This window comes from Juglans microcarpa x Juglans regia, chromosome 7D (assembly GCF_004785595.1).
Source record: "Juglans microcarpa x Juglans regia isolate MS1-56 chromosome 7D, Jm3101_v1.0, whole genome shotgun sequence".
NCBI lineage: Eukaryota > Viridiplantae > Streptophyta > Magnoliopsida > Fagales > Juglandaceae > Juglans > Juglans microcarpa x Juglans regia.
The window spans coordinates 15,468,423-15,540,511 of record NC_054606.1 but is presented as its reverse complement, the minus strand read 5'-3'; the positions used below and the strand labels follow the sequence as shown (position 1 = coordinate 15,540,511).

General features: G+C 37.0%; 2 protein-coding genes across 3 annotated transcripts in view; both read right to left on the bottom strand.

Moving 5' to 3' along the window:
• Positions 1–24,750: 24,750 nt before the first annotated feature.
• On the bottom strand, positions 24,751–45,334 carry LOC121239628 (50S ribosomal protein L9, chloroplastic). Of its 2 annotated transcripts, XR_005935329.1 has the most exons (7): positions 45,116–45,334; positions 44,729–44,856; positions 41,929–41,974; positions 37,815–37,912; positions 37,659–37,706; positions 25,394–25,577; positions 24,751–24,923 (listed from the first exon to the last, which is right to left on the bottom strand). XR_005935329.1 is itself a non-coding variant. In XM_041136907.1 (6 exons), exons 1-6 carry the CDS (start codon positions 45,260–45,262, stop codon positions 25,457–25,459), a joined length of 588 nt encoding a protein of 195 aa, XP_040992841.1. In that variant the 5' UTR covers positions 45,263–45,334; the 3' UTR covers positions 25,206–25,456. The 2 variants fall into 2 exon arrangements, 1 of the variants encoding a protein (XP_040992841.1); XM_041136907.1 differs by lacking the exon at positions 24,751–24,923 and having other exon boundaries at positions 25,206–25,577.
• A 23,988-nt stretch (positions 45,335–69,322) lies between these two features.
• The window catches only part of LOC121239800 (calmodulin-7-like), a 17,111-nt gene continuing 14,344 nt past the window's right edge, over positions 69,323–72,089 (bottom strand). Inside the window, exon 4 of the transcript XR_005935367.1 lies at positions 69,323–69,403. The gene's annotated coding sequence lies outside the window, so the exon portion shown is untranslated. The remainder of the gene's footprint in view (positions 69,404–72,089) is intronic.

The following is a 72,089-nucleotide window of genomic DNA, read 5'->3' as shown; positions in this document are numbered from 1 at the left end:
TGAAAATCGGTTTAAACCGAACCGGACCGTTATATATATTTATAATTTTTTTATATTATAGTATATATATTGTATGCTAAATTACTAATTAATATAACATGAAATTGTAATCTTATTATTCAAGTCTATTAATCTTATAAAATAAAATAAATATAACATGTGTTATAACATAAAATCGATCTTATAATTTTTAATATAACATTTGATATAACATATAATATATAAATTTTAATTTTATAATATAAAATTAATATAACATAAAATTTTAATCTTAAACTTAAACATTAATATTAAGTTATGAATATAAACTTACTTTCGATATATATATATATATATATATATATCTCAATGATAAACACATTTTTGGCATAATAAATTTATATTCTATTTGTAAATATATTTTTACACATTTGATCAATATACTCATATAAAAAGTTTAGAATTTATATAGACTATAGTTAAATTTAATACCATACTAGTATGTGTTAATTATTATAAAATAATGTACTTATACTATAATATAAAGAGACTAATAGTTTAGTATATGTAAACATCATATTATTACTAATATAGATAATCCATAAAACCAAAAAAAAGAACCGGATCGGAACCGGAAAAACTGGAAGTTCCAGTTTTGGTAGTGAATTGGTCCGGTATCATTTCTTAAATTTTCAAAACCAATATATACCGATTTGGTTATAAAAAAATTACAAAATTGGACTGAACCAGACCGATTACACCCTATAGTTGAGTGGTCGACAAAAAGCACTTACTTCATACCCATCAAGAATATAGATTCCTTGGAAAGGTTGGTCAGGGTATACTCCTAAGTGCCTCAATTAAATAAAAAGGCAACTCTGCCACTATAGTAGTTTGGGATCTAGATATGCTAACGGACTAAAACTTAATGATTTCATGACATTTCTAACCTATGAAGAAATTCTTCTATCAAATTTTTCGGGTTGTTAGATCCTCCCCTCCAAAAAAGAAGATTTCGTCCTCAAAATTTGAGTGTGCATATAAAAATATAACTAACTACCATAACAAAAAAGGAAGATACTCACAAAGCTATAGCCTGTCGTTGACCGTAGAATTGCTAGGTGATGCGGTTGGAGGTAAGTCGGGATCGACTAAAGTGGTATCCTGAGGTAGATAGTACAATCCGTCATTGTTGGAATCATAGTACATGCTAGCGAAATGCACAGGGACAACCTCCTGCTAGACCTCATTGTCGTCGTCATTGCCTGGCACATGCCCCTACATTAGAAGACGTCTTCAATGCGTTGACGAAATTGATGACCTAGATGTCTCGAGCTTAGGAACAGTCGCATGCTCCTTGACAACACGACTCGACTTTGCCTCATCGAATGGCCTCCCTACACGAAAATTGTCTTTAGCTATCCATGTAGAGGGGTGGCATGGTAGAAATCCCTCCTCTTGTAACCCTTCCCGTCATGGTCGATGTCCATTACGTGGGTTTGGTGGTGCTCCCACTTCTCCATCCCCTGCCAGTAGGCAGAAATTTGCCTATCTAGCTCAATAAGTCGCCTCATATGGCGCTCATCTCTCATCTCTCTCACTCACTCAGCTGAGAGTGTAGACTTCCTACCGGTCTTCCTCTCACGCACCATGAAAGCTGCAAAAGGTAAACTCAATAAAGAAAAACAAATCCTATAGAACAATCCATATGGGGGGCCATAACAAATCTGAAGTGAACATACTTTATTTGATATCCAAACAAATGAAGTACAAAAATTGTCTGATGCGATGTAATCTCGTACAAAATAATGAATACAAAGTCGGCTAAGCCGTGTGCATAGACAAAGCAAAAGCTACACTACAATCCTAACAGTTAAGGGTACTTGGCTTTCATATCAACTTCTTTCTCCCAAGTTGCTTCTCGAACGTTATGATTCTATAGTGAAATCTTGTGGTTACGCAATTCCATCTCTTTCCAATCAATAATCTGCACAGGTTTTTCCTCATATGTCAGGTTTGGTTGCAATGCTATATACTCTTAGGGTCCACGACTGCTGGAGTCTGATCCCAAAGCTTTTCTTCAACAAGGACACATGGAACACATTGTGGATTCCATGGAACTCAGTTAGTAAATCCAAATGGTACACAATTGCTCCCACTATTTCCAATATCTTGTACGGTCTCACGTATCTTGGACTCAATTTTTCCTTCACGCCAAACCGAGTCACTCTCCTCATGGGAGACACGTTCAAATAGACCCATTCTTTGACTTCAAAGTCCAGGTTTCTTCTCCTATCGTTGGCGTAACTATTATATTTTTTTATAGCATGCCATGCCATGTCATCCATTATTGTTATACGATTATCTGTTACATGCCATGAATGACATGCCATCATATCTGTCACATGATTGTCTGTTACATGCCATGTTATAAGCATTGAGTATGTCATGAAATTTTTCCAAGTTATGCATGACTCTTCTATTTTATCACAACCCCAAATGCTAAGATGTGAAGTTATCCTAATGAAACTCTTCTATCCACTCTGGAGTGTATAAATTGAATGTGAAATTCCCTGGATTGATTAAGTATAGTCAACAGGCTTCGAATGGGACTTAAGCAACTAGTTTTCGGAGCGAAGTCAAGCACCCAACTCCGGTACTGCCAAAATTACACGTTTACAAGTACATGTATATGTAACAAGGTCTCATATTTATGCAAGCATGTCATGTTCATGTCAAGCCATGTTATGTCCATGTCATGTTATTTTCAAGTCATGTCACACATGTGCAAGTTCATGCCACAAAGCATACTTGTCATATTACTATTATGCATGCCTATTCATACTGTTGGTAGCTTATGAGCTTTACTTGCTGGGGTTTTATAAATCTCTCTGGAATGGTAGACGATGTATCAGGAGATCAAGGATCAGGACATGGCCAGCTAGAAGAGGTTGAGAAGGCCACAGAAGACATCGAGGACCTTACAAAGTCGATCCTCCAATTCTTTATTTCGGCGATCATTGCCGAGTTGCATGAGTTGCATGAGTTGCTTGATGTTTAGTTTGACAATTGTATTTTTTGTATGTACTTATGGAGTGCTGGCTCCAATACATGTTTTCATTACAGACTTATTGGATAACTTTTGGATATGTGAATATTAAATAAAATATGTTTATGTTTTGGGATTTAGCATTCTAGTACATTAAGTACTATTAAACAAATAAAAAAAATTATCTACTACGAATACTGCATATTATTAGAAGCATGTTAAGTGTATGTGGATATGTAACCTTGTGTTGTATGACCCGATGCTTCGAGCTCCGTCAAATCTCAAGCGGAGTTAAGGGCATTGCAATAACACTAGACCCATGCATTAAGATCCTCCCCTTATGCACATAAACACCCCAACCTAAGGTTGTAGCTGCCTCCCTTACTCCCCTTGATTGTGCTCCTCAATAGTGTGCTGCCAACCACCAAAGCAGGCAAAGGAAACTCATGACCATTTATGCTCAAGGAAGTTGCTCTAGGTTTTGCCCACATCCATTGCCAATCACGCCTAACTCACATCATGCAAACCCAACATTGCCACCATGCACTACCGTCATCCATAGCCACTATGTAACATACAGGTCCTAAATTAGGGTTTAGATTTTTTATTTTATAATTAGTATTACTGTTACTATATTAGTATTTTTAGTATTTCTTTTTATAAAATCTGTTTTATTTTTAGGTGGTGATTTTGATTAGGATTCTTCTCTATACACGCCCATATATTCCGCTGTTTGGTTTCTAGTTGGAAAAAATTTCCTAATTTGAAACCAACTGGAGTGTGCCAAAAGCATCACATATATACTCTTTGTTCCCTCACCCAAACCTACAATATTCTTGCAACCAGAACCCCATTGAAACTCTCTCCCCGACGGAATCATCCAAAGGACAACGTCGAGGAAGTTAGAAAATGTTACACGACGGTTGGAAGAAAGGGCTGAAGTCTGTGTTACATGACGACTTGAAGAAGGGACTAAAGTCTGAAAGGGTCAAAGTGATGAGTTAGGGCTGAGCTTCTAGCAGAAGTGACTTGCGGGGGTTAAAGAAGACTGTCGATCTCGTGAAGGGTGGGGATGGTGTCAACGCACTAAGAGAAAAGACAAGGTTCTGAAGGATGCATCTAGAAGATATAGTTTGTTGCTTTTCTTTATTAGTCTGTACGTAGCTAATTTCCTATTGGTTAATACTCAAGGGCCTGTAAGTAATTTCACAAGAGTTTGTTAGAGACGTCAGGTACTTGTGATGTTGGCAGGACCTATTTTCATTTTTATGCAAAGTGTTAATGAAAAGTTCTTCTTCATCTTCTTGATTTCTTGGAGGCTTCCCACCCTCGAAGTTGGGCAATTTTTTCTCAATCCCTGCTGAGTGTTACAAGTGGTATCAAGAGCCTTCGAGTCCTCAATCCAACATTGATGGCTGAAGGTACTCGTTTCACACAATTACAAGACGAGTTTGTTTCCTTAAAGAAATCCACAGAATCTCAATTTAAACATACAAACAACCAATTTAAATCCATTGAAGTTGAGATGACAGCCATGCGAAGACAATTTGAGGTGATTTCCCAACATATGGTTGTGTTGACCCTGGAGATGCAAAAGAACAATAGTCAGCAAACACATGGAGAAACTTTCTTAGGTAACCATCCTCATACTGAGTTACCCTTGTTGGCCGCGGGGGACGTGGTGACCCGCTCTGTTAGATTGGATTTCCCAATCTTCACTAGTGAGGACCCTAATGGGTGGTTGTACAAGGTATCACAATTTTTCACTTTCCATAACACTTTGCCCCAGCATAGGTTATGGTTGGTTTCTTTTCATATGGAGGGGAAGACACTCACATGGTTTTAGGACCTTGATGAGTCGGGAGTATTGGTGGATTGTGATACCTTTGTAAAGGCCTTATTGATCCGCTTTGGTCCTAGTTGTTATGATGACCTAATGGAAACACTGACTAGGCTGAATCAAACAAGGTCTGTAAAAGACTATAAGACTCAATTTGAAAACCTTTCCAACAAATTAAGGGGACTGTCCGACAACTACAAGTTAAGTTGTTTCCTCAGGTGGACTTTATGATGAAATTCTTCTTCCTGTACGCATGTTTAACCCACATAACCTACTCACTACCTATAGCCTACCCAACATACAAGAAGAAACTGTTAACCTCACTAAGAAATCCTCCAAGTGGCCAGCTACTCCTACCCTTGAACTTGGATTACTCAAAAACCCCACCTGACCCCATGAATTCCCAAAACAGCCACAAAAGACCTTCCCAGTCTAGAAAATCAACCAACACCAAATGAGAGATAGAAGAGAAAAACGCCTATGCTATTATTGTGAAGCAAAGTGGAACCCAGGCCACAAATGTCAAAAACCAAAGTTGTACTTGATTGAAGAAATATATGAGTCCCCCATAACTGAAAACCCTATTGAGGTAGAAGAGACAGTGAATGAATCCGAAATGTTGTTGGTGGATATTGGAAATTTAAAGGAAAAACCTAAGATATCATTACATGCCATCACAGGGTCTTTGAATCCTAGAACTATGAGGATTAAGGCCATGATTGGAAGTTGTTGGGTTCTAGTACTTGTTAACATAGGTAGCACACGTAATTTTCTAGACCCAGGAGTGTTACAAAAAACCTTGCTCATGGTAGATGGGGATGTGAAGGTACAAGTGAAAGTGGCTAATGGAGATTCGGTGGGCAGTGAAGGATGGGTTTTCTAAGGTGTGTTTGGTCCTCCAGGGCATACACATTGAACCGGAAGCTTATATCCTAAGTTTGGTTGGATGTGACATGGTTCTAAGGGTTGCATGGTTGCAAACACTAGGACCCATTTTATGGAATTTTCAGGAATTGACTATGCAGTTTGTGTTAGCAGGACAAAGTGTGACACTAAAGGGTCTGACTAACTCAAAATTGATTGAAGAAGGGAAAATACCTGATAGCAACAGTCTCGAAAATAAAGGTGTGGTTTTACATTTGTTGGAAGGCACCAAGGCAGGAAACGACTAACTCCCATCTGAAAACATACAAACCATTCTCCATCAGTTTCAAGATGTATTTTTAGAACCCAAAACCCTTTCCCCCCCCCCCCCCCCCCACCCCACCCCCACCCAATCACATGATCACTCTCTTGTCCTACATCCTGGAACTAAACCAATCTCGATTAGACCCTATCGTTATCCCTTTTTTTAGAAGGATGAGATTGAGAAAATAGTCAAGGAGTTATTAGCATCGGTTGTTTAACACCGTGGTCCAGTGCTAAGTTGTTTTCCAAAAAAAAAAAAAAAATTGGATTTTTATATGCGAAAAGCCCATTTGAGTCTTCAAATAGTTTTTTTTTTAAAATAGACTACGGGCCTAAAATCTCTGTTTTGGTGTACTATGATTTTTTTTTGTGGGTTTGATATTTAGGTTAAAAAAAACTTTTTAAGGGTCGAGATATTTTTCTAAGACAAATTGTATTATTTTTAGAGATTGAGTCGAGGCCTCTAATTCACTGAAAGCCCAAGCCCGTGTTACCGTACTTCAGACTCCATGTTCTTCACGGTTTCACGTCTGTTTTATGCCCATGCATGCACACCTCTTTCTCTCATCTCTAGGGTTTTATTTTGGTCTTTCAATCACCTATAAATACACATCCTTCATGCATGAAGAAAACCCAGAATAAGGTTGCTGTCTCCTTCCCCAAGCTAGGGCTGCCGCACGATTAGCTCCCCCACGCATCCAGCACCAAACTCACGCACACAACCCAGTATCCACCCTCTGATATTTTGGTTCTTCTTCCATAGCCACCAAGTCCCACAAAAGGCAAGTTGCCTCGCACCCCAGCTCGAAACACACGAACCACATCTCCTGCTTGACGGAAACCACCGTGTATTAGGACTGCCCAACCTATACTCAGACAATATCACAGCATAACCACCACCACCACCACGTCATAGTCTCCTCCGTCTTAGTCACCGTGCAAGGTAAAAAGCCTCCACGTTCAACCATCGTGGAAGAAAGGCAGCAACAGTCATTTCCCATCAGAAACATCATTCCCATGCGAAGCCCAGTAGTGCAACATCCCCCCAACTCTGCCACGGGCCACCCAGTCACACCACCTAGTCACTGCGGTGCATCCCTCCCTTCAGCCACCAAGGTTACACCACACGACAACCGTAAAACCATACCACTTCCACACCAAAGAAGCCCCTGTTTTTTACTCCCAAAAACAGAGCAAGCCACTTCCATGCAGACAGCCCCGTTTCCTCCACACCTCCACCGCACGGGCCCTTATTTGTGCTCCTCAAAATATTTTTCAAACGTTGCCAATGACGAAAGCTACCACCCATCGTCCTGACTGCTCACCGTAAGCCGTAAGCCATTGTCTCTTCTTCTCTCACATTATCTTCCTCTCTCTCATCATTTTCTCTCTCACCCAGTGCCCTGTCGCCGTACTCACCACCGCCAACCTCAGCCAGCTCCCTGCGCTGTTGCACATTCCCTTCCCTCACAGTTAGCCTTTACCGTGCAAACCTTACTTCACATATTATGAGCATGTTTTCAAATAAAAAATTTTCTACTGAAGCTTACCGTGTAGCTAGTCAAGCATACATTAATTGAGATGAAGTTACATTCTTACCCTTTGAGTACAAGCTGTATTAGTGTGTTTTAAACTTTTAATATGTATTAATGGACTCTATTTTATTTATGTTTACAGAAATCTTTTAAGTAATTTAAATTGTTATTAAGTAAAGATTTCTTTCAAAAGTAAGCGATAATGATGTAATTTTATTTTTAAACACTTTAGATATGATCTAGTTATTAAATTTTGGTTGTTGTTTAATTTAAAATATTTTGGTATAATTATATGATCTAGTATTAAATTTTGTAGTTTGAATACACTAGTAAATAAGTTAGGATTAATGATTTAGTTGGAGTTATTAAGTGGACATGGATGAATTTAGAAAGTTATGGTATTTTAGAGTTAAGAGAAATTTTAGGTTTTGAGGAATTAAAATGGATTATTTTAGAAGCTTAGGCTGAAATATTAACAACATGATTAATTGGAAATTTAGGAGAATTGCATGATTATTTTATAGGTGACGATTGATTTTTGTTCAGTACTGCTGTGGAGAAATTCTGATAAGTTAAGAAATTCAGGTAAGCGGAGTTCCTATGCTAGACTTTGCATAAAATAAAAATGAACTGAGACTGATTTACGAAAAGGTGCATCATATGTTTTGAAAAGAAATGTGAAAATAACTTCAGTTATTTATTCTTCATTACACATTAAACTCTGATGTAAGAGAAAGCATTTTTGTCATGACTGGTGTAGACATGAGCTTATTTTTTACATTCTATTTCTGAGCTATGCAAAAAGAGCGAATATGAAAATTTGTGCATAATTATGTAAATATATTTTGGATCTGCTTTGATTACGAAAATGATATGATTTTGTTCAGTACTTTGTTTGGATAAGATATGATTTCTGAAAACTTTTGGCATGACTTTTTGATTCTGAATTTGATTATGTTTCCTCTCTGTTCAGTTACGACCTTGCCACGAGTTATAATAGTGAATACAACCCAACCACGGGTAATAATAGTGGATACGGCCCAACTACGGGTTATAATATTGGATACGGCCCTGCCACGGGTTATAGTAGTGGTCTCTGTTTTGAGTGCACACTTTGGTGACAGAGTGATTTATGTTCTACTTGGCTATCCGCAGATGCACAACCCTACCACGGGAGTTATACATGGCTTCTGGTCTGATTTAATGTTCTGATGATGATGATGATCATTTATGCTATGCCAAAGGATATTTTTGAATGAAATTATATCTAAATCTTCACTCTGATATTTTGATAACATGTTCTGCTTCCGCACTCCGAAAATGAAAATGTTTTGTTCTACGTTCTGATCTCTGTAAATGCTCATGTTTACATACTAGTATATGTTCTCTACTTACTGAGTTGTTGATAACTCACCCCTTATCTCCATATATTTTTCAGATAATTTTAATGGTTCAGCTAGAGAACAAGAGTAGGAAGGTTTAGCAAGGTCTAAGATCATAGTGGAATAAGTGCTTGAGGGTACAAGTGCTGATTTAAGAGTCATAGTTAGTAAATTGACTTATTTTCGATTATTTTGATTTGATGAATTAAGGATATTTTTTAGTCTTTGGAGAGTTTTAATTTATGTTATTGAGAATTTCTTTTTGTCCCTATGAAGGAACATAGATTTTTGGGTTGAGTAAATGAATTAATATTTTATGAAATTTACTGGATTTTATAGTTGTGTTATTGAAGTTGATATTAAGTATTAAGAGCTAACTCTCCGGACCTCCGGGATCGGGGTGTTACAGGGTGTTATCCAACCAAGCCAAAGCCCATACTCCTGGCCTATTTTGTTAGTAAGAAAAGTTGATGGGTCGTGGAGACTTTGTGTTGATTACTGAGCCCTTAATAATGTTACTGTTAAGGACAAGTATCCTATTTCGGTGGTGGAGGAACTTTTGGATGAATTATGTGGCTCAACAATTTTTTCCAAGATGGATTTACGATATGGGTATCACCAGATCAGAGTAACCAATGACATTCCCAAAATAGCCTCTCGTACTCACAAAGGCCACTATGAGTTTTTAGTCATGTCATTCGGCTTGACTAATACTCCATCTACATTTCAAAGTTTAATGAATGTTGTTTTTAAACAATACTTGAGGAATTTTATCATTGTGTTTTTTTATGATGTATTAGTCTACATCAAAACAAAGGAAGGGCACCTACAACACCTAACAGTGACTTTGGAGGTCCTAAGGGAGCACTAGCATTTTGCAAAGAGATCCAAGTGCAGTTTCGGAAGTCCAGAAGTGGTCTATTTGGGACATTTCAGATCTGCCCAAGGTGTCAAGGCTAACCACCGAGAAGCTAAGAGCCATGGTTGAGTGGTCGAGACCCTCCAACCTCAAGTCATTGAGTGGGTTTTTGGGGCTTACGGGCTATTACCGTAGATTCATCAAGGGGTATGGGGGTATTGCAGCCCCTTTGAAAAACCTATTAAGGAAGGAAGGATTTCAGTGGAACCCAGGGGCAGAAATGGCATTCCTACAGTTGAAGGAAGGAGTGATGAACCCCCCTGTGCTACACTTCCAAAATTTTCACTACCATTTTATATAGAATGTGATGCATCGGGAAGGGCAGTGGGTGCAATCTTATTACAGTACGGTCACCTCATTGCTTTCTACAGTCAAGCTTTGAAAGGTAGGGCCTTACTATTGTCTACCTATGAGAAGGAGTTGTTTGCTTTGGTATCGGCTGTGAAAAGGTGGAGACCTTACTTACTAGGAGCTTGGTTTGTAGTAAAAACTGACCAACAAAGCTTAAAGTTCTTGCTGGACCAAATGGTGGGTACTCCTATGCAACAAAGATGGATTTCTAAGCTATTAGGCTAGAGTTTCCAAGTGGAATATAAAAGGGGCAAAGATAATAGGGTGGTGGATGCGTTGTCAAGGAGATTTGAGGAAGGAGTTACACCACCTGTGATTTTAACTATGATATATGTCCCTACTCTGGAGTTAATGGATGAGCTCAAATAGCTATACTCAAGTGACACAGAAGTTCAAGAACTACTGAAGAAACTGAGTAAGGGGGAGTTGGGACCCCAGTACTGCTACAAGGAAGGGTTGCTCTATTACAAGCATAGGTTGTATATAGCCAAGTCCAAGCCATTCAAAGTCAAGCTATTAGGTGCACTCCACAATAGCCCTATAGGGGGCATTCTAGTTTTGATAAAACCATGCACCGAGTGAGGAGAGAATTTTTCTGGCTTAGACTCAAGTTTGATGTAAAGGAATACATTCAAAGTTATGATGTGTGCCAGCGTGTGAAACCTGACAAATCCCTACCCAATTGGCTCTTGCAACCCCTTGCAATACCCTCTAAACCATGGACCAACATCACTATAGACTTTATAGAGGGTCTACCTACTTCTCAGAGATACAATTGTAGATGGGTAGTTGTTGAAAAAATGACAAAGTTCAGCCATTTCATTCCCCTCTCCCACCCCTATACAGCAACCACCCTAGCACAACTCTTCATCAAACATATATTCCGATTCCATGGCCTTCCACAATCTATTGTGTCGGATAGGGACAAAAGCTTTACTAGCAGATTTTGGGTAGAGTTGTTTAGGCAGCAAGGAGTCAAGCTGGCCTATAGTATAGCCTATTACCCACAGATAGACAGGCAATATGAGGTTGTTAACAAGGCCTTGGAAAATTATTTACGATGCTTTGTGGGAGATCGACCTAAGGACTGGGCTCTGTGGATCCCTATGGCCAAATGGTGGTACAACACCAACAAGCATGCCTCTACTCAATTGTGACGCCCCCAAACTTCGCTTGGGATGGAATGGAGACTTAAAGTGTCGGGACATGTAACACAAGATTACAAACCCCTGTTCATTATAGTTAATATGCAATGCATCCTAGTATGTAACTAGCAGTATGCAATAACCACAGCGGATAAAAGGGTGAAAACAGAACTTATGACAGAATAACTAAAACATCTCAATGCATTACTAATCACCATAAGTTCAAAGCCAAATTGTAGCATAACTTAATACAACTAAATATTAAAGTCTTTAAAGTTAAATTAATCATTTCATGCGTTCTAGAGCATGAAGGACTAGGGCTATAAACATGATGATCAAATCTAGTCTCCTCTCAAGGTCAAGCTCCTCCTCAATCAGTCAGATCTAGTGCTTCATATAATCCGTCATCCTCGTATCCTGACACAACTACTATCATTCCAAGTGGAATGATAGTGAGTCCATAAAGGGTGAGATTTACATGAAATCTCAGTAAGTTAACAGCCAACTTGCACAAAGATAAATTATGCATGGAGAATGATAAATATGAAATGCAGAAAAATGTGTGCTTGTCTCCCATCCAGATTCCTCAACATTTTTAAAAAACGGAGACATACATTTTCGTTCAAAGAACATTTTTACTTTAATCGTCAAAAGATAATATTTTCATCATAACATTTCATCATTTTTAAAAATTAATAAATTAATCATAATGTGTGGTATCGTCGCAATTCCTCATGTGCACTGTGAGTACCTATCAGTGACCGTAGTACAACTCACGTTGAAACTACGTTATCTGCAGACTTGTTCTCAATGCATTGGTAATATAACATAATATCATAACGTGTACACCTACTAGCATTAGGTGTTATAACATATTGATTTCGCTTCGACATTCTTTAAATAGAATCCATTCGAAACCCGTTGACTGTTCTTTGTCAACTCAGGAATTACCACTCCATTCTTAAATACTCTAGAGTGGATAGAGGAATATTACTAGGATAATTCTCCATCCTAGCCTTTGGGATCGTGACAAAAATTTATTTTCATGCTAGGTTAAAAAAAAATATGTTCCATGACATGTGCATATATAGCAAGTTTTTTATGTGAAATGGTAGAAATATCACATGTTATGTAAATATACACTCAATGTATCATATAACATGAAATTTTATGCTCAAAGTGATAATTGAAACATGAATGAGGCATTTATCAATAAATCATAAATAATCTATCAAAGTGTAAGTTAGAGGCCAACTTACAAACTTCCGGAGTAATTGAAAAAATATCATAGTAGCTGAAATCAAGTGCGTACTAAGTTGGGATTAATACTTCTATGGTTGAGGTTCAAAATTAAAGGCTTCAAAAATGGGTATTTACAAAAATACCCATAGAATTTCAAAAACTGCCATTAAAATCCTAAATTTTCACTAATTGCAAACGAACTCCAAATTTAATCAAAATTAATGAAATTTATATTTGTGGCATTCTAAAACCAGCTATGCCCTTGAATTTTCAAAAATCAAAGTGGAACTTATCCATATAGTCCCAACCCATGGCATGCACTCTAGTTGATGCTTAAGTGTATTTTCAACTATCGGTCCCTATAAATGCATGCATATGAGATTTTATTTAATCACAAATGATCTTCTTGGATAATAGAGTTCATCCTAACACTTAATCATGGTTAAGATATCCTTAATCTCTACTTCATTCAAAACCGATTCATACTTGATGATCAAAACAAGATAGATTCAAAACCTACCATGGCATGCTTGTAACCACAATTTAAACCTTCCATAGTCATGTTAAGACAATGATAAATCATATTAAATTATGCTTAAGACATGCTATAACTAAATTCCCACTTAAAATAATTTAATTATTCAAACCATCTCTTAACTGACCCGGTTTTGAACTAAGTATGATAGCCTTCTCAAAACTCAACTAAATTTTGTACCAACACATGGAAATAAAGTTTTACATGCTAGTTAAGATCAAAATTAAGAAAACTTACAAATTTCGTGGCCTTCCAACCACTCAAGACAACCTTACACAAGAACACTGAATAGCTCACCAAGAACTCACTCGGTTTCACTCTTTTGATCTCTAAGAGGGAGAAGTGCTCTTCAAGGCTCAAGAAGAAGCTTGGAGATGAGGTGTGGAGGCAATGAGGGGGTGATGGGTCGTTTTATACGCAGCCAAAGGGGGGGGGATGTTGGCTTTGGTCCAAGGGGATTGGTGGAAGACGGTGTATGATTATGAATTTTTCAGATTTACACTCCATCATTTGTGTCATCTTGTGCAGGTCAAAACAGTGCCCTAAACTACCATGATTTCACTTCTATAGTTGCTACATTACTCCTATGGGGGCTGGTCAAGTCGTGGTGCAGAAGAAAAATCAAACAAAACCTATTCATGGGGCTGACGGGTTCAAAGTGAGTTTCTTTGGACAGTTTTGCACATTGTCTTGACTTATCCTTTTGAATCACCATCATGGCTGATTTGTGCAGGAGCAAGGTCACTCTTGAAGACTTTTTCTGGTGGTAGAAGGTGGAGAGTTGGCTGCCAAGTGATCATGAAGGTGCATCACAAAATAAGACGATGCAATGGAGGTGTTTGCTGAAATTTTCAGATTGTCTTCATTAGTTTGTGTCCTCTTGAGCAGTGGAATAATGGCATGAAACCACCATGATTTCTTCCCTATTGTGGCTACAATGGTCCTACAGTGGTTTTCAGGTCTTGGGGCATGGTTTAGTTGAGAAAAAGTCATGAAATCCTCCCTTGCTAACCGACGGGTTCAAATGGCTTCTACTTGGCAGATTTTTTTTGTTGAGTTTTGGTTTGGGATAGTTTTGGTTGGGAAAATATGAATTAAAATTCTCATGATGGTCATGGGGCCCCTTGGGGATTAGGTGGTGAAGGAGGTGGAGTGGGTGGTGTTTCAAACCATGGCAGATGGTTGGTTAAATTCCAACTCAATCGATTACTACACAAACTAGACCAAGGTGCACTCGGTTTGATTCATTGAGTTGGTTTGAGTAACTATTTTTGTCCAAAGCTCAAATTGGGTTTGAAAGGGTCTCATGAGGTTTTTAAGGACCATATTACCCTTGAGGATAGACCACAAAAATGTTGAGCCCAAGGGTAAAACAGTCCAAGCATTACAAAGGATAATATACAAAACCAATTGATGCAAGATTTGTGCTTGATTTGTCATTTTTCTTAATGATATGTGGAGTGGCTTAGGTAGGGTATTAATAGGGCCTAATCATGATTTAATGGAGTATTAATTCAAGAAAATTTGAATTAAAAGATTTAAGAAAAGATTATGCACAATTAAGCTTCAAAGTATGGCTTAAAGTTCACTGACCTCAAGTATGATGGTTAATGGTCTTAGCCAATTTTTAAAACTTCATTTGGATATTTAGGGTATGATTTGGGTTTAAGGAAACCAATGGTATGGTATATTGGGCTTTCAAGTTAAATAGTGAAATAAACCCAAACATGGCTTTTGGCCGTATGGGTTTAAAATGGCCAAGTGTATGGGTTTATGGCCTAAGGAATATTGGGCTAGGCCCATGGATGATTTAAGATCCTAAAACCCTCACTAAATTCACTAATGGGCTTGTTTTTCTAATCATTAGCTTAACGGTACTAAGTACCAAGATTAAGGTTAACCTCACGATCAACCCTAATGTAAGTAATAACCCAAAATTATAAGCCTAGTCTAGAATGATTAAGGGTTGATCTAATGGTTAATTAAGTGAGGTGTTACAACAACTCACACCCTTTGAAGCCTTATAGGGATACGACCACCCCAAGTTAGTGAACTACCTGCCAAGAGCATCTTCTGTAGAGGCTATTGACTCCTCTCTCCGATCCTGTGACTAGATCATGTAGTTGTTGCCCCAGAACCTGCAAAAGGCTCAAGATAGGATGAAAAAGTATGTTGATTTGAGGAGAAAGAATAAAACTTTAGAGATTGGAGAATGGGGGTATGTTAAATTACAACCGTATCGGCAGAAGTCTTTGGCCCAAAGGAGGAATGTGAAGCTGTCCCCTCGCTTCTATAGGCCATTTCAAGTGATTGGGCGTGTAGGAGAGGTGGCTTATAGAGTAAATCTGTCGGAATCAGCCCAGATCCACCCTGTATTTCACATTTCATTGATGAAAAAGAGGTTGGATCACGACATGAGCCCCATAGCACAACTCCCACCAGTGGATGCACTAGGAGTCCTGAGCCCTAAACCCGAAGCATTGCTCGACATGATGGTGAAAAAGAAAGGGGCTTTTCCCATAACAGAGGTCCTAGTTCGTTGGCAAGGACAGAAGGATGAAGATGCAACATGAGAGATTTTTCACAAGCTGCGAAACATTTACCCACACCTTATGGGCAAGGTGTTTTGAATTGAAGGGGCTCTGTTACAAGACGGCTAGATGAAGGGGCTAAAGTCTGTGTTACACGACAGCTTGAAGAAGGGACTGAAGTTTGAAAGGGTCAAAGTGATGAGTTAGGCCTGAGTTTGTAGCATAAGTGATTTGCATGGGTTAAAGAAGACCGTTGATCTCGTGAAGGGTGGGGATGGTGCCAACGCATTAAGAGAAAATACAAGGTTCTGAAGGATGCATCTAGAAGATACAGTTTGTTGCTTTTCTTCATTAGTCTGTACGTAGCTAATTTCCTATTGGTTAATACTCAAGGGCCTGTAAGTAATTTCACAAGAATTTGTTAGAGACATCATGTACTTGTGATGTTGGCAGGACCTATTTTCATTTTTATGCAAATTGTTAATGAAAAGTTTTTCCTCCTCTTGATTTCTTGGAGGCTTCCCACCCTTGGAGTTGGGCAATTTCTTCTTAATCCCTCCTGAGTGTTACAGAAAACCTCTCGATAGCCACAGAAACTACCACCCAGCCACCTGAACTTAGACGCATGTTGTCCCTCCTCCCTCGGTAAGCCTTGTCTCTATTGCACGCTTATTTCTCCCCAAGTGTTTCTCAGTTCCATCATTCCTCCTCAAGTGTTTCTCTATTTCTTTATGAAATAAAAATGGGCCTTAAGGCTTTTAGCTCCTATCGATCAATCATATGGAACTTTCTTGGTATTTAACAAAGAGAAAAGTTAGGGAACGGTCCGGTTGTTAAGTAAAGAATAGCAGCCCTCCATTCACAGCGTGACACGTTGGTGATTTATTGTGTTTATTTTACATTTGCATGGAGCCGATCATTGAATCCATTACACCTTCTTCCTCACTCGTATTCATATGCTGCCCTTTCTACTTCTTCTTGAGGAACCTCGACAGGCTCAAGATCTCAACATTGTCATCCTGCACGACGCTAGACCCAAACAGTGGTGGAGCTCGACCCAGACTGTGGCGGTGACCTAGATGATCCAGAGGATGGGCTGAGGCCGAGAGGAACAGAGAGGGAGAGAGAGAGAGAAAGGAACCCGCTTACCTGATTCACCTTGCTCATGGCAGATTCTCTGGAACGAAGGAACCTAGTTCCATCCTCTACAACTTTTGGACAAAGACCAAGCAAAAATTCTCAAGAACACAAAAGCCCTCAAGAGAAAACAAAAAATAACTTGAATAGCAACTCATCAGAGCTTTAATCCAACTGAGAAATCATGAAAATCTAGAAAATAATTAGAAAAAATGAGAAAGAAGGTGAGAATCTAGCAATGGAGACTCACAAAGATGGGAAGAAGAAGAAAATCTAGAGCTTTGCCCCGCCCAACCCATCTCTCTTGCTTCAAAAGCTCGAGCTCCCCTTAACTGAGTTTTCAGACATGCAAACTCCCTTACTTATGGTCTTGCAAAGTGGGCTGCCTCCAACCTTGGTCAGTGGTCGACGGTGGAGGGCGAGTCTTGGTCTGTGGGCGGCGAGCTTGGTGGCGCATCAATGAGGTGAGCTGGAAGTGTACAAAGACAAGAAAAGAAATGTGAAAGTCGAAAACCCGATTATGTGGAGAGAATTGCTTGTGATTCTGTGTGATGAGGTCTAAAGGGTTTATTGTGTTTTTTTCTACGTGTCACCGTGTGAATGGAGGGTTGCTTTTCTCAGCTTAATAGTCGAACCACTCCGCAGCGAAACTGTTTAACAAAAGTGCCATTAAAATCCCTTGCCGTGTAGCCCCCCTGTAAAAGCTTTAAGCCTTTTTAGTGTTTTACCAAAAATGGCTATAATCCTTTTGAGATGGGCTGACTCGCACGGACCTTTGTTTTAATTGGGTTTATTCAAGTCAGCTTGCATATCTTGTTTTAGTTGGGCTTAGTTTTAGCCTGAACTTGTGTTGTTAAATTGGTTAGGCTGGTTTTATTTTTCAGAAACACCCTTGTATGTTGTTTTACATGGGCTTGGTTTTACTTGGACAAATATTAATCCAAAAATCTTATTTTTAAGAAAATGCTTAGGAGTTAAAAATTATGTTATTAACTATTAATCGTTTTACAAACCAATTTACACCAATATATTATAAGGGTTCAGATTTTATTTTCTTAAATGTTTTGAACGTGATTAAACCTATGTTATATAGTGAGATTTCCAAGGCTTGTCTAATAGATTTGTATAAAGCCTAAATTACGCTACTAAGTATAAGATTAAATATGATATTAGCGTATAAATCATTATATGATATAGTAGATAGTAATTTTAGTATATAACCAAATATTTTATTAGATTAAAGATCATGATATATATTTAATTGAGTAGAATGCTATGGCATGTTTTTCTAGAAATTTAGTAATGTCTAGTACCTCGAATAGGTAAAGAGCTATGAAGTAGGATCCAAGAAGCAGTGCTAAGAGTAAGTAGGATGATCATAACTTTATGTGTGCTGTAAATATTCTGTTTTACATGAAAATGTGACGTTTAGCTATGCTACGCTACGAGCCAATTCAATGTTAGCTCCTTTTCATGAACCTCTATGAATTACGAAGATATACTTGTGAATGAGACTATGTATGCCATGCTGATATGGATTGTTGCTAGAATGGATGACATGCCATGAAAATCACATGTATGCCATGTCTATGTTATGTTATGTTAGGTAAGGCTCATGTTAATAGGCCATGTTTAATGTTATGTCATGCTCAATATTATGTCACGCCATGTAAATTCATGAAGTCAACATGTTCACATGCATTATGAAAGTTAGTAAGACACATGAATGACAAGTAAACTTTAAGGTTAGCCTTATGTTATGAGTGGATGTGCAAGCCACGGACTTAAGCATAGTCCACCACATGCATGCTATGATGTTTTGAGGTAATATAGACCCAAGCGTATTTCACCACATGTTATGATATGTTATGCGATGCCACAGACTCAAACGTGGTTCACCATATATAATGTGATAATATGGACCAAGTGTGTTTCACTACATGTTATGACAAGTTATACGGTGCCATGAACCCAAGTATGGTTCAACATATGTTATGATATGTTATATACGGTCAACGACAATTGGACCAATGCACACATATTATGATGGCCACTAAATAAGTGAAAGAGAAGATGAATAAATGATAGGAAATGCATGGAGTTAGTTATGCATGCATCATGTTACTGATGAATGGTCTACATGTCATGTGTATGTATGTCTATGCATGAATGTTTTCTAAGTTAAGCTTAATGTTAAACTATGTTAAGTTTACAGTATAATGTGCTATTACTGAGTTTTCGACTCATTTCTTTGTTTCGTTGTTCTATGTTTTAATGTACAAATAACATGTCCCGGATGATGATTTCGTGGATACGAAACAGGAGTGCTAGGGGTAGATTATTCTTCTAGAGACTTAGACCTTGAAAAAGTGTCAGTCCACATGGGTCTAGTTATGATTAGACACTTGAATAAGTGATTTTGGTACATAGAACTAGTTTATGTTATTTGTATGTTTTAGCTTTTATATTGTGAGACTCTATTATGCTAAGTTAGAATGATGATTCAATAAATGAGGTATTTTTGTATGGTGTCAAATCTCTTTACCGGGCATTATGCTACGAATATACGTAACATTATGTACCTAAAGGAATGGGTGTTACACACTAGCATAGCACCACTTCACCCAAACCACGGCAGTAACCAGCCAAGGAAATTGTAGACCAGTCAGCCAGTGTACATGAAGCTTTGCAACTCACGAGTTACAGCCAGTCTACCACAGGATTTCTGATATCACCGTAGAACTGCTTAGCAAGCCTGGAAATCACACCGACGTCCCAACCGTGAAAGAACCAGGTCCAAACCAAGAGCCACAACAAAGAACCACTGCATGTCCACCACGTACTTATCCTCTGTTTTCCTCTCTTTAAAACAAGGCACTTCCATGCCCGGGTGAACCAACCTTGCGCCATTCTAAACCGCAAGCTTCCACATCCTATGATGTGCCATATCACTCCACTTCTCTATGCATGCGACCAACATCCATGCAGCCACCATCATGCCAAGCCCAGCCAGCATAACCTCAGCCACCCCTTCAATCAGTCACTCTCGGTAAACACAGCTCTCTCTAGGTAATTTTCCCTCCATGATGTATGATGTATGATGTTAACGGGTTCGAACTGATATGTTATGGGTTGCATATTAGGCCTTGTTTAATGTTACTTGCTTATAAGGACACACGGGTCATGGATTGGTGGTTAACATGAATATTTGAGTTTATTCGTGTACATCACAGGTTGCTTAAGTATGATGTATATTCAGGTGTGAGCATAATACGAGTTAAGAGATTAACGGTTTAGTGTAAAGGTTGATAGTCCATTGATTATCCATACTATCAGCTCTTAGGTATAGGAATGAAAGCAGTATGGGATATCAAGAAGTCAAAGTTGGACTACGAACATTAGGTTTTTAACATCGATATTTGCAGATGGTGAACCTTTGTGGTTGTTTTGTATAACTGAGCTTATAGTCTTGGAATTCAACTTGCCACCTCATTGTAATTCATTCTCTTAATGTTTAAAATGGGGGAATGAATTGATTGTTTAAAGTTTATAGGTAGATGAATATAAGAGACTCAAACAAGAAATTGTAGAAGCCAAGTGTTTGTATTTTTATCTATGCTCAGGTATAATGTGATTTTAGTATGAAACCGACTTTAGCATGATTTTCTTGATGATTTAACATCTGTATTAGGATAAAATCAAAGCATTTATAGCTGTATAGTAAGTTACATATATTGTTGAGTGATGATATGAAATTGAAATGGTGGAAATATCGGCATGTTGATGAGTTGGTATTGGATAACTTCATATTGTAAAAAACTAAGAATGCTCTGTTTCTTTTGTCTTAAATATGATTATTTATGCAATTATAAGATGTTTTATGGAATAACATGATAAACAAGACAACAGGGAAACAAGCTATTGTGACTAGATATTACCATTAGGTTTCAATTTAAGTATAGTTGATGAGGTTGTGAATATTGCCTTGACTTAACCCTATTGTATGTTGTATTCATTTAGACTTAGTGGATTAGTATTTCGTTTTATTGAAAGGTGGAAGTTGAGACTAAGCTGCATTTAGATGTTGAGGTGATCTCAGATAATTTGAGTTAATTTGTGAATAGTAGTGTTTTATGGGTCCTACTGAGATGTGTTTGAATGTAAATAGGTTGAAATATGTGTTTAAATATATGAAGTATGTTAGGATGAGTTTAATTTTTTTATGAGAAGTTAAAAAAATAGTGAGTCTCATTAATGATTAGTTTGAGATAGGTTGAGCTCACTTTGGCAACCAAACACAACTATGGTTGTTGGCTTGGCCTGGAAGGTTCGAGACACCACCTTGACTCTGAGGGTTAAACAGAGCGTTTGTGATTGTGATTTGAGAAGATGTAGACATTCATACATAATGTGTTGACTTCGTGCGAAATGGCATGACTTTAATAGGATTTTTTATTTCTTTTTTATCTTGCAATGATTGCATCTTAAGTCCTTGTTTAATGATATTCTGAAACATTGCATTGTAGCATTTCTATGTATGCACCCGTCACACACTTGCATAAGTCTACTCACTAAGTTGTTGTAACTCACCCTTTCATTTACTCTATACAAATGGGTCATATCCACCGAGTCACTGAGGAGTATATGTTTGACTCTGTGGTCCTAATCATAACCACCACTCATGTGCAAGCTTAGGCTGACCCTTTTTGGTTTTGTTAAGTTAGTCTAACCCATTTTTTCTGTAGATAACAGGTCTCTGGTCACTACAAGTGCAATTGGGATATCCACAACTGCTTGTTTTTTTTAATATGTTGATATCAATTAAATGATAATATAAAAGTGGAGAAGTTTCCTTTATAATTGCCACTGCAATTTACAACCATGCTTTATATTGTTGGTCATGATAAAAGAAATAGTTCAGTATTTTTTTTAAAGGTCTACCCAATAGAGAGATAGAGACACATACATTCGGTAAGGTCATTCTCAACTTCTAGCACACTCACTATAAGAAAAACAAGGATTTGTGATCGATTATTTGGAACAAGAATGACTATTTATAATGAAAATAAACTCATTTTAACAAAAAATAATTATTTTTACAATAAATAACTGACTACAAATAAGAAGTTTTCTTGTAGTGGCTGTCGGATATTATTCATGACTAAGATACCCTTAGGCAATTGGGCAGGTCGAAGCGACTAATATGACCCTTCAATAAAAATTATAATTCAAAACTTTGGCAATGATGCAATTGTTACATATCAACAAAAGGCAAACCAGTAGGCTTTGGGAGAGCAGAAGATTTTATAAGGTTGGACCAGTAGACCGTTTTCCTTTCCCACATTAAGACATTCTTAAAGTAGAGGAAAGGTAGAGCTAAACGAGGAATCAAAATCCAACAATAATTGAGCACCAAGACTTGCGGTACTATACATACAAGTGCAATCAAACCTTTCCTATAATGCATACTTCCTCAATGCATATGTTGATACGGTAAAAATCGCTCAACAGGCGGAAGGGGAGAAAGAGTCATTCCCGGCCCACTGGGGCAACTTGGGCCTCATTCGGTATTGTTTGGAGCCCCTAGTAGTATTTCGATGTAGCTGTACGGCGGAGGTGCGTACGTCCATGGCGATGAATAGAAAACATAAGTGCAGAGAAATAAAGAGATGAACACATAGATTTATGTGATTCGGCATAATGCCTACGTCCAAGGACGTTTGGGGAGGAGAATCCACTATAATCTTCTTGTTTACAATCTCTCATATCTCTCTGTACAATGGTGATGTTGAATGTAAATTTACTAGAAAAAGACATTCGCCGGAGCTCTCTTTGTTCTCTGGTTGAAGGAGAGATTGAAGAAGAAGAAGGAGAACTGAAGACGAAGAAGAAGCCGACCCGAAGAAGGAGAACCTTTTCCTCTATTTATCTGAATCTCTTTTCCAGCGTGCGCCCCTCATTGACATCTCATGCACTCTTGTCCCCATGACCCTTCTGACCCCCTTTGGCATGCTGTCCCCCTGACTCACCTGACCCCATGACTCCCCTGACCCTAATCTTGATGAGATAGACCTAGTAGCTGGACCGTATGAACTTATTTATTTTCTCCCCTCACATCATCTTTAAAATAACAAAAAATACCTAACCTGCATCCGGACAAAAAATAAAAATGGGTGTCTCAGATGATCAGATCAGCTTCTTATTAAATTTAAGGAAACCATTTCTCGAAGACGATCCTGATCCAAACTTTCTAACTCCTCGTTATTACCATGTTAGTTTGCCACGGCCACTAGATCTGGCATTATTACCTTCCTTAGTGGCTAATGTAGCAACAACAGATGGCAATCGATTGGTTGCAATAGCCTCTCAGCCGGCATCATTATCCCCTTGTGTTCTCATGGCCCGATATCAGAATTGATTCTGGTATCAACCTAGCACATCATTGTTTTCAGTCTAGGAGTTATTGCTATATTAGGTCTTGAGTTCTATCAAACTTTTTAACAAAAATCTAGTCAATGACCAAGTTTTAATATGTTAACACATTACTTATAGTGAAACTATAAATAATTTTCAAAACATCAAAACAACAATATTTTTTAGTGAAGTTCATGTAAAAAACTTCCACATCATCGATGTGTTAGGTATATAAAAACTAAGATTTATAAATAGATTTTTTTTTTTTTTTTAAAGTCTGACTTATTCGAAGTGAGAAATGTCGTTCTTATATTTAATAAACTTAGAATTTGTCTTGTCAATCACACCTGGTAGTATATAGTGCATTTTAAGTGACTATCTTTTTTATTTTTATTTTTTAATAAACATATGATTCAGATCAAATACATAATGGAGAGTAGCATTGCGCACTCAAGGTAAGCAATATTTACGAGTAAGAATCTCTAAAAAGTCCGAATAGAATACTCATCTTTATCTTTAATTTTTTTAACCTAAACCACAAGAGCGAGTTTCCATGCCTTCCAAAATGTGATAAAAAGAATCACATGTACTATATATATTTTGAGTGGATAGGCTTCTTAAAAGTATTGTTCTTATCAGATAAGAGAATTGTTTGGTTCACAAAAAAAAAAATTCATAAAAGTAAATTCATAAACTAATACAACATGTTGCGGTGCATCAAATTGTACAATTATTTTATTAATAAAGAAGATCTAATGTATAATATTCAGCTATATTAGTTTATGAACTTTATTTTATGAAACCTCTTTGTTAGCCTAGCCATTCTCGAGTAAGAACCAATAGTTTTAAATTTCGTTCTATTCTGGTGTAATATTCGGTACACTATACCTTCTTGTTTAGTTTCACTCCAAATTCCAACCTGTTTCGGTCCACTTTGGCCATTCCGGTCAAATTCAAGCCACTCGGACCCGAATTGGCATTCCGGTACATATTTCGTTTCAAACTGTTTTTGTAATTTTCTTGTGCTTGAATGACATTTTTATAAATTTTAAATTCATATGGTATTTAATTAATTCTAGAGTATAAAAATGTATTTATATCATTTTAATTTTTTTTATATCTTTAAATATGTCCCCCTCATTCTCTCTTTTCTTAAATATCATTATTTTTTATAATTTCTCTATTCTTTTATTTATTTTTTCTTTGTTTTTGTCTCAATTCAAATTTGTGATTTTTTCATCGTGTATATTCATTTTATAAATCTTCAATTCTTCCATATATATACACATATACAAGATATGCACTTAGATATATATATATATATATATGTATGTATTTATTCTATTAGTTGTTAGTTTATATATACATATAAATATTTATATATAATATATAATTAATCCCGAAATGGTACACCAGAATATACCAGTACTAAAATATTTCGTTCTAATACTTAAACCGGAATTATTACCAAAATGAAATTTAAAACATTGGTTGGAAATTGTGTCAAGTTGAAATAAAAATCACCATATAGATTTTTAGAGCCCAGCATACAGTGAAGCCAGAAAGAACATAAGAATGGCGCAGTTTCGAGCAAAACGGATTAATAATACCACATAATAACACATTGTTGGTCCCCCAATAGGCATTGATGTGAATCTGATCTCAATCACGGGCTCCTGAAACAGACAACAAATAGCCTGCTTATTTCGTTTTTGGTAGACGGATATGGAAAACATTTGAACAAGAGACAAAAATAATCTGCATAGTTGGAAATGGATTGGAGCTCATAAATCCACGGATTGCCGTAAATAAGTAGAATATCTCATGAGAATCCTAGACTGAGTCATGCAAACTGGACAAATCTAATTATGGGATCAATATGAAATTATTTCAAATCTCCAATATCCTAAAACTTCTTTATTTCATGAAGAAGTCTACTCCCCATGAACTTAATAACAAAATAAAAAATAATAATAAATATGGAGGACTAAACATTATCGTAATAAGTGTTTTTCAAACCCATATAAGAAAACAACATGAAAGTCTAGAAATTACCAAGCCAAGTCATTTCGCTGAGAATTTAAGATTAGTCATTATCAAGACTTGTATATGATCCCCTGTTAAATTTTCCACTCTATCCATTTACCTCCAATGTGCAAGCTGCTATCACAACTGTTCTATCCAAGGCTGAGGCATAAATGGGTACTTCTTAGTTGGCAAATACATTTAACCTCACTCGAGCGGTAACTTCTGGGTGAAGCCTCAGCTCAGCAATATATTCTCCCGTTTCCCGGATTTCAGGAAGAGAAACAATTCGCTTGTCCACATCCCTATAGATGAGAGAAACATATCAATTAAACAAACACAAGTCAGTATCAGCTATAGAAACTTGTAGTCCGCTATTTTCTGAACTTTTTATTCATAAACTAATAGGGCAATAAAAAACAGCTAGGGGTTGTGTTGAAACTCAAGAATGAGTTCAAGAAAAGAATGATCGAGTCACCTATAAATTCTAAAGTATCAGTCAGAACAGATTGCAAAATGATAAATGGAGAACTTTGAGATAAACAAAGCTCAGAAGACATTATGCTAAAGCTTGTTCAAACTAGCTTCAACCAAGATTACAGATGAATGCCACTTTGAACATTGATAGACAAAATGAATTGTGCTGCTTTGACCATCCTTCAAGTGAAACTCTTGTTAACAGACTCTGTGTTGGGTGTGTGGAGTGACAGAGCTGGCACATATCTCTTACTTTACTTCTTGATTTATGCTTCCTATATTTATGGCAATTGCCTCTAAATCATAGGATTTCCTCTTTAATTCAAGATCCTCATTCGGGTATATAAATAAGCATATCATTGAAAATTTCAAACTTTGAGATTCCTCTTCCCTCGGCAAATTTCTGTGTTCCTGTCCTTTCTCTTAATTTCATATAATTTCACCATGCAGAGAGCCCTTTTTGGTCCCAATTGGGGTATCGTACACCTCTTTCAAACCACACCTGCTGAATAGAAACCTGCTCTTTCAAAGCACTGGGCTCCTGAAGAAGCACTCGAGTCGCACAGCCTCGGCTATAGTTTAATTTTTTCTCGTCAATCTGGTTTGCAAGTGGCAGTTCTTTCTCTTGTCATTTTCTACGTGCACTTAAGCTCTCTCCCAGAACAGTGGTAATTCATGGTGGAAAAGTAAGTCGATTGGTATATTCAAAATTTCTTTGATCATTTAGCTTCATTGAGTATAAAGAAGGGTTGATGAGCTAATTCTGGATGATTCTAGCAAGTTTCACATTTTTCTGGTCGCCGGTGCACTTAATCTCAATGAAGGTGGTCATGTTACAAGTTTCCTCAAAACAAAAAACTCTCCAATGGGCAAATACAACAAGCTGAAGAACCAGAAAATGGGGCCTCATCGGATCCTGAAACAGATCAACAATACTGTTTATGTTGCTTGATCTTCTTGACGACGTGGGCATCTCCAAGACTTTTAATGCCAAAGATCCTCGAGTATTATCAGCCAAAAGCAAAGTGTTCTTATATTTTAACTACGGCACGATTTTGCAACAAGTAGAATGGACAAGTGTAAAACAGGTTGCAAAAAGATATATTCTGGGAAACAAAGGTCATAAGAGATTTTGCTAAAGCTTGGTCAAAATCTTGATCAACTGTGCTTAGATCAAGATTGAAGTTAATATTGAGGTTGAATGTCATTTCAACCACAGCCACACAAAATGTATTATACCACTAATTCAATCATCATTCGACTGAAGCTCTAGTCAGTCTACAGCACTTCAAGTGCCTCTAGTCAGTCGACTGCAGTTCAAGTGCTGCTTTAACCATTGGAGTGGATAGAGTTGTAGTTAGGGTATTATTTACCTTATCTATCACTATTTTCTGTCAACGGAATTAGCTGGCCATTTAAAGTCAGCAGATTCTATGCCTTGTACTGCTTTGACAGCTATCTTCTATGTTTGTAACTCTTTTATTCTTTCCTTAATTAGGATATACTAGCTGTAGGCTATCTTTAGACAGATCTGTCTATGGTAGTTTAACTGAATTTAAGTGCTGAAGATTAGCTTATATTCTATATATAATGGGAATTCTCCACCGAGAGAAATATACTTTTGCTCAAAGCACTCTAAGTTTACATGGCATCAGAGCCACAATTCTGAATCCTCACGTGTCTCTTGTCCAACTCAACCCTAGTTCAGTCTTTGTTCTTCTCACGTGTCTCTTGTTCTCAAGTCCAACTCAGCCCTAGTTCCCTTGTTCTCGGTTATTCTTGATCAAGTTCTCTCGGCCTCATGTCTTCAGATAAGTTTGACGCCTTCTTGGTTCGTTGATGGTAGCAACCCTGCTCCTGAAAAAAACACAGACAAGGATCAGCACGCCAAGTGGGAGGTCAAGGATGCTCAAATCATGGCGTGGATTCTAGGATCTGTCGAATCCAACATCATCTTGAACCTTCAACCCTTCAAGACTGCAGCCGAGATGTGGACTTACCTGAAGAAGCTCTACAGTCAGTACAACAATGCTCTTCGGTTCCAGCTTGAACATGACTTGGCCAATCTCCAACAGGACAGTCTCTCTATATCTGATTTTTACTCTAGCTTCATGAATCTTTGGGCTGAATATACTGATATAGTCTATGCTACCTTACCTCCCAAAGGTCTTAGTTCTGTTCAACTTGTCCATGAAACTACTAAGAGGGATCAATTTCTCATGAAATTGAGATCTGAATTTGAAGGCACCAGGTCTAATCTTATGAACCGAGAACATGTTCCCTCCTTGAATGCATGCCAATGATTTGTTTCGTGAGGAGCAATGCCTTCTCACTCAAACCACCATGGAACAACGTAGATCCACCTCTATTCCCATGGCTTATGCAGCGCAAGGCAAGCCAAGAGGCAGGTACATGAGCACTGTTCAATGCTTTTGTTGCAAAGGATTTGGCCATTTCGCATCAAACTGTCCCAAACAATTCTGCAACTACTGTAGAAAGGATGGCCATATTATCAAGGAATGCCCTACCCGACCCCCAAGAGATTTGAAACAGCATATACTGCCTTAGTTGCCAGTTCTAGTACTGGTAGTTCTGTGGATACAGCACTTCCAACACAAAGTGCTACTGCTCCTGTTCAACCCGTGACCCTTGAAATGATTCGACAAATGATCATTTCTGCATTCTCCGCTTTAGGACTTTCAAGTAAACCCTTCTCTACATCACCTCCTTGGTACTTTGATTTCAGGGCTTCCCATCATAGGACAAATAATGCTCATTTCCTTACCAAAATAAACAAATATTCTGGAAATCTCAAGATTCATACTGCTGATGGAATTCATTTACCTATCACGGCTACCGGTGATGTTTCTTCTTATCTAACCAATGTCTTTGCCTCTTCTGGTCTAACCACTAATCTTGTTTTTGTCGGTCAATTGGTTGACAATGATTGTAAAGTGGAATTCTCTAAATCTGGTTGTGTTGTGCAGGATCAACAATCAGGGAAGATGATCATGAGGGGGCCTAAAGTAGGACGTCTTTTTCCTCTCCAATTTCCTTTGTATCCTTGTTTCCCTTTGCCCTTTGTCACTTGTAATTCTGCTCATGTTGATTACCGAGCATGGCATAAACGTCTATGACATCCAAACTCTAATGTACTTCATGATTTGCTAAATTCTGGTTTACTTGGGAATAAAGAGTCACCATCTCTTAGTGCAGTTCAATTTTATTGCAATTCTTGTCGACTTGGCAAAAGTAAAACTATGTCATTTCCCACTCACACACCAAAAGTAGTCCAGCCTTTTGATATTATACATAGTGATGTGTGGGGTATGACACCAGTTACTTCTCATGCGAATTACAAGTACTTCGTCACTTTTATTGATGACTATAGTCGGTTCACGTGGATTTATCTCCTGCATTCTAAAGATGAAGTATTTTCTGCTTTGAAGCTCTTTCATGCTCATATTCAGACTCAATTTTCTGCCGATATCAAAATCCTTTCGCTCTAACAATGGGGGTGAGTACATGTCTCATGTGTTTCAGGAATTTTTGCAAACTAATGGCATAATCTCTCAACGGTCTTATCCTTCAACCCCCAACAAAATGGGGTGACTGGAAGAAAGAACCGTCACCTTCTCGATGTTGTCCACACCCTTCTTTTAGAGTCATCTGTGCCCTCTCGGTTCTGGTGTGAAGCTCTCTCCATTGCTGTCCACCTCATCAACAGATTGCCTTCTCCCTCATTGAACCACATCTCTCCTTACACTCGATTATTTGTTCACACTCCAAATTATTCTAACCTTCATACCTTTGGTTGTGTGCTATGTTCATCTTCCTGCACACAAACGCCCAAAACCCACGGCTCAATCAGTCCAATGCGCCTTTCTAGGATATTCTGTACACCAGAAAGGTTTTCTTTGCTATGATCAAAATCTGCGTTGTATTCGAGTTTCTAGAAATGTGATCTTTCTAGAAAACCAGTATTTTTTCTCCACTCACAACGATCCCTTTCTCCTTCATTTTCTGTTTTTCCCTCGTTTACTAACTCTTCTACAGGTCCCATACCTTCTAAGCCTCTCCGAGTGTATCAGCGAGGCTCCTCCGCCACATCAAATAAGACTTCTGCCCCTCAAGAGTCCCCTCAACTTCATTCCCCGACTGCTGATACACAGTATTCGGGTTCGTAGACCTCCAGATAGGTTTGGTTTCACCCCTCTTTTATTCTTGACAGCCACCTTGTCTTCTACTCCTATTCCCTCGTCTTATAAACAGACAATGGAGCCTGAGTGTTGGCGGAAAGCTATTGAAACAGAACTTCTCGCACTTGAAGAAAACCAGACCTAGGATGTTGTTCCATGCCCCCCATCCGTGAAGCCCCTTGGCAGTAAATTGGTGTTTTCTATCAAGCTTCATTCCGATGGTTTCGATGGATCCATAGACCGTCACAAGGCTCGGTTGGTGGTTATTGGCAACAAGCAAGAGTATGGCCTAGACTACGATGAAACCTTTGCACCGGTAGCCAAGATGCCCACCGTGCGAACCATACTAGCTCTTGTTGCATCTCAATCATGGTCCTTACATCAAATGGACATTAAGAACGCATTCCTACATGGAGATTTCAAGGAGGAAGTTTACATGAAACTTCCCTTTGGTATGCTTACTTCCTCACCTAATGATGTTTGCAAACTAAAACACTCTTTGTATGGTTTGAAGCAGGCACCAAGTGTATGGTTTGAAAAGTTTCGATCCACTCTCCTTGGCTTTTCCTTCACTCAAAGACAGTATGACTCCTCCCTTTTTCTACAAAGGACATCTAAGGGCATAGTTGTTCTCCTTGTTTATGTGGACGATATCGTTGTCACTGGTTCTGATATGGAGGCCATCTCTAAGATTCAGAAATTATTGCATTCTACTTTCCACATGAAAGACCTTGGCCAGCTCACAGGTGCATCATCGGCCTCAAGGTATCTTCTTGAATCAACACAAGTATATTCAAGATCTGATTCAGTTAGCCAGACTCACAAACACTACTTCAGTTGACACCCCCATGGAACTTAATGTGAAGAATTGACGTGACGAAGGGGAGCTTCTTGAGGATCCAACTTTCTATCAGAAGCTGGTTGGTAGTCTTATCTATCTAACCGTCACCCAACCTGTAAAATACGAACCCAAATAGGACTTAAGATCAGTTTTTTATTTTATTTTATTTTTTAAATTATTATTTATCTATTTTGATTTTTATTCTTATTATTTTCGAAATTTGACAACTAATCAAATTAAAAGGGTTTGTAATTCATTAGGAAGTTTCCTTATCGACATAGTTATCCCTTAGTTTCCAATTTAAATAGATTCCTAGATTTAAACCAATACCCAACTTCAAACCTTAGCATATCTCCTGAGGACTCATGCCACTTCCCTCCCCATCGTCTATAAGAATCCCACGAGTCCTCAGAATTAATCACACAAGAAATCTGGTTTACACAGAAAAAACTCACTCGCACATCCCTATGTTTTTGCCCAGCCACCGTTGACCACCAAAAAGGACGTCAGGGCACCACCACGCTGCCCAGAAATCGCCGACCAGCCTAACCCTGTCAAACCCACTCCTTTCCGATAAGCCCACTTTTTTCCGCCACCCTCCCCTCTCTCTATTTCGTCAGGACGTAGGTTGGGCTGGGTTTATTTTTCAGAAAACACTCTGGTAGTCGTTTTAATGGGCTTAGCTTTTAATTGAATAAATATATGGGGCATAGAATTATTTTTTTTCCAGAAAAGATTTAAGGAATTTAAGGTTGTGTAGTGTTGGATTAGTGCTACATGTGTAAGAAGAATGGAGAATCTATGGACCATCTCTTACTACACTATGAGGTAACAAGAGCGTTGTGGGATGAGATCTTTCAAAGGGTTGATGTTGCTTGGGTTATGCCTATGAGGGTGGTGGATTTGTTGGGATGTTGGACAAAGTTGCAAGGGTGTCATCAAGTGGCAGCAGTGTGGAAGACGATTCCATTGTGCATTATGAAGTGTATTTGGACGGAAAGGAAAGTGCGTTGCTTTGAAGATAAGAAACGAACAATGGCCGAGTTGAAGAATTTTTTTCTCCACACTCTAATGTGTTGGTTTTCCACTATTGTATTGCATGGGGACAATATTCAGGATTTCTTGTATTTAATTTATCGTTTTTAGAATGTATTTAGGAGCACTTATGTATACTTCCTGTGTACAAGGGCTATGCCTATTTCATTCATATATATAATATCTATCTTTTACTGATAAAAGAAAAAAAGTATACCATTGAGCCTATTATTTTAGTAATATTCCAATTGACCATTTAAATATGATTTTCAATTTTATGTATTAATCTTAGTGTAATTGAATATGATTAAATTATCTCTATTGTATGATTTTAAGTAATTAGAATACTAGACATGTTCACTAAGAAATTAGTAACATCTATAGTACCTCGTATAGGCAACGCGCTACAAAGTGGGAATCAGGAAGTAGCGCTAAGAGGTAAGTAGGATGATCATAATTGCATGTGTACTATAAATATTATAATTATGTAGGAAAATGTGATGGTTACCTACGTTACGCTATGACCCAAGTCAAGGTTAGACCCCTTTCACGATCTTCGATGAATTATGATGATATACTTGTAAGTGAGCCTATGTATGTTATGCTTATATAGATTGTAGTTTGGTGGATTGAATGTTATTAAAATCACATGAATGCTATGTAATGTTCACGTAGTATTCAAGTCACGTATGCCATGTAATGTTCATGTAGTAGTTTGATAACGTATGCCATGTAATGTTTATGTAGTAATTAGATCATGTATGCAATGTAATGTTCATGTAGTACTTAGATCATGTATACCATGGAATGTTATAAAATGTTTAGATCATGTTGTGCCAGGTCATGTTATGTTATGCCGTGATTAAGAATATGACATGCTAAAGAAGTTCATGAAGTTCAATAAAGTTCTCATGCATTAAGAAAGATAAGATGATAAGCGGTGCCACGGACCCAAGCGTGGTTCACCACAAGTTGAGTAAAACAAGGACTCACGCGCGTTTCACTCCATGTTATGACACGATATACAAGTTAAGTGAAACACGAACTCAAGCATGTTTCACTCCATGTTATGACACGATATGCAAGTTAAGTGAAACACGGACTCAAGCGTGTTTCACTCCATGTTATGACAAGTTATGCAACATTAAGTGAAATACAGTGTAACAACCCAATCCTAAGATTAGGCCATAAGATAGGTTTTATGTATTGTTCATATTATTATTATTTTTTTTTTGGATTTTACATTTATTTATTTTACTTCTATTATCATCTTAGAAAATATGCTAACAGTAAATTAGTGATTTCCTGAGGAGTCACGTCGTTTCTATTAGTTTTCATATTAGATTAGTTTCCTAGTTTGAAACCACAACTTGATTCCTCAAAATCCTCTCAGAACCCGTATCCTCGTAGGAATAATTTCCAAGTGTAGCAAACTTCAAACGTCGCATATCTTCTGAGGAGTCACGTCGTTTCCCTCCCCCATCATCTATAAAATCTCACATAAACCCACTGTTTTAAACACACTAAAATACCCAGATGAACAACAATTTCGCATAAGCCTTAGTTTCTGCCCAACCGCCGCCGACCACCATAGGATGTTGGAGCACCACCCACGGTGCCAGAAACTGTCGGCCAGCCCAACCCCGTCGAGCCCACTCCCTTCCGGTAAGCCCATCGCCGTCAGCCACCATTTTCTCTCCCTAGTGTTTTTCGGTTTGATGGTTCTCTCTCTAAACTCTCTCTCTCTCTCTCCCTCTCTCGGTGTCGCACCGCCATAGGGACCCCCCCAGTTGCGTCGCCGGTCACTCCCAGCCACCCAAAGCCGCCGTCGCACTCAGTCCCTCTCTCGGTGAGTTGCCTTCCGTCGCACGATGCTCCTCTCAGAGCATTTCTTTCTCAGCCCTTAAGGCTTTTACTTTACTGATATTAGAATGGGCTATGGGCCTTAAGCCTTTTAGCCCGGAGCCTTATAAACTTGAAGAGGGCCTATTATCTACACGGGCCATGTTTTAAGCTGGACCCAATCTTACAAAAACTGTTTTATGGTTTAAAGTGGGCTAGTGGTGCTCTACAAAAACATGTTTTAGTATTTTATTGGGTTGGTTATATTCTCAGAAAAACATTACTTTTACATGGACTTTATCTACTTGAATAATTAAGAGCCTATAGACAATTTTTATAAAAAGGTATTTAAAGGATTTTAAAGTATATTATAGAGCCTATTATTTTAGTTAAATTCCATTATACATATTTAATTACGTAGAGCATTACGACACGTTTTGCTAGGAAATTAGTAACACCTAGTACCTCCTATAGGTAACGCGCTACAAGTTGAAAATCAGGAAGCATCGCTAAGAGGTAAATAGTATGATCATACAAATACACGCATACTGTGAATATGATTGTTATTATTGTTATGTATACATATTATTGTTATGTATAAAAATATGATGTGCTTATAATGGTTATTTACGTTACGCTAAGAGACAAGTCAAGGTTAGATTCCTTTCACGATCTTGATGAAATATGAGATTATGCTTGAATGAATGAATTTGTTTGATTGATTGAATGTTACTACTGAGATCATATAAAAGTCATGAGATGTTCATGTAGTAATTCAAGTCAAGTATGCCATGTAATAGAATAGCCAGATTATGCAAGTCATGCTCATGTAATACTTAGATCATGTATGCCATGTAGTACTTAGATCATGTATGCCATATTCATATAGTACTTAGATCATGTGTGCCATGGAATGTTATAAAATGTTCAGATCATGTTATGATTATGTCATGTTATGCTATGCCAAGTACAAGAATATGCTATGTTAAGGAAGTTCATGAAGCTTAATGAATTCTCATTGCTCATGTAATACTTAGATCATGTATGCCATGTAGTACTTAGATTATGTATGTCATGTTCATATAGTACTTAGATCATGTATGCCATGGAATGTCATATAATGTTCAGATCATGTTATGTTATGTCATGTTATGTTATGTTATGTACAAGAAAATGTCATGTTATGCTATGCCATGTACAAGAAAATGCCATGTTAAGAAAATTCATGAAGCCTAATGGATTCTCATGCATTAAGAAACATAAGAAGTTTTAAGACAGTGCCACGGACTCAAACGTGGTTAACCACAAGTTAAGTGAAACACGGACCCAAGCGTGTTTCACTCCATGTTATTCAGATAAGTGAAACACGGATCCAAACGTGTTTTACTCTATGTTATTCAGTTAAGTGAAACACGAACCCAAGCGTGTTTCACTCCATGATTCAGTTAAGTGGAACACGAACTGTGAAACACGGACCCAAGCGTGTTTCACTCCATGTTATTCAGATAAGTGAAACACGGACCCAAGCGTGTTTCACTCTATGATTCAGTTAAGTGAAACACGGACCCAAGCGTGTTTCATTCCATGTTAAAACAAGTTATTATGCATTCATGTTACATATTTACCATGATTATGTATGCTTCCGCTCATGTTAATGATAAATATATATATATATATATATATATATACCATGTGAATTTGTGATGATATGTATACGTATGCAAAGTTTTCATAAAGTTATGTTATATGTATGATTGTGAATCTGTGATGGTGTAAATATGTTGTGAAGAGTCTTCAGAAATTAAGTCCATGCTAGGCCAGATTATATTTTACGGTATGATGTGCTACTTACTGAGTATTCGACTCATTTTTGTTTGTCTTCTTGTTTTCTTCCATGTTTAATTCTCGCAGATGGTGTCTATAATGACGCAGAGCTGGATGGCCAGGAATAAACCTAGTATAAAGACTTAGGAAGGAATAAGTGATATTCACACAAGAATTAGATTTCTTTTATGTCACTCATAGGATTAGTTTAGGTATGTTCTTTTACGTTACGTTCAGTTTTCGAAACAATCATGTTCAATTCAGTTTTAATATTTTTTATGAATTTCAATAAATGAGGTATTTCAGGATATGAATCTCTTTCCCGGGCATTATGTTATGAATGTTAGTAATATCTCTATCCTATGGGAAGGAGGTGTTACATACAGACTCAAGCGTGTTTCATTACAAGATAAGTTATGCCGTATCATAGACTCAATCGTGGTTTACCATATGTAATAAGTGAAAGACAAAATGAACAAGCCATGTATGATTGTTAGGAAGCACATGTAATCAGTCATTTATACAATCACGTTACATGTTTGCCATGACTATGTATGATTCCGCTCATGTTAATGATAATGATTAAATACACTATGTAAATCTATGATGATATATGTATGTTATGAAGAGTCTTCAAAAATTAAGTCTATGTCAAGCTGAGTCATGTTTACGGTATGATGTGCTACATACTAAGTATTCGACTCATTTTTGTTTGTCTTTCTATTTTCTTCTATGTTTAATTCTCACAGATGGTGATTATGATGATGCAGAGCTGGATGGCCAGAAGTAGATCTAGTACAAAGACTTAGAAAGAAGTAAGTGTTATTCACACAAGAATTAGATTTCTATTATGTTATTTGAATACAAGTCATTCGTAGGACTAGTTTATGTTCTTTTTACTTTACGTTCAATTTCAAGACAATTATGTTCAGTCCAGTTTTAATGTTTTTGATGCTTTCCGATAAAAGAGGTATTTCAAAATTTTGTCTCTTCACCGGGCATCATGTTATGAATGTTCGTAATATTCCTAACTATGGGAAGGGGTGTTACACGACCGAACATCTCTTATGTTGTCCACACCATCAGCAAGTTCATGCAAGCCCCTCGACATCTCCACCTATCCGCAGACATGGTGGCACACCTTGGCACACCATGTCTGCTGCATTCTCCAAGATCATTTGGCTGCATGGTCTCCTCACAGAGCTTGGTTTCTCCCAAGTTCAACCTACTCCTATACAATGCTGACAGCACTAGTTGCTGCCAACTCTGTCTACCACGAACGCACAAAGCACATAAAGGTTGACTGCCACTCCATTCGGGAGGCCTATGACCACCAGAGTATCACCCTCCCACATATCTCCACTACTCTACAAATCGGGGATATCTTCACCAAATTCATGACATGTCAGCTCCATAATTTCCTTGTTAGCAAATTGATGCTTGTAGATTTACCAGCATCAATTTGAGGGGGGATGCCAATGGAATTAACTGGCCATTTAAAGTCAGCAGATTCTATGTCTTGTACAGCTTCGACAGCTATCTTCTGTAAATCTTCTATTCCTTCCTTAATTAGGATATACTAGTTGTAGGCTATCTTTAGACAGATCTGTATATGGTAGTTTAGTTGATTTTAAGGGTTGAAGATCAGCTTGTATTCTATATATAATGGGAATTCTCCACCGAGAGAAATATATTTTTGCTCAAAGCTCTCTAAGTTTACATTTTCAAGGTTTTTCAGTCATTTTGCTTATTTTAAGGCTTTAAGGTTTCAAAATCATACATAATTTGTTTTGAGAAGAGCCTCCATCATCAAATAGAAATCATTATATGCTTTCTTGTGCTTTCACTCTCCTTGTGGATTCAAGGAATCACACAAAACACTTGTTCTACTTTTCTTTACCCACTTTCCACTACATCAATAATAATTAAACAATGAGAAAATTTATTGATAGGAAACAAGGGATTTTTCTCAGTATTCCCTTTTTTACACTTTCTTTGTACTTTCTTTGTACTTGTTTTGCTCTTATTAAGAAGAGTTATTATGTACAAAAAAGAATTAGCAGTATTTGTACATAATTAACAAAACACCAAAACTTGTGTAAGGCAAAAGATCACATCAATGTAGGAATTGGTGAAGACAAATATTATAATGTCAGTATAGACAGTACCTCCGAAGTTGAGCCTTAATTATGTCAACTAGATCCTGAGCAGTAACACTGCCAAAACAATTTTGCATCCGTCAATAACCAAAAAATATATTATTTTTTTATAGGTGCCAAAAAAAAGATTGTACAAGTGTTAATACCAAAACAGATCTAATTCACCTTCCAAATATTTGTTTCCCCTTCCCGCCTTTGCGCTTTACCTTAAAAGCTCCAACTGTTTCAAAGATCAGAGCAAGCTGTTGTGCCTCATCTTTTACCTGAAGAAATATGATATTATCTAATTAAATGGTGTAGGGCACATAAAAAGAATAGAGGAAAAAAAAACTGTGACAAGGTTTTACTAGAAAAGAAGAACAGAATAGAACAAAATTGTAATAAAAAAACTATAGGACATTTGAGCACTATATTGAAATAATCATAATTTATAAGAATATAGCCAAGGTTTAAGAGATACTGGATCTTTTAGTAAGCAACTGGAACCAGCAATGCTGTTTTTCTAGCCAAATAAAGGAAACAGAAAACAGGATTCTAAAATTGCTAGAACGCATGTCAAAGGTACGCAGTGTATTTAAGCTGGCATTTATCACAGGACTATTATATCAGTAACGCACAGACTATAATGAAGGAATTTTTTTCTGCAAAGTGCTTGTAGCTCCAGATCAACATCTGCAAGCGCACTTAACCTAGAAACAATTTGAGCAGAGGTCAATAAAATAATTTTTTTCTGAGCCAAATCAGAAGTAGTTCCCATGAGGGATGTTTCTAGCGTGGAGTATATGGCCTCCATTTTAGGATGCAAGATATCTCACTTGCCAATGTAATATCTTGACCTCCCTTTGAGTGCTCCGTGCAAATTGAAACCAATTTGGGATGACGCGTTAGAGAAAATGGAGTGAAATTGGCTAGTTAGAAGATGTATTTATCCAAAGGAAATAGGGTCACTTTAATAAAAGTACCCTTTCCAACTTCTACCTACTTTTTTTTTTTTTTTTTTGATGTTGCAGGACCCTTCGGACCCACCCCTGCAGAGTAAACCTCGATCTCGTGCAAGGCACCCTTGAAAGTTTCCCTACACAGAACTGGTTAAATCGCTGGCTTTTCACCAAGGGGTGTGGCCCCAAAAGATTGTTTGCACCCATAAGGTGTTGAACCTTAGACCTTGAAGGGAGTGATATACCAAGACCAAGGCCACCACTTGGGCCAACCCCTTGGGGTTAACTTCTACCTCTACTAACTTCCTACCATTATTTCTGCTCCCCACCAAGGTGCTCCACCAAGGTGGCTCATCGCATCAATTTCTTAAGGGGGCGGATGAAAGATGGGCTTAAATTTCACTTGCTAAAATGGCCACAATATGCATCCCACTTCTCCTTTGGAAAGGGTACTTTTATTAACAAGGCTTTGTTGGGCAAATGGCTTTGGAGATACCACCAAGAATGGGGGCCTTAATGGAGAATCTTCAGAGACTTGAAGCACAGTGAAGCATGGGGAGGATGCTTTGAAAGCACAGAAGAAGAGTATGGGATAGATATTTTAGAAATACCTGCTTTGAAGTGCGTGACGAATCCAAAATCCAATTTTGGCATGACATATGGTGTGGTAACAAGGCACTCAAGGAAGTTATCTAAAATTCTATGGTATAACAAGAACGAAAGAAGCCTTGATTGCAGACCTCTTGCTTCTATCCAATGGTACTCCCCAGTCCCCAATGGAAAGTTACATTTTTCATAGATGTACAAGATTGAGAAGTTGAAAAATTTTTAGAGTTTTATGAACTAGTATACTCTACTCACATGAGTAAAGGAAGATTATTTTAGGGCCCATTAGCCCGTACGTATTATTTGAGGATCTAGTATTGAGGAGATAGGATTATATATGAAATTATGGACCTAGATTCAAAATGGAGTAGGTTTGGCCCATTAGGCCGATATATAGATGGATAAGGCCAAGTATTTTCTAGCCAAAGCCCATTTGATTTTTGGCTTTTAAATTCGTGATAATTGGAAATCAGCCCCATTTATGACTCCTATATGGATCCAAAGAATAGCAACATATTTACCCTAGAACTCCTAGCCATTAGGATAGAACCCCTAATGTTCTTCAAGAAAACCAATCCCTAACCCTAGATAACTGCTGCAATTTCAGGAGATTGAAAAAAAAACCAGCCACACCCTATCAAGTCCAACCATCTTCCAGCAACTTCAAGTAGGTGGTTATTGATGCATTTGTTATCAATAGAAGCAAAGAGGTAAGTAGCATGATCATACCTTTACATGTATGGTAAAACAATGTTTCTTTTTAAGTATTATCTATGTATTGCCCTTTATTGAAAGCCCCTTTTTACATATCAAGTTATGATGAAAGTGATTTTGGAATGTCATGTTAATGTGTTTTACATGCATCATGATATGATTTCATTTATGATTATGATAAGCTATGTCATTATGTGTTCTACATGCATCATGATTAGAAAGATAAAAGACAAGTTATGAAAGAAGCTTTAAGAATAGCCATAAGAGATGCATGGTATCAATGCAGTTATGGGTAGATTTGCAAGTCATGGACTTAAATGTAGTCCACCATAATATGTTATGATAAGTTAAGCAGTTCCCCTTGTGGCCACAAGAAGGGGAACCGGTGCACAACCCTGCACATGGGGGTTAAGATGTGTTGGCCATTAAATAAAGGGAAAGACAAGTTTAATGAGTTATGCATAGCACATGTTACATGTTTATGTTAGTATTATAAGTATTGAGTATGCACGCCTTTCAAGGAAACCCTATGTTTATTGTGTTTACTGTATAATATACTACTTATTGAGTAATTGTCTCATTTTGGTTGTTTGTTTATTGTTTTATGTTTTTAAAATGTCTAGTAAAGATTGCGGGAAACTCCTTGCCGGGGCATGTGCTCCCCCAAAATTAGTCGGGACGCTGTTCTCGAACAACCGGTGCCAATAAAAAAAATGTCCAAGTAAAGAAGATAGTATTGATGAGCTGATGACCAAGCATGGATCATGTGTCAAGGGATTTTCAGACTTAGGCCTCGTTTGGTTACACAGATGAGATAAGATGAAATGAAAGTTGAATAAAATATTATTAGAATATAATTTTTTAATTTTTTTTTTTTTTTAGATTTGAAAAGGTTGAATTGTTTATTATATTTTGTTTGGGAGTTTGAAGAAATTATAATGATTAGATGAAATAAGATGAAATGAGTTAAGATGGTTTATGAAAACAAACCAGCCCTTACTTTATAGTGTTCTTTTTTTCACAAAAATGTCAATTTTAAATTTTCTTGCTTTGGATTATATTCTTATGTTTTTTTTTTTTTTTTTTTTTTTTTGGGGAATTTATTTTTTGATAAACTGGGTATTTTTATCAAGTTGGGTCTCTTTACCTAGGTATTTTTATCAAGTTGGGTCTCTTTACCGGGCATAGTTACAAAAGCACGTAACACTCCTAACCTACAACAAGGGGTGTTACAACCATCCGCTCTCTCTACCAAGCCATGAATTAGCATTATGCAAATCCATTCCCATGGAAGAATATTTGGAAAACAAGGGAACCCCTACAAGCAATCTTCTTTGTACAGACAGCTTCCTTGGGAAAAATTCTCGCAATAGAAAATTTAAGGAAACACTGAATCATTGTCATGGATTGTTGTTGTATGTGCAAAAAGAGTGGGGTGTTTGTTGATGATCTACTACATTGTGAGATTGTCATTACCTTTATGAAATGAATTCTTTGCTTGGGTGAGACTAGCTTGGGTGATGCCGAGAAATATAATCGATCTACTAGCTTCTTAGAAAGGCCTTCAAGGAAATTTCCACATTGCAGCAATATGGAAGTTGGTCCCAATATACCTATGGTGGTGGTTTTGGTGGCAGAGGAACAAAAGAAGCTTCGAAGATGGAGAGTGGTCCATGGATGAGCTTAGAAATTTATTTTTCAGTACATTACTTCATTGGTCTGTTGTAACTAATTTTAAAGGAATGAACGTTCACGAATTTCTTGTATGACTAAATAGCATGCATAGGCGATGCTTTTATATATGTTACATATACTTGGGCTTTTGCCTATTCTTATGATCAATTAAAATTTTTTTTACCAATAAAAACAAATTATGAGTAAACATCAACAGATTAATGTTATGATCATGAAACTAGTTATAAGGGTACTTATCAAAAAAGAAACTAGTTATATAAGGTATAACTTGAGCCATTTCACTTTCAAGGAAGCATATGGATAAAACAAATGTTTAACTCAGTTACCCGCTTTTTCTCAGCCTCAATTCTCTCCTCTTCCATTCGCATTTCCCTGTAAAAAGAATGAATGAATAAATTTAGGAAAATTATCTGAGAATAAAAAGATAGATAAGTTCTTCCAAGAATACGATATTACATTCAATGACATGTCTCTTCAATCACTATTTGTCCCCTAACATGTGTTAATGCTCTATACAGATAGAGTCACACTACATATTTTCTCTGAAAAAAATTTCTGCTTTTCCATGCTCTTGGTGAGTATTTTATATTCTTAGATGTTTAAAAAATGTGGCATTGCCAACATAACTAGAGCGTAACCATGGGTGACATTCTTTTATATGTAATTATAAGTGATTTTGACCTTGGAGGCTGGGAAAAGTATGTGGTCAGTATGGCAAGTTCAGAAGGAACATTAGGATCTGAATCCTAAAAATGACAAGCTCTCCAAAGTTATCAGGAAGGTTGAAAGTATGTGATCACTTAAACAAGATTAGATATTTTAAACAGATCATCAAGTAGAATGCCTTGAGATGTTGCTGCTCATTGCGTCCTTCAGTGCATTTAGAAGAAAATTATAATTGAAAAAAATGCACTCCCTGCTTTTGAATGTTTTGAAATCTTTGGAGAGCATGTCATTTTTTTATGTGTTAAGAGTACTTGTGCACATTGACCATTAATAGTTTTTTAAGGATAATCATTTACAAGTTCCCGAAACATCAAATGCTTCAGTTTACATGGATAATACTATAAGTCATTTTTTAAGAAAGTTCTACCATTAAAACCTTAGACCACCAGGAAATCCTCCATATCCAATACTGTACTTTCATCCCCATGTGGTGGAGTAATCCCTAGATATCTATGGCTTAATGGAGATTCTTTGTTTTTGTGGATGCTGCAGTTGCATTGTCATAAGAACAAAATAACAAAAAGAGAAGAAAAAAATGGTTTTAATAACTTATAGGTTGGGGAAGATAGATGTGGTTAACGTTGATGAGGGTAGTAGTGTGACCAGAATTCTATGGCATAGCAAGAATGAAAGAAGCCTCAATTGCAAACCTCTTAATTCTTTCTAAAGGTACTCCCCAATGGAATGTTACATTCTTTACAGATGCACAAGATTGGGAAGTTGATGCTTTCTCAGAGTTCTATGATCTAGTATACTCTCTACCCATATAATGAAGGGAGTTGAAGACAAGATCTTTTGGCGCCCTTCTAAGAAAGGGAAGTTCACAGTTTGCTCCTACTATCATGCCATGATCACACATAATACAAATCCATTTCCATGGAAGAGTATTTGGAAGACAAAAGGACCCCTGAAGGCAAATGTTGTATGGACAGCCTCATTAGGGAAGATCCTCACAACAAACAATCTACGGAAATGCCACATCAGTCATGGATTGGTGTTGTTACGTGCAAAAGGAGTGGAGAATCCGTAGATCATCTATTATGTCATTGTGAGATTGCTATGACCTTGTGGAATGACTTCTTTGCTCGGGTGGGATTAGCTTGGGTGATGCTGTAAAGGGTAATCAACCTCCTAGCTTCTTTGTTAGGTATCCAGGGTAACCCTCAAATTGCAAAAGTGTAGAAGATGGTCCCAATTTTTCTATGGTGGTGTATTTGGAGGGAGAGGAATGCAAGAAGCTTTGAAGATCGAGAGTGGCCAATGGATGCGCTTAGAAGTTTATTTTTCAATACTTTACTCCATTGGTCAGTTGTAATTGATTTCAATGGAATGTCTTTTCATGACTTCCTAGTATCGCAAAACTTGCATGCATAGGCGACAATCTTGTATATTACCTGTACAATGGGGCCTTTGTCTATTTTATGCTCAATAAAATTTTGTTTATCGATAAAAAAAAAAAAAAACCAGTGTTGGCACTAGTTTTCAGCAGGTTGTGATAGAGATTGGGTGGTGGTGAGGCAGTAAAGAAAGTTGCAATGTCGATAATGCAAAGTCTTATGGAAATGCGAATACAAGCATTGTTCAGCACAAGATGATGACTAATAGTAGCCTTGGTGGAATAACATCTAGTGTTTGTGGACAATGAAGATGCTCATGTTAGCTGAACAGGAGATCATATAGCTAAAGATGATTATGGTAATTCCATAGGCACTACTAGAGGGGGTCATTGTAGCAAATTATGCAGGCAGCACATTTATGGGTTGTCTTCAGGAATAATGAAAGGTAATGTACTATTGTGTTTTAGTCAGCACTCAGCAGGTGGTTGTCAGCAACTATGGAGGTTGCTAGCAGAGATGAGGAAGAAGCAACCATGTCCATTGAATCATTTATCTTGATTTCCTACAACTCTTACATTTTGGGAAGAGTTTTAGCAAATGCTGGCATAAAGTTAACTGCCAGACACAAAATGGCAAAAATTGACAAGAAAAAAAAATCTTTCCACCTTCCGACTCCCTCTATCATAAGCATAATATATCATTTTCGGAATTGTATAGATGCCCAGGAGTGCAATCAGCATTCACAATCTGCATTGACATTTAATCAAACTATAACTCCAAATCCAAGACAAATCTTACTCGTATCAGCTATAGACATCCCTTGTAGTTTCTACTTACTCTAGATATGGCCTATTAGCATGTGGTACACTTTCTACTTGAAAATTTTCCCCAGTTACGAGACCTAGGCTCCTTAAACTTGTTGCATTTTATCATCACATTATCATCAAACACTTTTGAAATGAAACCCTGGCAGACCAAACCATCAGTGTTCCTCCTGAATTGGGCATGTGAGAGATAACGAAACCAACACAATGTAAAGATAAGATGGTTCAGTACACATTACTTGATCAGACTGGAAGTGACAATCTGAGCCTTGCCCATGGGTAGAAGATAATTTCTGTAATACCCAGCCTTCACGTCAAGCAGCTGCCCCTTCTTTCCCAGGTCTGTCACGTCTTCCTTCAATATTATCTGACCCCTCCCACATCAGCACTCAATTATAACGCTATTACTGACACTTACTTCAATGTCTTTTACATTTTCTATTAAGTTTTGTTGCTAATAAAAATGTATGGAAAGAGAAGCTAAATCGTGAATAATGTATTTTTAGTTTTCTTTTCCTTCACGTTCCCAGCAGCCAAACAATGTCGAACACACATTAAAGGTGCTGGAATGTAAAGAATAATAGCACAAACCATTTCGTTTTTAAAAAGATGAAATATATATCTACCTTGCGGGTCTTGATGGCTTTCTTCTGAGCCAAAACCACCAGGGCTGTTCTTCTGTCCGGTAGTTTAGTGGCTTCATTCAAGTTTCCTCCGAAGCTATGTAACCACGAAGAAGAACTCCATGATAGAGCCGAAGCTGTGGATGCCATTGTCGCCCGTCTTTCTCTGTCTCCAATTGGTGTTTATGATCTTATCCCCTTGGTTACACATATAGACAAGACCGGGGGATGGCTATATATTTTGCTTTCAACATTTTGACCTCCTTCAAAGACAGAAACGACAATGTTTTGTACCTTTTAAGTTTTGAATTACACTATTGCCCTCGTAACTCAGGGCTGGTTTCGATTCAGACATGTCATGCAGATAAAATTGAAAAAAATATTTTAGAATATTATTATTATTTTATAATTTAAAAAATTTATATTATTTATTATATTTTATATAAAAATTTGAATAACTTATAATAATAAAATAAGATAAAATATTTTTCAAATCTAAACGTAGCGTTAAGGCCAGGGTGCACCGTTCAGCGAGTCTTTCACGCAAACAGTATATTTAGTTCAAGTTTTGAGTGAGGATGGCCTTCCTTTAATTAAATTTTATCTAAAAATATTAGTTAAAAGGTGGAAAATAATCTTTTCTTCTTTCAAAATTTTTCATAATTTTATTTTTAAATATTATTTAAATATAAATATTTTTTAATTTTAATTTTTCAATTTTTTTCATCTAATTATTATCAAATTATTATAATTTTTCAAACTTTTAAACAAAACACAAAAAATAATTCAACTTTTTCAAATAAAAAAATTATTAAAAAATTAAATTTAAATAATATTTTAATTTTATAATTTTTTATTAATTTTTTTCCTTTTCAAAAACTCGATAAAATATTTTAATTCAAATTATTTCACTCCTATTAACATATTTCTTAAAAATAATTCTTCTCTATTCATCCCACACCCCACACCCAAAAAGGAAAAAATTAAAAAAAAAAACTGTCAAGTATAGAGTATGGGGTGAATAATAACTGGTGTATAACAAATCTCATTTCCTAAATCAATAATGTTACTAGATAGGGCTGTGCAAAATTCTGAAAATTCTAACTCCGCTCGACATCTGCTCTGATTCTAACTCCGACAGAGTCGGAGTGGTCGGAAATCGAAGTCGGAGTTCAGAGTAGCTCCGAATAGGGCGACTCCAATTTTTTTAAAAAAATTAAACGACGTCGTAATGTGGAACGCCGTCGTTTCATCACACGGGGGGTCCAAAACGCAGGACCCCCGTCCCTTCTTCCTTCTTCCTTCTCTCAAGTCTTATGTATGAACTAGTGAACCTTGACCTCGCCACCTCGTTCCCTCTCTATTGCCGTCATTCCTCTTTGCTCATCCGTAGTGCGTGACTTCAATCCGAGCTTCAGCCTCCATTCAACTTCAGCCTACGGTGAGAGTACCTGATTCCGAGCCCTAAAATTAAATCAAGCAATTTAATTTTATGTACACGTCTCTTCCGTTACTCATAGCATGCACGTCTAAGTATTTTGTTGTGATTCTTGCGAATTTTTTTTATAAATTTGTAGTAAGTAAATGTGTTTGATAAAATGTGTAATGTGTTTGTAAGTTGTGTTGTATGCATGCAATGTGTTTGATAAAATATGTAAGAGATGTTACTCCTTCAAAAATCAATGTGTTTGAAATTTTTCTCTTCTTTCTCTAAAATTAGACAGATTCTCCTTAAAGCAATGCATTGTATGCATGCAATGTTTTTGATCTATTTACTGAGTGTTGTAGACAAATTAGATAGATTCTCCTTAATTTTTTTTTTCGTGCTTTGGAAAGAAATTCTTCGAATCAAAGACACTACTTGTATCAAGTTCTAATTCAAACCATATCCATTCGTGGATTTTAATTCCATTGCAATCATAAAAATGAACTGAAAGTATCAGGTACAACTTGTTTTCCTAGCCTTCTCCAAATAGAAAGGAAAAAAATCTATACATAAAACGTTAGTGTAACTACCCTGGGAACTTAAACATACTAGGCTCAACTAAATTACCGTGCCGGCCGGTTAACAATGGCTCTTGACTCATATATGAATAATTTTTGCTCGATTCGTATAATAATTAAGCTGTCTATAAACAGTAATATCAGTTCGAATATTAAATAAATTAAACTCGTATAAATTGACTTGACTCGATTTAGATTTGCAAACAAAATTCATCAAGCTAAATTCAGCTCATATATGCTGGTTTTAAAGATCGTAAATTACGCCTAGAATACGTGTATGTGTTATACATATATTATATATTAGCTGTATTTTGTATATTTAACTATGTATCATTAGTTAATAGTTTAATTGCATGCCTTGTATAATATTTAATTACATTATCTGTGCATGCATCGGATATTTCATAAAATTAATTATACATAACATTGCTCCCACAAAAGCCCTTCAAATTACAAAATAACATTGTCAACCAACCCATTTGCAAGAGATGTTAAAAAAGTTCTAGTTGACCAAGCAATATCCATATAGCAAGTAGGAAGTATTGAGTTTCTTCTTTAATTTTAATTTTAATTTGTTGTTGGTTGAAAAAAGCGACGTTCAATAAATTTTCATTTCTTTAATTATAAGTATATAATCCTGGTCAAATATATTATTGCGTCACTGGCTTTGCTTCAAAATTCAATGGGGATTAGGTGATGATCATTAATGTTGTATTTAAAAAGAAAAATCATCAAATTCAAAAAAATTGAATCTCAATTCGTAGGCGATCTTATTCATGTTCGATGTTGTGCTTATATCATCAACCTCATAATTGTTGAGGGGTTAAAAGAGATTGATAATTCCATTACCCGAGTCTGTAATATTGTGCGATATGTGAGGGGTTCCTCTCAAAAGCTTGCCAAGTTTAAGGCAATAGGAAAATATCTTAAGATTGAATGTTCTAGTATGTTGTACTTGAATGTTCCGACTCGATGGAACTCTACATACATGATGTTGGATGTGGTACAAAAGTACCAAAAAGCATTCGAGCGAATGGAGGTGAAGATGGGAGGCCTGAGGTATCCTTTGTTAGAGCCACCAGGACAGGGGCTCAGTGCGCCGGACGCACATGATTAGACCAGTGTATGGCACTTTGTTGAATTTTTAAGAATTTTTTATGACATAACCATATAGATATCTGGATCCAAATATCTACGAACTCATTCTTCAGTGAGCTCTCGGAGCTTCACTTCCACTTGGAAAATAGTTGTGTTGACTCTAGTGGATTGTTATATCCTATGGTTACGTGGATGAAGACCAAATATGATAAATATTTAGGAAATATTGAGAAGATAAATAGATTACTATTTGTGGTTGTGATCCTTGACCCTCGATATAAGTTAGCCATTATAGAATTTTGGGTAAATTCCATTCTCAGGGCAGTGAATGCTACAGAGTTTATTAGAGTGCTAAAAAGTGATATTGATGACCTATATAATCACTACAGTAATAGTTGTCAGCCTTCATCCACAGTTGGTAGCTCCTCACATTCGAGGCTGATGGGGTCGACAGCTTCCTTAGGTGATACTGACCCATCCGTAGGAGTTATAGGCCATCGTATTATGCAGCAGTATCATCAACTCATGTCAACAAGGAATATTATACAGTGTACATATGAGGTTAAACGATATTTTATGGAAGCTGTCGAGGCACCTAGTGATGTATTTCAGTTATTAACTTGGTAGAAGGTTAATTCCACCAAGTATCCAGTCTTTTCCCGTGTAGCCCGAGATGTGCTAGCCATTATTGTCATTACGATTGTCTCAGAGTCATCATTTAGCACTGGAGGTCGCATGTTGGATGCTTATCGGAGTTCATTATCACCGTCAACTGTGGAGGCCCTCGTTTGCACACATAATTAGATAAGGGAAACGCCCATTGGACTAGATACCGTTGGTGTTGATGCCGAGAGCTATAGGCTTGAATCGGATAAGTTTATATGCTTTTAAACATAACTGCAGATGATTGAGCTTATGAAATGGAAGCCCCTTGAGAGTTGGGATGGAGTTGAGAGAACTCCATTTCTTGGTAAGAATCAAATTCTACTTTTATCGTGTTTAGTTTTTTTATTATCAAATTTTTTCATTTATTGATTGCAACTGTCTATCTTCATTTCAGGCATGACCAATGGACTGTTGAGATTTAAGCGAAATCTGTGTTTAATATTTATGTAGTTATCTTTCAAGACTAAGTCAATATTGTTATTACGTTATAAATGAGACTGTTATAACTTATGACTACATCATAAATGTTATTTAGTTTTTAAACTATTGTATTTAAGCTTCTTTTTTTTTTATCTTTTCAGTATTTTTTTTTTTTTTTTTTTTTTTTTACAGATTTGGACTTGGGCATTGGTGATCATATTAAATAATCTATGTAGTTACATTACATTGTGCTCGATCCAAGCAAAGACTGAAACAAGGACCCACCGCATGATACTCTTATTAGTCTTATATTTATTTTAGATCAAGTCGTAGACACACCTACCTCTGTTAATAGTGTGTTATGTAATGTAATGGATCAAACTAATTTTTGCATATAATTTACTTAACAAAAAAAATTGACCACATTATTATATTAATATATTTGGAGACAATATTATAGGATTGATGTTAGTTGATATTATATCATTTATCATGTCAATTAGATATAGAACCTAATCAGAACCCCAAAAATACAAATTAATTAGAGAGCAAAAATACAAAAAAATGAGTCCCAATATGCCTTAAATTGCTTGATTGCTCTCTTTGTACTCTATATATTATGTAATATAAATGTAGCAGTAGGACACTAGGACCACTTCAATTCAATTATGAAGATTTTGGCGGGAATCTACCAACCCTTTTGTTGAACCCATATTCATGGATACAGGTATGCCATATGTATGTCATCATCTCCCCAAAAGTCAATGTTTAATATTTAAGTACTTATATTTTATTTTTTTTAGCCCAATATGACCTTTGTTTAGAACTCTGACCTCTGATTGGAGTCATACTCTAATTCCGTTTGAAGTCGGAGTTAGAGCTCAACCTTATTACTAGATAAGTGCTATCAAATACAGATTCTAAAGGAAGATCATCAGCCCACTTATCCCTCAAAACCAGGAGACCAATCTCCCTTGAAGTGCCACCTCATGAACCAGATGCCCCTCAATGACGAACAACAGCAGAGTCAAAGACCATAAAAGAGACCATTTTTAGCAGAAGACGGATATCGATTAATTTTCGGTCGGGTTTCGTTTAAGCTTTTAAGCCACCTAACAAGTAACAAACATGTTTTTCCAAGTATTTCTTCCTCAAAATTTACGTTATATAAATTAGAATACGTAGTATTACATATACTTACACTTTAATAAGGAAATCGATGCTATCACATGTGCACAAGACAAGACCACGTGATTCATGCCATAGACCATTATAGGATTGTATTCTTTCCATGTAAAGCCTAGTTTCCTAAAGCTGTATATTCCTTTACCAAACACATGTAATTCTATATATATATATATATTGGAAAAGATGACGCTAGACTCTGTTGAGTGAGATTACAAAATTTCCTTCTCTATCAATATTTGTTTATGGTATCAAGAGCCAACTAAAAGAAAAACGTCTAAAGATTTTTTTGTTCCCCTTCCAATGGCCTCTTGTCACTCTGTCGGTTCTTCTTCAAACTCCCAGTCTTCCATTGCTTCACAAATAGCGTCCATCTCCATCCCATTTAACCTACATTATCTTGTCACTATAAAATTGGCAAAGAATAATTACCTCCTTTGGCAAGCCCAAATCCTACCGTACCTTAGAGGCCAACAATTGATCGGATATGCGGATGACACAATCCCATGCCCACCTCCAATTCTTCATATCACGTCCAAAGAAGATGGAAAAATCCAAACCGCTCCAAATCTTGAGTACTATCACTAGTACAATCAGGATCAAGTCATACTCAGTGCTCTAATGTCCTCTCTCTCTCTGAATCAGTTATTATCCACACGGTGGGACTTGAAACTTCCAAGGATGTGTGGAGTGCTCTTGAGCAAATGTTCTCTAACCATGCCTAAGCACGCGTGGTAGGAATTCACATTGAACTATCAACCCTCAAGAAGGGTGATATGTCCATTTCTGAGTATTATCAGAAAGTAAAATCGTCTGCTGATACATTGGCTGCAGTGGGTGAGCCCCTTCGGGGCTAAAAATTTTTGACGTCTTTACTTGTAGGCCTAGATTCTACATACAACTCCATAGTCACCTCTCTCTCAACTCGGGTTGATTAAGTCTCTCTTGAAGATGCCTTTGCTCATTTAATGAGTTTTGAATTAAGACTTGAGCAGCAAAATACTGCACTTGATATCTCTATTGGATCAGTGAATATGGCAACTCATCATACTTAAACTCGTGGCCGTGGAGGTCAACATGCTCAATGCTCATTTCCTAACAATCAAGGCTAGGGCAATCGTGGTCGTGGAAAGGGTTCCCAAGGACATTATTCTGGTGGATCACATATGATTTGTCAAGTATGTGGCAAGAATGACCACAATGCAGTGCAGTGTTACCATAGGCTTGACCTTTCTTATCAGGGTACACAGCCAACCATGCAGGCCTATATGGCTCATACTCAACCTCAGTCATCAAATGATCTTACTTAGTACACTGATACAGGTTTGACAAATCATCTCACCAATGAGTTTCAAAACCTGAATCTTGGTGCAGAACCTTTCCAAGGGATTGGCACCATCCAATTTAGGGATGGAACAGGTTTGCCAATTCGCCATATTGGTTCTTCTAAACTCTCTCCCTAATACTACTTTTAAATTAAATTCAGTTTTACATGTTCCTCACATTAAGAAAATTTTGGTTTCCGTAAGTTAATTCACTGCTTATAACAATGTTTTTATTGAATTTCATGCCGGTTATTTTTCTGTGACTGATGAATGCACGTAGAAGCTCCTGTTCAGCGGCAAAACTGAGGGTGGTCTTTATCCTTTGCGACCTACCAAATATTTTCAAACTTTTTCCCATCAATGTGTTGCATTAGATGTTTGGCATTCTTATCTTGGTCATGCTTCATTCAAAACTATCAAGCATCTGACTTCCAGGGCGTCTCTTCCAGTTTCTTTAAATAAAACACCAGTGGTTTGCAACTCCTGTCAACAGGGCAATAGGCATCGTCTTTCTTTTCTTTAATCTTTTCAGATGTATGGGGCCGTTCTTTTATAATGTCGAAAAAAGACAATGAATATTATGTTTCTTTTGTTGACCATTTTAGCAAATTCACGTAGATCTTTCCAATGCCTACTAAATCGTCAGTTTATTCTATTTTCATTTCATTCCAAAAATGAATTGAACAATTATTGGATCGTAAAATAAAGTGTGTTCAAACTGACTGGGGGGGATAATTTTGTTCTCTTCATCCATTCTATGGCGAACAAGGCATCACACATCGTCTCACATGTCCTCATACCTCCCAACAAAATGGGACGGTGGAATGTAAACATAGGCATATTGTTGAGAGTGGTCTATCTCTCATCTAAATCTTTGGTTCCTCACTCTTATTGGGATGAAGCATTTCAATGGCCACTTTTATTATCAACTGATTGCCTACTTCTCCCCTACACACTATTTCTCTGTTTGAAATTGTTCAATAAAAAACCAGATTATTCCGTTCTCTGCATTTTTGGTTGTGCTTGATGGCCATATCTTAGACCATACAATCATCACAAAATTGATTTTCGGTCTAAAAAATGTGTCTTCCTTGGTTTTAGTAGTCATCATCGTGGCTATCAATGTTTGGATATATACTCGGGACGTATCTTTATTTCTCGACATGTCCTATTCGATGATTCTGAGTTCCCTTTCTCCAATTTTTCTCCAGTTGGTCATGAATATATTCCTCTTACTTCCACGAGTCAAGCCTCATTAAAATTGCATCCCATTTGTTCACAATCAAGACAAAAATCCATGCAACCAATCACTCATTCATAGCCATATATCTCGGCAATAATATCCTTCCCTCTTCCATGGGTCAAGCCTCATTAAAATCCCATCCAATCCTTCCACAATCAAGACAAAAATCCATGCAACCATTCACTTCTTCACAACCGCATGTCTCGACAATTCAAATTGTGCCACCTAGCCCAAGTTGTCACTCCCTCATTGTCACACCCAGCTGTGAATTCCTCATCCCTTGATTCATGCACATCACCTCATTCGGTCTCCCTTCCTTTTGCAACACAATCACCTTCATCTACTCCTCATATCTTGGTCACTCCTTCTATAACTCAATCTCCATCATCAAGTGCATCTTTGACAGATTCTAATTCCATAGTTTATTCCCATAATTACTCGGTACCTATCCCATCTCAGTCAAATTCCAACTTCAACTCCCAAAATCTCTCTCATTCCATGGACCCTTCCCCAAACCAAGGACCTTCCTCTCATGTTGCTATAATTGCTTCTCCTGCAAGAATTCATCCAATGCGCACCCATGCACAAAATAAATTTTTCAAATCCAAAATTTGTTTTGATGGTACCATCCCTTCTTCAGAGCCATAGGCTTTTATGGCAAATATTGATCACATCCCTGATGACCCAGGATACTACTCACGTACTATCATTTTTGCTCCATGGAGTCAAGCCATGGATGATGAGTACTCAGCCTTGATGAAAAATGACACATGGAAACTCGTTCCTTTTCACGAAGGAATGAACTTAATTGGAAACAAGTCGGTGTATTGTGTCAAGAGAGATTCTAAGGGCAAGAGGGTTCGCCACAAGGCTCGCCTGGTTGCTAAAGGGTACCACCAACAACCTGGCATTGACTATGGTGATACTTTTAATCCAGTGATCAAGCCTACTACTATCTGCTTGGTACTCACTTTTGTCATTTCAAAGCAATGGCCAATAAGGCAAATTGATGTCTCTAATGCCTTCCTTCGTGGTTTTGTTCAGGAGGAGGTCTTCATGGTTCAACCAACTGGTTATGTTGACAAGGCTTTTCCCCATCATGTTTGTCATCTTAACAAAGCTCTTTATGGATTAAAGCAGGCCCCTCTTGCGTGGTATGCCCGTTTAAGTGCCAAACTTCTTGACTATAGATTTTACAATTCCAAGTCTGACACCTTATTGTTTATTTTCAACACTCATGGCACCCAACTCTTTGTCCTTGTGTATGTCGATGACATCCTCATTATTGGCTCATCACCTTCCGTCATGACATCACTCATCAAGTCTCTGAGTTTGGAGTTTGCGGTCAAGGATTTTGGTCCTCTTCATTTCTTCCTTGGCATTGAAGCTATTTCCACTCCTGAAGGTCTACTCCTTAGCCAAAAGCGGTACATTATGGATCTTCTTGATCATACTAATATGGCTAATGCAAAAGCCATGTATTCTACTATGTCATCAAGCACTCAGTTGTCGCTTTTTTATGGTGTAAATTTTTTAGACCCGAGTTTGTATCGAAGTGTTATGGGTGCTCTCCAATACCTCTCTCTTACTTGACTTGATATTGCCTTTTCTGTAAACAAAATGTGCCAATTTAGGCACAAGCCAACGGATAAGCATTGGGTTGCAGTCAAACACATTTTGCGCTACCTACGTGATACCTCTGATTTTGGACTCTTACTACACCCAAGTAAGACATTTGTTTCATCAATATTTTCTAATGTTGATTGGGCAGGAAGCCCTGATGACAGGAAATCAATAGGGGGTTATTGTGTATTTTTTTATCAGTCTTTGGTTTCCTAGAGTTAAAAAAAACAACCCATTATGACTCATTCAAGTACAAAGGGGAGAATTTTGCTCGAACTTGGTATTTCATGAGCTCAATGCCTGCGCCTATGATGTGACAATCTTGGGGCTACATACTTGTCTGCGAATTCTGTCTTTCATGCTTGAACTAAGCATGTTGAGATCGATTACCAATTTGTGGAGCAAGTTCAAAGGCATTCGCTATATGTTCATTTTCTACCAAGTGAATCACAACTCACAGGTGCACTCACCAAGCCAATGCCTACTGCCAGATTTCAAGATTTATGCACCAAGCTATGCGTCCGCTCACTCCCGCTCAGCTTGAGGGGGAATAATAAGGAAATTAATGCTATCACCGAATGTGCACAAGACAAGGCCCCATGATTCATGCAATAGACCATTATAAGATTGTATTCTTTCCATGTATAGCCTAGTTTCCTAAAGCTGTATATTCCTTTAACATACACATGTAATTATATATATATATATATATATATATATATTGGAATAGACCACACTAGACTCTGTTGAGTGAGATTACAAAATTTCCCTCTCTATCAATATTTGTTTACACTTTTACTTACAAGATTCATTTTGTTAGTTTTCTTTTGAAATCCAAATTTCATAATTTGCAGCATATCAATAACTGACATGTAGAGAAGTACGTTTTTTTGTAAATTTTTCTTAAGTAGATTTAGCATTTTTCTATAAATTAAGCTCCTTAAATTAATTATGTGTAAAAATGTTAATGTCACGATATTCTCCAAGATATTAAATTATTAATAGGTTAAAAAGCATAGAGTGGAAATTGAGTTGCATGTATGTATATAATTTATGAATGTATCATCAAATTATTAAGTGCTATATAATATATATGAGTTACTAGATGTTAAAATATGCAAGTGCAACAATTTATTAGCAGGTCATAAGATGGATAAATATTATGCAGTAGGTAATAAGTTACTAACAATCATACATGCATGTTATAAAATATTATATAAATAATTTAATATGCAAACATAAATAATAACAAAAGAAAAATTCGAAACCAACCAAACCTTTCATATAACCGAATTGAACCGATTAATTAGTTTCAATTCAATCGATTTGGTTGGGTTTTCAATTTATTTCTACAACTCTACTTGTTGATCGTGTTGAAGAAATGTTATTTATCATTCACACACCATACCAACATGTGACTTATCATTTTTTTCCTTTTGTTTAAACACATCAATATATGAATTTAAATAGAATAAAAAAATAACAAATCATATGTTGATATATATGTAGTGTAGGAGACGATAAATAAAATTTTTCTATTGTGTAAATGAGTTATAATTGAAAGGAAAATGCTAGCCCTCCTGTTGGGGACTCTCGCTGGAATTTTTTATTTTTTTACTTAATAATTAAGGAAGTATTTTTTTTAATAATGTTGTATTTTTTTTAAAAATATTTAAAAGTATTAAAAAAATATATGTGAAAAAAAAAAAAACATAGATAAAATATAGTGGAAGTCTAGTTGGTGGGCTAGGTTTAAAGTGGTTCATGGCCCATTACTTTCTTCATTGTATAAATACTGTAAAGGGGTAACTTAATAAATTGCTGAGAAGTTTAATAGCGAAGGTTCAACTCTCGTCTCTTTTCTTGCGGAGGTCGGATCATCATCATCCTCAAAATTATCATATTTTCCTTTCATTTCCTTAAGAGAAATTCTATCTCCTTTATCATTCTCTTATTGCCCAAAGAAGTACAAAGTGTGTTACAATTATATCATAGAAGTTATTATCCCTTTCCAATAGATAATGAATTTAGCATTTTACATATTTGCCCTTTCCAAGTGTAATGATATCAACGGTTGGATATATATAACTGGGATAAGAGTATATAACTTGAAAATATAAAGCATTCATTGGATGAGCTGAGTGATCATTCTTGGAGGTGCTGATTCCTCGAAAATTAGAAGTTTTCTTCTTAATCTTTCATCTCAACATTGTTAAATTTCTGTAGAATTGGAAAAGAACTGGAAGGTTCATAAGATAAAGAGATAGGCGGACGAAGAGAGACCAAGAGACGCTAAAGAGAGAAACTGATAGAGAAAACAAAACTGAGGGAGATAGAGGCGATGGCTTAAATTATCGGCAGCAATGACGTGCAGTGGTGCAGTGTATGGCATAGGGCATGGGGTTGCTACGCGTTTATTGCAAAGAAAAGAGTGAGATCGTGAAGGGGACTGTAAAGGAGGTGGGTTGTTAGGGGTACCTTGTTAAAACAAGCTTGTTTCGATTTCTCTCTTAAAAGAATCTTCAGACTAGGCTTGGTTGAGAAAGGAGATGGACTTTGGACCTAAAAACTGATTGCGCTTCACATGGGGCTGGGTTATGACATAGCAAAAATGGTTCTTAATGGTTCAACAACATATGTCACAATAAGGAAACTATGTACCTCAAAAAAGGGTGACTACAACCTCATTTATGCATTCTTCACCATACAATAAGTCAAGAAGAAACATGGAAGCTGGTTATTTCAAAGAGGAAGAAGTAATCTCAAAGGTCTTTATTATATCTTTCATGTCATTGCCAGAATGAAGATCTACAAAGCTCTAACTTGTAGTCAACTGAAGGATCTTGGTGATGGGAACTGCATAACAGAATAAGCTCCAGTTGGGATTATTAAAACGTCTACAAATATAAGAATTATTTTCAAATCTATCATCATGTGGTAGTGGTTTGAAGTTGGTGAAACTAAGAGAAATGTTATTTTAAGGCTTCTACACCACACACCATTAACATTATATAATTTGATTTTTAAGATTTAAATTTAAAGATTTATCTTCCAAATCAAATTATACCATGTGGATCTAGATATTCATAAAAAAACATATTAGAGTATTAGTATTGGATTATGCAAATGCAAATGCAAATGCAAATGCAAAATTTGCATAATATGACATGATTTTACATTTGACCATTCCACTTAAAACTTATTCCAGATTGGATTATCTATATATTAGTCAAAATAATAATAAAATATTATAAATTTAATAATATTTTTTTTTCAATTCTTTTGTTCTATTAATTTTTTTTTTAAATTAAGAGTTACATGAAAATATTAATGTTATACAATATGAGACTCCTGGCTAATCTGAAACTTCTAGCTATCAATTATTTTTCCTATCGTTTGGGTCAACAGAAAAAGAAAAAAAAAAACACACACACACACACACAGTTACTGGAGAGAAAAAGCCTTGCAAATGACTGGAGAGAAAATGCACAAAAATGAATCCCTACAAGAAGAGAAAAGGCACAGGGATGAAAGACATAGAACTTGCTGGTGGGAGGAAGAAATCGAGGAAAGAAAAAGAGTTGGTAGAATAAAGAGAAAAATTCAAGGGAAGAGAGAGTGTTGTGATGAAAGAAATAATTTTTTAATAGATTTTCATAGAACTTGCTGGTGGGAGGAAGAAATCGAGGAAAGAAAAAGAGATGGTAGAATAAAGAGAAAAATTCAAGGGAAGAGAGAGTGTTGTGATGAAAGAAATAATTTTTTAATAGATTTTATTGAGCTATAGTGAATGTCAAATATAATCACAAGAGCTGATTTACTGTAACTGAGAGTCATCTTGGTTTACATTTAGATAATCCAATGCAAGTAATTTTTATCTTCTATTAACCAAATTATACATTTTATTTGCATTTACATAATTTAATGCCAATGCTCTTATGAATCCAGATATGTGATAGCTCATGCATTGTCTTTGCGGAAATTTTACAAGGAGTTCATGACTATACCTAGCTCAAACCCTAAGGCACACTGCAGTTGGAAGCCTCCTCCTCATAGTTTCCTCAAACTAAATGTCAATGGAGTTATATTCTGTAATCAACATAAAGCAAGGGTGGGGGTGATACTCAGAGATGAGAAATATGATGTTGTTATGGCAGTTAATAAAGCTGCAAATGAAGTTGCTGATGCTAAAACAATTGAACTCTTATCTATGTTCAGAGAACATTAATTTTGCATGCATAGTGGTATTTCTCAAATTATTCTTAAAAGTAATTGCTTGGTGATGATCAAAAAGCAGTTGCTGCCAGTTCTTTTTAAATGCTAGGGAATATGCTTAAAGAAACACAAAGATTAATGAAGTTGTTTAGTGTGTGCAAAGTTCAACATGTTCACGGATTAGGTAACGAGGCAGCCCATAGACTTGCCCATTATGCTTAGAATGTTGAAGATATTTTTATGTGGGGGGCTAATGTTCCAATGCCAGTTTTTCAAGCTGTTTGGATTGATAAGAATTCTTTGTAATTTTTCTGATATTAATGTTTCTTGTTTTCCTATAAAAAAATTATGTCATGTAGATGGTGTGTGGTGTAAATACATAATATAGTTCTTCAAACTAAATGCCTCGGCTGCATTATTGACTAGTTTAAAGATCTTGAGTGGTCAATTCAATATTACTCATATTGGGGAATTATAAGTGAATTTGTAATGACTTTGACGACGATGTCTTCTAAAGGGGATGGTACCGTCACGCCCGAATACAAAAGGGCTTCTTGTTGTGTAAATGGGTTTAAATTCGAAGGCCTAGTTGGTGGGATTGGTTTAGAGTGGTTTAAGGCCCGTTCGTTTAGCATTTAACTTAGGGCTCGTTGGGAGAGTGAAATGAGATATGAATTTTGTGAATAGTAATAATATAGTTTGTGAATAGTAGTGAGATAAATATTTTTTGAATTTTGAAAAAAGAGAGATAAAAAGTTGAATAAAAAACATTGTAAAATTAAAATATTGTTAGAATTATTATTTTTGTTTAGAGATTTGAAAAAGTTGAATTACTTTTTATTTATTTGTTTAAAAGTTTGGAAAAGTTGTAATAATTAGTTTGAAAAATTTGTAATGATTAGTTTAAAAAGATTGTATTTAAATTATGTTTAAGAAGGAGATGAGATGAAAATTTTGGGATGAGATTATTTCCAAACAAGCCCTAAGCAGGTTTGAAGCCTAAGATGAAACACAAAATTCTCAAATGCTCTTATTTTAGCTCATTTCATTTTATTTCCAAACATAATTCAAATACAAAATTTTTAAACTAATCATTACAACATTTTCAAACTTTCAAATAAAAAATAGAAAACAATTACAACATTTTCAAATCTCTCAAGAAAAAATAATATTATAAAATTATATTCTTACAATATTTTAATTTTATAATATTTTTTATTCAACTTTTTCTCTCTCCTTTCTCAAAATCTAAAAAATACTCAACTCAAATTATCTCACTACTATTCACAAACTACTATTTACAAAATTCTCATCTCATCTCATCTTACTCTCCAAATCAGCCCTCAAGTATCCACACTTATAAATACTGTTAAGGAGCCTGGTAATATCATTGAGAAGTTTAACACCAAAGTTTTGTTTCTCACCTCTTTGATTAGGGGTGTGCAATTGAGCCGGATTTTGCATGCATGGTGGTATTTCCATCAATATCAGTTTGGGATCGCTTAGAGGAATCCAGTGCCCCCCCAAGGCGCAGCACTTCCACCATAGTTGTAGCTTTCTCCATTTATGCCATATGCAAGACAAAAATGTCGCGGATTTGGAGACTCTCGATACAAAGGAGCTTGGAACGTAGGTTGCACAGCTCCTCATGCAGAGAGTCAAGATCTGCCTCTAGAGATTAAATATAACCATCAGACTGCTCCAGGCAGCATTGCAAATAGTCCCCTCCAGCTTTAAGGCGGTTATTCTCTTGCCTGGTGAAATAAGAAAACTTCCACCGCTCACGAACCTCCTCCTCTAAGCAGACCCTTTCATCTATGATCCAAGACGCCAAAGCCACCACATTCTGCACAAACACAATGGGTTAGCTAAACTCTATACAAGCACAAAAGAAATAGACACACACAAACAAAAGCAATGAAAAAAAAAAGCCTTACCGGAGATAACATTCTCTACAAGTGCTTGGCCATCTCCACGACTGCCAAAATCATAAGCTAATGAGAGGTCTTCGATAGCCTGCTTCAACAAGGCGCCCAGGCCATCTAGAATTGGGCTCACCGATGGGGAGGCCTTGACAGGGGAAGCCACCGACATGGCCTCCCCAAGAACAGCTGTATCTACATCAACCTCTTTGTGCCACCTTCACAAGGGAACCAGGGGCGTCACTGGACTTGGCGCCATCACCATGGGGGTGCTTCATTTTTGGCCCCCTGGTTTGGGGAGCACTCCTTTTTGCTGGGATGGTACCAATTTAAGCTTGGCTCCTCTGACATGGGCGCTGTTGGGAATAGTCATAAACCTATCTATATTGGGAGGAGAAATGAGATCATTCGACCACAGACCATCACGGTCGTGGTCCTTAGCCCATTCATGTGCATTTCATTGGCGGAAAATTCCTAGCTTCTACTAGAAATAAAGAAAAACTTACTGGTCCATTATTTGGAGTTGGAAAAATGCCCTTCAAAAGCCGCCAGGCGTAATCCACATACGCGGAAGCTGTAAATGTTCTCTGGCAGAGATGCCACGTTATAGAAGGAAAGAAACCCTTTCGCCGTTAAGTCTGGGTACTCCTCCCCAAGCTCCAACACACGGTGGAAGACCACGCATGCGCACATCAACATGCGCCATGCCTTATTGTGAAGTTGAGTAGGAGCAAGCTTTAAGAAATGTAAGACATCGTGCAATGGACGAATGAAAGGGAGCCACAACCTATTGGTTAGGGCGCAAACCTTCAGAGCCACGTCCCACCATAGCCCACTTTGTCGACACACCTCCCTTCGGGGATGCTTATGTCCACTGATTCAGGGATACAAAAAGACTCCCTCAGGTAAACGAGGCCCATCACATTTACGACTAAACACCACGAATGCCCGTCAAAAGAAGCGGGGTACCGGGCAAGGGAAGACTCACCCTTTGATTTGGGGGGAACTTTGGAAGAACCACGACAAGCCATTGCAAGTTTCTTGAAAGTGAGGCGAATGAAAGACGAAAAATGGGATACGAACAAAGAAATACGAGGAAGACAAAGAGAGGAAGTATGAGATAAGAAGAAGAAAGAAAGGCAAAGAGAGGAAGCACAGGTAGAAGTAAACGTATGGGAAAAACCTGGGAAGATAATCATGAGGGTTCTTGGGAATCCGAAAGGTTGGCTGCGCCGACAGTTACCATTTCTTTTGAAAATCATTAAATTAGCGGGAACAGTTATAACTGACGTAAGCCATGTCTTTCCCAAAAAGAAATGGTGGGGGCCCGAGCACACCACCTAGCATGGACCTTAGCCAAAAGATGAAAAATTATAGATGAACGCCTACAGACTAACAGGGTAAGCAATGGGTAAAAAATAATAACTCAAAAGTTTAATTTCTCATGTGCTAGCACAAAGAAAATTAGACAGGAACTAGGGGAATATTTGGATCCTCTAGTTGTCCAAGCCCACAACTGGGAAGCAGGCCAGAGCCTTTAGCTTAAGGATTAAGAAGGCCACGTCTGGAAAGCCAAAGAAGCATAACCGCATGGTAGATAACTACTACGAGGTTGGAATATTGATCCACAAGTAGAGATTATTATCCTGAGGAAGATAACCCCTATGAAATAGGAGCTATCTTCCCTCCCGATTAGGAAGGAATCAGAGTTAGTGATTATCTCGACACGTCCAAGTCTTTCTATAAATAACCTACAAGAGGTAACAAATATTATCATCTTCATTTTTACGTACAATTTTCTTTATATTGTTACTGACTTAAGCATCAGAGTCTACCTAGAGCGACCAACGTCGCCTCTTCATTACTGTAGATTATCCGTACGGTTAGTGATATGAAACACTTCCTTTACAGATACACTCCCACAAGGCTAGACCCAAAGAACTGAACTCAGAGGGGCACAATTATGAGTTTTTTTTTTTTTTTTTTTTGAAAATGAATTTTATAAATTCTTTCTCATATCAACACTATTAAAAAAGTTATTTGAAAGTTTGGGAATTCTAAAGATAGAACAACTAAAGAGGCCCCCCACCAAAAGCCTAGAAAGGAGACAGAAAATAAAGGAAGAAACCACACTAGGGCATTGAAATTCGTAACACGCTCGGTAGTTGCCATGATGACCTAAGCATGGAATTGTTGAGGATTTGCCCACCCTTCGACAATTTGAACACTCGGCACTAATCAAGAATCATTAGTCATTACCCCAACTGCCCTTTTCTGTTTGAAACCGAACTTCAAAATATCAGCTTCTAACATTTCTTTCAAGTGTCTCCTGTTGGTAAATGACGGCATCTTCTTTTGCTTGCCAAGTTGGAATTGATCTTGAGTTCATTTTGCCAAGTAGAAATATTATTAATTTGGTTTTGTTCTCGGCCCCTAGCAATAATATTTGGATGTTTACTCTTGTTTATGGCACTACTATATAGAATAATGAAAAAAAAGGCTCAATTTGTAAAATGTACTTAAGAAAAAGTTAAAAAAACTTATTTATCTACATGTCGGTTATTGATATGCTAAAAATCATGAAATTTAAATTTCAGAAGAAAACTATCAAAATAAATATTATATGTAAAATTGTAAGTAAAAATTATAAGTACATGTAGCATTATCCATTGGATATTATTGCAGATTCATTCTCTAGACCATGGCTTATCCAGGGGGATTTCAACTTTGTTATGTGCCAAAACGATAAGATGGGGAATGCTTTAGCCTCGTCCTTTATTGAGCCCGTTCCTAAATCACAGCAGCCTTATCGGCCTAGGTTTTAAAGCATACGAACACACATGGTCAAACAAACGATGGTGCCAAGCCAACATAAGAGAAAGGCTAAACAAAGGAATTTTCGAACAAAGAATGGAGTGTCCTTTTCTCTAACGCCATAATGGCACACATCCTGTGAACCTCATTTGATCACAAACCATATTATCAACACGACATGCAACACTAGATCATATCAAGACCATTCAGAGTTGAGTCCTTCTATAATACATAGGCAGTCGGGTCGATGATAGAGAGTGAAGCATGAAAAAGATAATTTAGGGGGACCCAACTTTGCCAAAAGATAAAGGTGCGTTAAAAGGGCACCCTTAAATTGTGGAATAAAAGAGTCCTACAAAAGACAAGAAATTGGCTCGACCATATGAGAGTGAGTGAAGCATCAAAAAGAAGGTTTCCTACTTTCTGCTAATGCCAAAAGATAAAGTTCAAAGGGCCCTAAAAATTAAAATTGTGGAATAAAAGAGTCCTACAATAGAGTAGCAATCGGATAGACGACAGTGAGTGAAGCATGCAAAAGACAATTTAATAGGTCCCCAACTTTCTACCTATGCCCAAAGACAATGTGCGAGTCCTCAAATTGTGGAATAGAGAACACAATGGGAAAATCTAGATTTTGATGAAAGGATTGAATGAGGCTATGACAAGATCCAAACCCAAGGCCCGAGATGAGAAAATAGTCAAGTGGAACATCAGCAGCAATCAAAACCCATAAAATGGACCTAACCCTAGAGTTTAGTTGGACCCATTAAATGGCCCTATCCATTTATTAGAGCCTAAATAAGGATCCAAGAAAAAAGCCTAAATACCCATGGGTCAAGACCATAAAATGAACCCTACCCATGATACCCATGACCCCTACACCATATGAAACCCAGAGTTCTACCCTCCATGGTTGCAAAACAAAAGGTCCCAACATGACTGTTCCGTGCCAAACTGTGAAGACCAACCCACACTGCTAGTTAATTCTCCATAGCTATGACCACTAAACCAAGGCTCGAAGAGGCACCATAAGCAACCACTGGTTCACTTAAATAGCATAATCCACCATTTGAAACCACCAAACCTCAACAACAATCAAGAGCCATGCCCTTGTTTTATGATCCTGAAACAGGGCACCTTCAAACCACGTAAACTAGTCATGCCCCATACCAGGAGGTGAACCCCTTAACTTGAAATCCATATTAATAAGAAAAACTTAGATGCAATAATCCTCCAAAATAAAATACCTCAAAAACCCTTCCAAAGAAAGTTAACTCGACACTACTACATATTCTAAAAAATCTCACCAATACACCTATGCAACCTTGCACTTATCTCACATTTCTCTTATAATCTTACAATGTGTCATCTATTCTAACTGTCACAACTATTAAAGTCATATGAGAAAAAATGGTGGAGGTAAATGGGTGAGTCCTCCGACTTAGTAAGCAACGAACTTATACTAGTGTATAAACATAAGCCAATTATAGAATGTAGAACAAACATAATCTCAAAATATAACAGTAGTATTTCAAAAACATTTTAATACAATAATAATATAGACAAAAGAACTTAGGGACAAGCATAACTAAAATAGAATCAGGAACAGAAATAGAAATAGAAAGAGGCCATGTTTACCTCCGTAGTAGGGTTATCCATTTATGTGGTTATCCCAGCAGAACAAAAACTACTTTGTCTCTAAAATGAGTGCACTCAAACTAGAGGTGATAGTTGTACATCCATGGCAAGGTCAGAATAGAAGCCACCATTTTACACTCATGGCAAGGTTAGAACAGATGCTACAATTTTACACCTGTGGCAAGGTCAAAATAAAGGCCACAATATATACCTGTGGCAAGGCCAAAACAGATACCAAGATTATAACTTATGGTAGGGCCTATAATCAAAGCAAAATGAAATCTTATGTCTCGGGACTTTCAGATACAATGCAATAACATAATACTATGTTGAACAGATAATATCATTGAATCGGATAAAACTTTCATGCTTTCATATTCGTGTTTTATGCAGTAGAGAAATAGAATACAAAAATTGCTCATGCTTACACCAGTCATGATAAAATGTCAAATTTTCATGTTCATATACAAAGAATAGTGCAAAAACTAATTGAGGTTGTTTTTCTAATAAAATATGCGAGTTTTTTCACAAAAAAAATCAACCTCAGTTTATTTTTTGGCAAATTCTAGCATAGGAACATTGCTCACTAGGCTTTTGTTGTGTAGTATCTAATGTAAGGACCATGCCAATGTAAGGAGACCACTTTCCAAAGGCCAGTGGAAGGCAAAAAAAAGAGCTGTTCCTTAGAAAGATGGAAGACATGGCAGCAATTACCAACAACGTGCTGTTAGTCCAACATGGCAAGCAACATTATGTGGAGGCTGGATTGATACACCTCAGACTTATCATCAAGCCTAAGGTGAGCAATGGTCAAAGAATTGACCCATATGGATGTAAGGGCTTTTCGGGATAACACGGAAACGCTTAGGAGCAGTAGTGTTGTATGCAAAGGCTCATACTTTACCTGAAAGGTCACGTCTGTAGTGAGTTTGTACAAGTAAAACTACAAATTTGCAGGCCATATCATCTGAACCCAGAGGTATGGTCCAACGCCGTGTGGGAGACCTTTACTTGGGGAAAGACTGTAGATTGGACTAAAGACAAGCTGGAGAAATGTGTGTGTCTTGCCTCGTTAGTTTGTCTCTGTCATCCTACAGAGGGACAATTGAGACTTAAGAACTCTTATTCAAGCATGCCTGGAGTCAAAAGTACATCAGAACACCTAAACATCCAGCCCTATAAAAGGAAATGGACAAGGGACAATCTCACTTTTGAGATTGTAAGCGTTGGAGTTTCTTTGGAATCAGAGTCTTCAAAGAAATCAAGTGGCTTCAAAGAGGGCAATAGAGGGAGAAACGTCAGGGCTGCCATAGTAATCTTAATAATGTTGAGGTATGTGAACTTCTAAGACTATACTGGGACTGTGGGGTAAATGTTATGGGTATGTTGTAAGATTTAGCCTTGCATATTCTATAACTTCCCTTTATTTTCATGAAAATAATATACATATTCTTCATTATATTTATGGCCTATCTTGACATTGTGCTTTTGAGATGGTGGGTTTGGATGGTTTGGATTGATGGTGCTGTGGGTTTTTGAGTGCGTGAGTCTTACTGAGTGTTCATCATCATGGACTAGTTGAAGAGCCCTTGTGCCATTCCTATAACATGTTGCCACGAGTTTCATATGAAGGTGTAAGGGTCCTTGTGATGATCGGTGTGGATGCTTTTGTATTGGCCTCATTTGATAGACGGGTTGAGAGATTACTTGAGCGTATCCTATATGGTGTCTTTGAGTCGGTTGATTGGATAGAGTGATTCCCCAAGTCAAGATGTATACTTTGGAGTGTGTTGGAGGATTTAAAACAGGCAAATCAACTTGCATGCAAGTTAGGTGGGAGTGATTCACCATATCGAATGAAGTGATTTCCTTGCCTAGCATTTTATGTGATGAGATGTATATGATTAGATATGATGAGTTTTATGTTCCTGAGAAGAGGGTGGTTTCTTGTCTCGATGATATTTATGTATACTTGAGACTTGTACAGAGGGTAATTCCTATAAGGATGATTCCTCTCCATGACTATGAATACATGTATTTCCTTATCAGAGGGTGATTCCTCGCTATGCACAAATATGTGTTCGCAAATCTTTTACATAAAATTGGGCATTATATCTTCATGTGCATTATCTCTAATTAGTAGTTTTGTCGTAGGTGTTTAACCTACCTAACCTACCTATGATTTTGTTTATCGAAACTGTAAACTTTGATGTAGACGTAGCCCCAGGATAGGTCCTTGAGAATCAAACCCACGCAAACAATAGTAACAAAGTCTTTGTTACTAATCGTTTGTATTATGTTGGAGATGTACTATTTAGTCAAGCGACAAATCATGTTTTGTCTATCATACCAAGATGTAGGAAATGAACCAATGTTGTTGTGTAATATATTTGGGAAGTGATATCTTTTAGATCTACTTATAATAGACATGAATATTTGTGAATGAATAAACCTACTTATATTTTAGATCTCTAGTACAAATAATATTTAGTCTCTTTCTAAACTTTTACTTATTCCATTGAAGTATATATGTAGAGATAGATAGAGTCACCATAGAGGCTGACTTGATTGTGCTTAACTTATTGGGTTTCAAGATCATTCTAGGCATGCATTGGTTGTTTTGATATTTCATGAGTATTGACCAATGTTTTAAATTTTGTTTTGGCGATCATTCTGGTTTAAATACTGGAACGAAGTATTCCGGTGCGTTCTGGTGTACCGTTTTAGAATTAACTATATATAAATATAAACTGATAAATAATAGAAGAAATACATGTATATTAAGAATATTAAGTGCTTAATAAATATTACAAGATTTGCTTTACTTGTCATTGAGCATCTCTCATCTACGCATTCTTAAGTTTAACGTGAAAGATAAAGTACGTGAGTCAAAAATTAATTTTTTTTAATTTTATTTTCGGGCACCAAAGTAGGCAATTATATTGTTTCACAATAGTTAAGATGAAAAAAAAAATATTATTCGTAAACAATAAAATATTCAAGAAAGGAAAAATAGAAATTTAAAAAGCAGTTGAGAACCTGACAGGTTATAAATTGCAATATAAACAGTAATAATTCCATATGAAAAGGCAGTTGATAGGGAATTGTGAAAAGGCAGTTGACAGGGGATTTTGAAAAGGCGTGCAAAATTTAAATACCACTAGTCGTCTAAAACACTAAAATATAGATAGGACTTGCTCTTAGAGTCTCATTTTCAAATTACCATTTATGTAGATTTTGGACCAAAATGCACATTCCGGTCAGAATACCGAAATCCAGCCAAATGGACTGGAACATGCCAAAATGACAAGAATTTAATCTAGAAAGGAACACCCACTTAAGCTGTGCCAATTATTGTTCTGGCAAGTCAAATTCTGACCATTCCGATCGAACCAGAACAGAAATAAAAACTTTGGTATTGACTGTTGATAGCAGACGATATCATTCCAAGTACCAAGAATGGGAGATAGAGTATTCCGATGCAGTAAGTTGTGATCAAAGTCAGGAATAATTACGTCACTGCAGGCTAAGATGGAATTGGCGAGTGGCGTTGAAGCCTAGTTAGTGCAGTTAGGGCTTAATGAGAAGGAGTCTAAGGAGGTGCCAGGAATACCTATGGTAGACGAGTTCCCAAAAGTATTTCGAGAGTTACCAGGATTACCCACTCCTTGAGAAATTAAGTTTTGATTGAACTAGAACCCAGAATAGTTCCAGTACATAAGTCACCTTATAGATGGCCCCAATAGAGCTCAAAGAACTGAATGGTCAATTGCAGGAGTTATTGACTAAAGGGCTCCTATTCAAGCATGTCTGGAGTCAGAAGTATCTCATAACGACACATGACGGTCCTGTCCTATTAAAAGGATTGGACAAGGGATAAGATCTCACTTTTGAGATAAAAAGCATTGGACTTTCTTTGAATTCAGAGTCTCAAAAGAAAGCAAGTGGCTTCAAATAGGGAAATAGAGGGAGCACATCAGTGCCGCCATTGTATTCTTAATACTGTTGAAGTAAAGATAGTACTGAAATGTTGGATAAATGTTGTGGATATGTTGAGTTTGTGCCCATGTGAGGGGATTCATTCCCTCATTTTGGCACAACCCTCAGACTTGCACCCAAATCCTAATTTCTAGACCTGTAGTTAAAAAAAAGAATCCAAACAAAAGTGATGTGCAATAAGTTTTGTTAATGTGAAAAAAAACATTCTTGTTACAAAACTAGGTCCAAATGAGATGTAAATATATTAGATAGAGCCTAAATTCATGAAGTTGGAACAAGTATTGCAAATACGACAAATTAAAATCTAACCAAAGTAAAATAACCTTAACTTTTTATTCCAACATCTAAATGATATACTCGGCAACGCTAGAAAGTTAACTCAAAGGATGATCTACAAGATCATATTTAAGGAAGATTTTCAAATTCTAGTGTTTATTAGGTCAAGCAAATTTTACAAGACGTACATCATGAGACATGATCTCGATTGAGTGAAAATCTGATTTAAACAATATGAACTAGACCCTAAAGTTAACCTTACTGGCCTAATTATGCCTTATGATACGAGACTTTTATAGAGCTCTTGGTTATTCTTTTAGAAATCCTATTTGTTTGTTTTGAGAGAAAACTCATTGTGAGATAGACCATCCCTCATATTATATATTTTGATCATTTTGTTTTTGGGTTGTTGCCAGCGTGTTGCTAGAGTTTTAGTAGATTGGATGAAATCCTCTCGTGGGAGGTTGATATAGAGTTGAAGTGGGTCACTCGCGCTTGGGATTGTGATACAAATATTGAAGGGTCCATGATATCACGTAGAATAAGCACAAGAACTAGCAAACCAAATGTCAAGTTGGCAGACTACGTTGCTTGATGCGTGGGACTTGATCTTTATTATCATTTACTGCTTTATTTGTTATTATTAGATTTTTCCTTGTTTGGGTGTTTTCTTCTATTGGTTAATGCTTTTCATTATTATGGGACTTGTTTCCGAGGTTGTAAATGGTTGCCTATATGGAACCATGTGACGTTTTAGAATGGGCATTGAATCAGTTTTGCAAACTAGTGTTTGGTATTCTCAATACCGTGAATTGAGAGAAGGTCGGTTTTGCACCGTGAGTAGAGCAAACGAGTGTTCATACCTATCAATTGGTATCAGAACACTATGATTCATTCCTTTTTGCTGTTAATGGCTGATCGAGCAAAAACCAACAAGGCTCGTTTGGAGCAACTTGAAGGAGCTGTTTCCGATTTACGCCGCACTACGCAAGAAATGAGTGTAACTAATCAGTCCATTCTTCAGGAGTTGGCTAAATCCTCGTTCATCGAGTCAGGACGAATGTCGTCATCGTAAAGGATCCCCCTGTAAGTCTCCTAAAAAGTCACAATTGTCATCCTCGAGTTCAGAGGATTCCGAACCCGTTGATTCGGTTGAGGGTGAGAGTGACATGTCTTTTTGCTCTCAAGCGTCTGATACAGGTTCAGAGGGTGATAACACCAGGGAGAAAGAGAAGAATCATACCTTACGATTGCATTCTCAGGTGAAACTTGATTTTCCACGATTTGCAGGTGAAGACCCCATTATTTGGCTTGATCGTGCGAAGCAGTATTTTTCTACTCAGGAGCTTCCAGGTAAGAAGAAAGTGGTATTAGCTTCCTTTCACTTAGAAGGTGAGGCAAATCAATGGTGGCAATGGTACAATCGTTCCCACCATGGGAAGACCATCTCATGGCATCAGTTTGAGAAAGGAATCCTCCGTCGTTTTGGACCAATAGATTTTGAAGATTATGATGAAGCACTTAGTAAGATTTCACAAACAGGTTCTTTTCAGGCTTATTTGCAAGAGTTTGAAAAGTTGGCAAACCGGGTGACGGGGTGGCCAAAGAAAGCCCTTCTTGGTGCTTTTATGGGGGATTGAAGGATGAAATTGCATTGAAGGTGCGTATGTTTTGACCAAAGAGTTTACAAAGAGCCATTGATTTGGCCAAACGTCAAGATGAGAAGTTGCAACGAACTAAAAGAATTGTGGGAAATTTCCGCTCCACCAATCATACTACGGTGTCTACAACTTTAACTTCTCCCAATTCTGCGCCAGTTAATATAAAGCCTCTACTAGCTTCGGCAGTGAAGCAATTATCATTTGAGGAGATGCGAGTGAAGCGTTAGAAGAATCTTTGTTTTAATTGTGATGAAAAATTCACCCCTGGTCATCAGTGTCAAGCTTAGACATGTTTGATTGAGGCCGAAGTTCCGATGGCACTAGAAGCTGCAAAGGAAGAAGACTTGGAGGCATAGACTCTCCAACCGATCCCCTTATTTCTCTGCATGCTCTGTCAGGAAGTTTTGGTAATCGTACCATGCAGGTTTGAGCTGTGATCCATCACCAAGAACTTAATGCGTTGATCAATAGTGGCTCAAGCCATAATTTTATCAACCAATCGGTGGTCAATCGATTAAATCTCGCAGTTACTCTTATTACTCAATTTTGTGTTCGTATTGCTAGTGGTGAAAAATTAGAGTGTCATGCGAGATATGATAAGGTTCCCATTTTAATCCAAGGATTCAATTTTGAAACTACTTTATTTGGACTTCCTATTCGAGGTTTGGATCTCGTCTTGGGGTATCAATGGCTTGAAGGGTTGGGATATGTGGGGCATAATTATGCAAAATGGTCTATGCAATTTGTAGTGGACAATCAGCAATATCTCATTAAGGCCGAATCACTTGGGCCCTCTAGGGTGGTTGATGCTAATTCTTTATTTCAAGAATGGAAACAGGGTGCCGAGATGTTTTGTTTAACGGCTACTGAGGATGAATATGAATTTCA

Excerpts from the sequence above, each read along its gene's own strand:
- LOC121239628 (XM_041136907.1), bottom strand. The coding sequence starts at position 45,262 with ATGGCATCCACAGCTTCGGCTCTATCATGGAGTTCTTCTTCGTGGTTA. Across the intron at positions 41,975-44,728 it reads GTCACTTCCAGTCTGATCAA|GGAAATGCGAATGGAAGAGG; the intron begins GTAATGTGTACT and ends TTCTTTTTACAG. Across the intron at positions 37,707-37,814 it reads GGGAAACAAATATTTGGAAG|TGTTACTGCTCAGGATCTAG; the intron begins GTGAATTAGATC and ends TTGTTTTGGCAG.